Source organism: Erythrolamprus reginae, chromosome 5 (genome assembly GCF_031021105.1).
Source record: "Erythrolamprus reginae isolate rEryReg1 chromosome 5, rEryReg1.hap1, whole genome shotgun sequence".
Taxonomy (NCBI): domain Eukaryota; kingdom Metazoa; phylum Chordata; class Lepidosauria; order Squamata; family Dipsadidae; genus Erythrolamprus; species Erythrolamprus reginae.
This window is the reverse complement of record NC_091954.1, coordinates 3,841,607-3,913,695: the sequence shown is the minus strand read 5'-3', so window position 1 is coordinate 3,913,695 and position 72,089 is coordinate 3,841,607. Positions and strand designations below refer to the sequence as shown.

At 41.6% G+C, this 72,089-nt stretch overlaps 1 protein-coding gene across 1 annotated transcript; it reads left to right on the top strand.

Annotated features, from left to right (window-relative positions):
* The first annotated feature begins 16,344 nt into the window (after positions 1-16,344).
* ANXA11 (annexin A11) lies at positions 16,345-57,129 on the top strand. The gene is made up of 15 exons (XM_070752007.1): positions 16,345-16,603; positions 34,520-34,616; positions 37,180-37,292; positions 38,001-38,351; positions 39,843-39,930; positions 40,056-40,150; positions 40,919-41,032; positions 42,577-42,667; positions 45,164-45,243; positions 46,508-46,564; positions 47,360-47,453; positions 49,454-49,549; positions 50,829-50,887; positions 52,395-52,517; positions 54,741-57,129. The coding sequence occupies exons 2-15, from the start codon at positions 34,529-34,531 to the stop codon at positions 54,798-54,800; spliced, it is 1,509 nt and encodes a 502-aa protein (XP_070608108.1). The 5' UTR covers positions 16,345-16,603; positions 34,520-34,528; the 3' UTR covers positions 54,801-57,129.
* The last annotated feature ends 14,960 nt before the right edge of the window (positions 57,130-72,089 follow it).

Here is a 72,089-nt window from a genome sequence, read left to right as displayed (position 1 = left end):
GAAAGAAAGCAAGAGAGAGAAATAGAACAAAAGAAAGAAAGAAAGAGAGAAAGAGAGGGAGGGAAGGAGAGAGAGAAAGACATAGAGGGAGGGAGGGAGGGAGAGAGAAAGAGAGCAAAAAAGAGAGGAAGGAAGGAAGAGAAAGAAAGAGGGATGGAGAGAGAGAAAGAAAGAGGAAGGGAGAGAAAGAGGGAGAGAGAAATATAGCGAAAGGGAGGAAGAGAGAGAGAGAATTTTTTGTCCAAACTTTTTTTAGCCCCCACCCCCACCCCGTTCAATGTGCCCCAGGGTTTTGTAAATGTAAAAAATGTGCCGCGGCTCAAAAAAGGTTGAAAATCACTGTTCTAGTCCAACCCCCTGCTTAGGCAGGAAACCCTACACTCCTTCAGACACAGGGTTATCCAGCATCTTAAAAACTTCCAGTGTTGGAGCATTCACAACTTCTGGAGGCAAGCTGTTCCACTGGTTAATTGTTCTAACTGTCAGGAAATTTCTCCTTAGTTCTAAATTGTTTCTCTCATTTAGTTTCCACCCATTGCAAAAAAAAAAAAAAAAAGGTAAATTGTGGAAGATAGTAGAATGTGATGTTTGCTTTTCAGTTTGTTGGCCACTGTCACCACATCTGGTGCCTTTCTAGAGAATGTTCAATCAAAGAAGGAATCTCAAGAGAATACGACGCAGGAAATACATGCAAAATGTAGGGAATACGTGGAAGAAGCAGAGATACGGGAAGAAAAGTTGAACCCAAGGAAAAACAATATAATGCCCACGTTTCTGCAACACTCCGTGGCCTACATTGGCCGCTGATTGGTTTCCGGTCACAATTCAAAGTGTTGGTAATGACCTTTAAAGCCCTACATGGCATTGGGCCAGAATACATCCGGAACCGCCTTCTACCGCACGAATCCCAGCGGCCGATAAGGTCCCACAGAGTTGCCTTCTCCGGGTCCCGTCGACCAAACAATGTCGTTTGGCGAGGCCCAGGGGAAGAGCCTTCTCTGTGGCGGCCCCAGCCCTCTGGAATCAACTCCCCCCAGAGATTAGAATGGCCCCCACCCGCCTTGTCTTTCGCAAACTACTCAAGACCCACCTTTGTCGCCAGGCATGGGGGAGTTAGGATATTCCTTCCCCTAGGCCATTACAAGTTATGTATGGTATGTTTGTCTGTATGTTTGGTTTTTTATAATTAGGGTTTTTAGTTGTTTTATTAAATTGGATTGTTACATATTGTCTTTTACCATTGTTGTTAGCCGCCCCGAGTCTGTGGAGAGGGGCGGCATACAAATCCAATAAATAAATAAATAAATAAATATAAAGTCCATAAAGTAAATCTGGGATCCTCGGATTGAATACTTGATAATTTGTTATTGTCCTTCCTTCTCTAGTAACTTAGTAACGATCCTTAATTACTTTTATAATAGGAAATAATTAAACAGTATGTTTTTACCCATAAAGGATTTAGTCATTTTAATCTATCTAGAATTGAACTTTTATAACATTTAAAGAAAATTGAACTACTTGCCCAATCTGTTATCTTACTGAACCTTTGTGGGTTCAGTACAAAACCTTCAAAGGTTACTGTGCTCCTCAACCAATAATGCTGTCTATCATTTGTCCTTTTTGTGGCTCTTCAAATAATGTGATTTAATACACTGAAAAAGAGTCCAACCACCTATTTGAAAACTTATCTTGGTTGGTAAGTCACTCCCACCCGGTCACATGACCTTTAAGCCACCCCCAGTCGCATGATTGTCAAGCCACTCCTACTTGGTCACATGACTGGCAAGCCACATAACCATCAAGCCACACCCATACAATAAGCCACGCCCACAGTTGTTCTGTCGGGCTCTCTGGTAGACTCCTCCCAAAAATTCACAGGTACAAATTTCAGACACACAGACGTTTGAAAATTCAAAACAATGTTCTTTATAATGAAAATTCATTTAAACCAAGCCCTCTTTTGGTAGAGCAAAGAGCACTCGTCTCCAACCAAACTGGTAATTGGTACAAGTCCCTTATCAGTTCTGTGATACTTAGCTTGCAGCTGTGAGGCAATTCACAGTCCTCCTTCTTTCACAAAGTGAAACACACTTTGCTCTGGTTTAGTTTCAAAGCAGGGAAAAATCAGCACACAAAAGGTCAAAGTCAGTAAAGCAGTCACGAAACACAACGATCAGATAATCCTCCACAATGGCCAAACCCACAGGCTGCTCTTTATAGCAGCCTCACTAATGACCACAGCCCCACCCAACCACGGATGGCCTCATTTTCTTTGATAATAATCTCTCAGTTGTTGTTGCCTATGCATCGCTCTCCGCATGCGTGGCTGTATCATTAACTCTTGTTCTGAATCCAAGGAGGAGCTAGATAATTGATCTCCTTCTGAGCTGTCTGCCCTACTCTCCTCCTCCCTGTCACTCATGTCTTCTTGGTCAGAGGAGCCTTCATCAGCAGATTCCACCGGGGGCAAAACAGGCCTGCAGCATGTGGATGTCTCCCCCACATCCACAGTCCTTGGGGCAGGAGCTGGGCCAGAGCTAACCACAACAACAGTGTGGCGGTAAATATTTTGGCAGTCCATCCCTGGGTGTGGGCATGCACGCATGTGACCCCCCCTCACACTCTGCCCCCTTTTGGCACATGACTCAAAAAAGGTTTGCCATCACTGGCCCAGAATTTCCAGAACCAACAATCAGTTTTCTGTTAGAGATGCTGCCAGTTGCAAAACCCCCATAACGCCTAGAAATGCAAGATTAGATCCCTGGAGTTTTCTTTTTTTTAATTTTCCAATTTACAAATTGAAAACATTGGACCGACAGTACATTTGGCAGTTAAATTCCCCATGAAATTCCCTCGGTGATTGTATTTTAAACTAAAAGGAATATTGGGTCCAGTTCAGACCACATTTGCAAAGAGAAGATAAGGATGGAGGGCCTGCGCCAGAGGAAGAGATAAAATGAAGGAATTCTTCTGGCTTGCAATTTTTCATGCTGTGATTTTATGAGAGCTGCGATCCAGGACATCTGGAAACACAAAAGTGTAGAAAGCCATGTCTTATTGGTGGGGCTGTTCCTTGGAGGCTGCGTTCATTTTGAAGCACCACCAAATCCATTCAAGAGCTGCCCTGCTTATTTGCAGATACAGTGATACCTTGTCTTACAAACTTAATTGGTTCCGGGACGAGGTTCTTAAGGTGAAAAGTTTGTAAGACGAAACAATGTTTCCCATAGGAATCAATGGAAAAGCGATTAATGCGGGCAAGCCCAAAACTCACCCCTTTTGCCCGCCAAAGTGCCCGTTTTTGCGCTGCTGGGATGGCCCTGAGGGTCCCCTCCATAGGAAACCCCACCTCCGGACTTCCGTTGCCAGCGAAGCACCCGTTTTTGCGCTGCTGGGATTCCCCTGCAGCATCACAAAAACACAGAAGTCCGGAGGTGGGGTTTCCCATGGAGGGGAGCCTCAGGGGAATCCCAGCAGTGCAAAAACAGGTGCTTCGCTGGCAACGGAAGTCCGGAGGTGGGGCATCCCAGTGGCAGCGGTGGGTTTGTAAGGTGAAAATAGTTTGTAAGAAGAGGGAAAAAAATCTTAAACCCCGGGTTTGTATCTCGAAAAGTTTGTATGACGAGGCATTTGTAAGACGAGGTATCACTGTATTTCAAAATATCTGCAAAGGCCACAGATAACTTAACAGTTTAGTTTAGTTTAGTTTTATTGGATTTATATGCCGCCCCTCTCCGAAAACTCGGGGCGGCTAACAGCAATCATAGACAGTATACAATACTAAAAGCAAATTAAAACCCCTTAATATAGAAAACCAAACACACATACAAACATACCATGCATACCATTGTAACGGCCTAGGGGGAGAAGAAATCTTAATTCCCCCATGCCTGGCGGCAGAGGTGGGTTTTAAGTAGCTTACGAAAGGCAAGGAGGGTGGGGGCAATTCTAATCTCTGGGGGGAGTTGGTTCCAGAGGGCCGGGGCCGCCACAGAGAAGGCTCTTCCCCTCGTGCACTTTTATGCCTGCCCTCTGTCTGAAAGACTTGACTCCATTCTTATCATCGCTGGGCTGCAATTAATCACATTTCTCAAGATTTCTCCATTTTAAGGAAAAATAATAATATTTTTTCAGTATAATTTTTTTATTATTTTCTCCACCATAAAGTAAAACAATACATAGTTATAAACGTAACAACAATGCTTAAACTCAATCGTATATAAACGTTTATATAAAAATAATAATTTTCGGCCGTATGAAGAAAAGGCTCCCTCTGTTGGTGAACTTACTTACTTACTTACTTACTTACTTACTTACTTACTTACTTACTTACTTACTTACTTACTTACTTACTTACTTACTTATTTATTGGATTTGTATGCCGCCCCGCTCTGCAGAGTCGGGGCGGCTAACAACAGTAATAAAACAGCATATAATAATAATCCAATACTAAAAACAGTTAAAAACCCATTATTATAAAAACCAAACATACATACAGATATACCATGCATAAAATTGTAAAGGCCTAGGGGGAAAGAGTATCTCAATTTCCCCATGCCTGGCGGCAGAGGTCGGTTTTAAGCAGCTTACGAAAGGCAAGGAGGGTGGGGGCAATTCTAATCTCTGGGGGGAGTTGGTTCCAGAGGGCGGGGGCCGCCACGGAGAAAGCTCTTCCCCTGGGACCCGCCAAATGACATTGTTTAGTCGACGGGACCCGGAGAAGGCCAACTCTGTGGGACCTAACTGGTCGCTGGGATTCGTGCGGCAGAAGCCGGTCCCTGAGGTAATCTGGTCCGGTGCCATGAAGGGCTTTATAGGTCATAACCAACACTTTGAATTGTGACCGGAAACTGATCGGCAACCAATGCAGACTGCGGAGTGTTGGAGTGATATGGGCATACCTAGGGAAGCCCATGATTGCTCTCGCAGCTGCATTCTGCACGATCTGAAGTTTCCGAACACTTTTCAAAGGTAGCCCCATGTAGAGAGCGTTACAGTAGTCGAGCCTCGAGGTGATGAGGGCATGAGTGACTGTGAGCAGTGACTCCCGGTCCAGATAGGGCCGCAACTGGTGCACCAGGCGAACCTGGGCAAACGCCCCCCTCGCCACAGCTGAAAGATGTTTCTCTAATGTGAGCTGTGGGTCCAGGAGGACGCCCAAGTTGCGGACCCTCTCTGAGGGGGTTAGTGATTCCCCCCCCCAGGGTAATGGACAGACAGATGGAATTGTCCTTGGGAGGCAAAACCCACAGCCACTCCGTCTTATCCGGGTTGAGTTTGAGTCTGTCACAGTCCATCAAATATTGGAAGAGTGCTATCATATCTAACAAAATGAAATTCAATGGTGAAAAAAATAAGGTTCTACATTTAGGTGAGAAAAACAAAATGCACAGGTAAAGTATATGTGGTACATTGCTCAACAGGAGTAACTGTGAGAGGGATCTTGGAGTCCTAGTGGACAACCATTTAAATATAAACCAGCCGTGTGCAGCAGCTGCCAACAAAGCCAACCCAGTTCTAGGCTGCATCAACAGAGGGAGAGAATCAAGATCACATGAAGGGTTAATACCACGTTATAAGGCCTTGGTAAGGCCACACTTGGAATACGGCGTTCAGTTGTGGTCGCCATGATGCAAAAAGGATGTTGAGACTCTAGAAAAAGTGCAGAGAAGAGCAACAAAGATGATTAATGGACTGGAGGCTAAAACATAGGAAGAACGGTTGCAGGAAGTGGGCATGGCTAGTTTAATGAAAAGAAGGACCAGGGGAGACATGATCGCTGCGGAGAAAGGAACTGTTGGGAACATTCACAAATGTTTGTGTACAGTTCATGGAGAATCTGTAATCGACAGAAGTCCGTTTATTCGCTGGGCACAGAGGGTGAGGCCATTAGAAAACGGTTCTGCAGAGCTCCAAGACTTCGTGATCAGAACAAGGAGCAGTATTGACAGGGCATACAAACCCGTGTGTCTCGCTGGAGAAAGGCCATAGAACGGGACGGACATTAAGTAGAAAAATAGGGAGTGTAGAAGAAATATCATTCTTTCTTACTTGCGTGTAAGTTTCATTGTGTTCAATAAATAATTGTTGAAGAAAAAAATGTGGTGCATTACGTTCTGGGCAACCCTCGTACTAAGCCTGGTTTCCCCCAGTCTATATGTGCACTTTTGGTTTTTCTTGACTAAGTGTAAGACTCTACATTAAGTTTCACTTTGCTAGGTAGGGCCTGTCCTGCCCCGGCTATAGACCAAAGGAAACGTAGCACACACTCGGTTTGTTCAAACCTATATTGAATTGATTAACCACTATTAATAAACTGGTTTAGTAGCGTTCACACACAAATAAATAAATCATCTCGGACGGAATCTGCTCCCAGCTGCATGGGCTGTTGGCGGGTCGTAACAGGGCCCAATGTTCAAATCTATGACTGCCCATGGTCACAGTGAAAAGTCTTTTCATCCGTTTCAGCTGGGTGATCACGTAGAGAAGAATGACACATACCACGGTCATGGCAAACCAAGTTCCAAGACTCCTGGTTTCAGATCTTCTTTCTGGAGTGATGCACCACTAGTGAGCTACCATAGGAGGGCAGCAAAGGCCGGTTTAAGTCAGTTTCGTTTGGCCTACATTGCTGTTTCTTCCTGCTTTGACTTTTGTTCATTCCTGATGGAACAAATTCTTCTTGTTTCCAAATGTTCATTTATCTATCTATCTGTCTGTCTGTCTGTCTGTCTGTCTGTCTGTCTGTCTGTCTGTCTGTCTGTCTGTCTGTCTGTCTGTCTGTCTGTCTGTCTATCTAATCTATCTATCTATCTATCTTTCTATCTATCTAATCTATCTATCTATCTATCTTTCTATCTATCTAATCTATCTATCTATCTATCTATCTATCTTCTATCATCTATCTATCTATCTATCTATCTATCTATCTTCTATCATCTATCTATCTATCTATCTATCTATCTTCTATCATCTATCTATCTATCTATCTATCTATCTTCTATTATCTATCTATCTATCTATCTATCTATCTATCTATCTATGCATCTATCTATCTATGCATCTATCTATCTATCCATCCATCCATCCATTCTTCCTTCCTTCCTTCCTTCCATCCATCTATCCATCCATTTTGTCAAGTACGTATTGGTAGTATACAAAGATATAACAATGTTTATATACATGATACTAGTAAGAGAGAAACCTTAGGACAGGGGACAGAAGGCACGCTGGTGCATGTATGCACGCCACTCACTGACCTCTTAGGAATTGGGAGAGGTCAACAGTGGAGAGTCTAAGGGTAAAGGTTTGGGGGTTAGGTGATGATACTACAGAGTCTGGTAGTGAGTTCAGCTACTTGGTTACTAAAGTTGTATTTCCTGCAGTTGAGTTTAAAGCAGTTTACTTTAAGTTTGTAAGAGAAAGAAGACATAGATTAGAACAAAGTATGGGTTATATGGTATATTTGGATACACAAAATCAAGAAAAATGAATCAACTACACTGCATAGAAGTGACTTTAAGGAGAATACATAGGAACAGGAAAATTGGTTGTTACATTGTTATCTAGACATGCCACCATTCCTTTTTTTTTGTTATCTGGGTCTTTACCTCCATAAGATACAATTGTCATATATTCCTTCAAAAGTAATTTTAAAATTTTAATTGTTTTTAATTTCCATCCATTCATAAAACTTTTCCCCAATTTTATAATAATGACACTCTTTTGTACTGAACCAACAAGGTTCAGTATTATAACAGATTAAGCAAATAGCTCAATTTTCTTTAATTGTTATAAAAGTTCAATTCTAGATAATGATTATAATGATGAACGCATTTATGGGAAAAAATATGATTTAGTTATTTCCTATTTTAAAAGTAATTCAGGATCATACTAAAGTACTAGAGAAGGCAGGACAATAAAAAAACCATATTAAGTATTCAATAAATCGTGCATAAATTTACTACCCGACTGCGTTCCCCCCGCCCCCCTCTGTGGGGGGGAGCAGCCCAGTACTGGGAGGGTTGTGCGAACATGCGCAGGGGGAGGGCATTGCATTATGGGTTTGGGCACGCACATATGTGTGACAGCTGACGCACCCTTTTGGCACCGGAGCAAAAAAAAATGTTCACCATCACTGCTCCCAAATGCCATTGTCCTATTGTAACTCAGAAGACAACATTTCAAAAGCAGCCATGATTGGACTTGGTTAGCACTTGGAAAGTTAAGACTCAGGAAATCTCAGGATTATTTTATTTTATTTTATTTTATTTTATTTTATTTTATTATTTTATTTTATTTTATTTTATTTTATTTTATTATTTTATTTTATTTATTTTATTTATTTTATTTATTTTATTTATTTTATTTATTTTATTTATTTTATTTATTTTATTTATTTTATTTATTTTATTATTTTATTTTATTTTATTTATTTTATTTTACTTTACTTTACTTTACTTTATTTACTTTATTTTATTTTATTTATTTTATTTTATTTATTTTACTTTACTTTATTTTATTTTATTTTATTTATTTTATTTATTTTATTTATTTTATTTATTTTATTTATTTTATTTATTTTATTTATTTTATTTATATTATTTATTTTATTTATTTTTATTTATTTTATTTAACATACAAACATTTAAACATAATACAAAACGACATTAAACATTTACGATTTATATACAGTATATACAAGATTTATCTTTTACAATTCTATTTGCTATACCTTTTTCTTAATTTCCACCCAGTTGTATATTTTCTCCCACACTCTATAATAGTCCTTATTTTGTTGGTTTTGTATCTCGTATGTTAATTTGCTAAATTTGGTGCAGTCTAATATTTTTTTAATCACCATTTCTTCATTTGGAGTCTTTTCTTGTTTCCATACTTGTGCATATGCTAATCTTGCAGCTGTGAGTAAGTGATTTATTAAGTAGTAGTTTTCTTTACTATGTTTGCCTCTGATTATGCCTAATAAATACATTTCCGGTTTTATCTCAAGTTTATAATCCAAGTTTATTTTATTTTATTTATTCAATTTTTATGCCGCCCTTCTCCTTAGACTCAGGGCGGCTTACAACATTTTAGCAATAGCACTTTTTAACAGAGCTAGGCTATTGCCTCCACAATCCAGGTCCTCATTTGATCCACCTTGGAAGGATGGAAGGCTGAGTCAACCTTGAGCCGGTGATGAGATTTGAACCGCTGACCTTCAGATCTATAGTCAGCTTCAGTGGCCTGCAGTACAGCACTCTACCTTTATTTTATTTATTTATTTATTTTGTCCAATACACAATAATACACAATGAAGGTAATAGAGGATATAACAGAGAAGAAATACAAGATATAGGACAGGGGACGGAAGGCACTCTAGTGCGCTTATGTACGCCCCTTACTGACCTCTTAGGAATCTGGAGAGGTCAACTGTGGATAGTCTAGGGGTAAAAAGTTGGGGGTTAGGGGATGATACTACAGAGTCCGGTCAAGTTTGGAGCGGTTAATATTAAGCTTGAATCTGTTGTGTGCTCTTGTGTTGTTGTGGTTGAAGCTGTAGTAGTCTTTGACAGGCAGGACATTGCAGCATATGATCTTGTGGGCAATACTTAGATCTTGTTTAAGGCGTCTTAGTTCTAGGCTTTCTAGGCCCAGGATTGAAAGTCTAGTCTCCTAGGGTATTCTATTTTGAGTGGAGGAGTGAAGGGCTCCTCTGGTGAAGTATCTTTGGACATTTCCGATGGTGTTAATGTCTGAGATGCGATATGGGTTCCAAACAGATGAGCTGTATTCAAGGATGGGTCTGGCAAAAGTTTTGTAAGCTCTGGAAAGTAGTGTTATTCCAAAAACCTGCAGAATACCTGCAGAGGGGTTAGCTTTGACCAGAGAACTGAAAAAATAATATACCACCAAATATAAGGGAGTGTGTTCATAACTTAGGAATGTCTATGGTAACCGAAAATCTGATCCTCCCTATTAATGACTCAGGAACCAGGCCACCAAAACTAACATCGGGGTTCAAGCTCTTACAGGGACATGGGTCAACTCCAATGCTGGGAACAATGTTCAGAAACTGACTAGTTCTCAAGATCAATTTTTTCAACTTGTTCTCACAGATGTGTGTTGATCCAGCTGAAATGTGCAGATACCTTGAAAGACAGCTCTACAAAGGGACAGTTTTTTGTTGTAGTTATCTAAAATGCATTCAGGACATGCCTGGCCATGATTATTCCTGCTTTCTCAAGAGAGAGTATTAGCTTGGGATTCCATCAAAGCTGATAAACTTCATACCTGGTCACCAATGGTATTGGTGCATAGCTACAGGTATCAATACATAACTAGAGGTATAACAAGCAGGAAGAGGGAGATTGTGATCCTGCTGTATGGAGCGCTGCTGAGACCCCATTTGGAATAATTACTGTGTCCAGTTCTGGAGTCCTCACCTACAAAAAGATATTGACAAAATCGAACAGGTCCAAAGACGGGCGACAAAAATGGCGGAAGGTCTTAAGCATAAAACCTATCAGAAAAAACTTAATGAACTCCATCTGTATAGTCTGGAGGACAGAAGGGAAAGGGGGGGACATGATCGAAACATTTAAATACGTTAAAGGGTTAAATAAGGTTCAGGTGGGAAGTATTTTTAATAGGAAAGTGAACACAAGAACAAGGGGGCACAATCTGAGGTTAGTTGGGAGAAAGATCAGAAGCAGCGTGAGAAAATATTATTTTACTGAAAGGGTAGTAGAGGCTTGGAGCAAACTTCCAGCAGACGTGGTTAGTCAATCCACAGGAACTGAATTTAAACATGCCTGGGATAAACATATATTCGTCCTAAGATAAAATACAGGAAACAGTATAAGGGCAGACTAGATGGATCAGAGGTCTTTTTCTGCCCTCAATCTTCTATGTTTCTATGGTGGGCTCCTACCGGGACAGCTAATTGTATGTAGCTCTGTGGCTCTGGCGCGCGACTGAGGGATCAAGTGCAATTTTGCTTCCCGCACCTGTGCAGGTAGGAAAAAAAACCTTACCGAAACGTACATTTATGCAAGATTTTGCTACCTGCACCTAAATTGTTTCAATTCCTACCATCAAAACGATGCTATAGAGCAGTGTTTCCCAACCTTGGCCACTTGAAGATATTTGGACTTCAACTCCCAGAATTCCCCAGCCAGCATTCGCTGGCTGGGGAATTCTGGGAGTTGAAGTCCAAATATCTTCAAGTGGCCAAGATTGGGAAACACTGCTATAGAGCACTGCACACCAAGACAACTAGCCACAAGGACAGTTTTTTCCCGAACGCCATCACTCTGCTAAAGAAATAATTCCCTCACCACTGTCAAACTATTCACTAAGTCTGCACTACTATTATTATTAGTCTTCTCATTGCTCCTATCACCCATCTCTTCCCACTTATGACTGTAACTTGTTGCTTGCATCCTTATGAATATTGATTTATTGATTTATTAATTAATTTCTATGCCGCCGTTCTTAAGGCGACTCAGGGCGGCATACAACAAAAAATACAACAATATATAAGAAATCTAACTAACTATAAAAAATTATGGAAATTTACTTTACAAAAATATTAAAAAGACCCCATATACGGTACAATCACACATATTCATCCAATCCAATCATATCTCGTATCGGCTGGAGACAGTCTCATCACTCACGGCCCCCATGCCCGCCAGCAGAGGTGGGTTTTTAAATCTTTACGAAAGACCGGGGTGGCGGCGGTACCTATCTCTGGAGGGAGCTGATTTCAGAGGGCCAGGGCCACCACAGAGAAGGCTCTTCCCCTAGGCCCCGCCAGTCAACATTGTCTGGCTGACAGGACCTGGAGAAGGCCGACTTTGTGGGACCTAACCAGCCGCTGGGATACATGAAATTCGTAAACTCCTTAAAATCCACCTCTGTCGTCAGGCGTGGGGGAACTGAAACATCTCCCCCTGCCTATGTAGTTTTTTGTGTATGATATGACTGTATGTATGTTTTCATATATTGGGGTTTCTTGTTTTTTAGATTTTTTTAAGTGTATGATTGTTATTTTAGATTCTAACTACAGTATTAGATTTGTCATTATATATTGTTTATCATTGCTGTAAGCCGCCCCGAGTCTACGGAGAGTACATGTAGTTCTATAAGTCTTTTCATTTGGAGTAAGAACGTATTGTAGAGATCATCAATGGTGATGCAGTTACAGAACAAGGATTGCCAGTTAAGAATTGAGAGATTGAAAAGAATGCCGCATTCAAACCTTTGCTAAATAACCTGGATTGTCCAAAACTTGCTGAAACGAAATTGACCTGATGGATGTGGCTGCGACATTACAGCAAGTGGGAAAATGGTTTCATTTCCTCCTTCCCAGGCGTCTGAGACATGGCAGAATACAGGCTGAGCGAGAGGTTTTGTGCACCAGCGGCAAGGAATGCCTGTAAAATCCTCCACTCTTTCTGGAAGTCACGCCCAGTTTCAGGAGCTGTATTGAAAAGGCCAAAGGCTCGGTTCCTGGTTGTTAAACCGGATGCTTGAGAAATACTTTTTCCTGTTTGCCCCCGACCTGAACTGGTTACCGTAATTGTCGGGGTTGCATTCACATATCATGTTGGAATGCCCAGCCATTGGCTTTGGTTCACACTCGATCCAGCATAAATAAATAAAGATTATTTTTCTGGTTCTTTCCCCCCTAAATAGGAACTAAGCCTTTTGTTGTTATTTTTTCCAACAGACCTAGAAGTGAGAGTACTATGATTGGATACCCACAGTGACGGTCATGTACGCAGAACCAGTAGAAAAATTTTTGAATCTTGGTTAGTAAAAACAATATCTGGTTATTATTGGCGATGCGTCACCAAAACTTTGACAACTCATAATGACAATAGATAGAAAAATAGAATGATAGAATGATTGATAGATAGATAGATAGATAGATAGATAGATAGATAGATGGATAGATGGATAGATGGATAGATGGATAGATGGATAGATGGATAGATGGATAGATGGATAGACGGATAGACGGATAGACGGATAGATTAGATAGATAGATAGATTAGATAGATAGATAGATAGATAGATAGATAGATAGATAGACAGATAGATGGATAGATTAGATAGATAGATAGATAGATAGATAGATAGATAGATAGATAGATAGATAGATAGATAGATAGATAGATAGATTAGGTAGGTAGGTAGGTAGGAAGATAGATAGGTAGGTAGGTAGGTAGGAAGATAGGTAGGTAGGTAGGTAGATAGATAGATAGATAGATAGATAGATAGATAGATAGATAGATAGATAGATAGATAGATAGATAGATCGATAGATCGATAGATAGATAGATAGAATGATAGAATGATAGATAGATAAATAGATGGATGGATGGATGGATGGATGGATGGATGGATGGATAGATGGACGGATGAATGGCAATGCGATCCTAAGCTGCATTAACAGAGGGATATACAATCAAGGACCAGGGAGGTATTAGTATTTCCTCTACAAAGCCTTGGTCAGACCACACCTAGAGTACTGCATCCAGTTTTGGTCACCATACTACAAAAAAGATATTGAGACTTTAGAGAAAGTGCAGAAGAGGAGCAACCAGAATAATAAAAGGTTTGGAAAATAAAGCATATGAAGAGCGGCTGCAGGAACTGAGTTTGGCCTGTCTGGTGCAGAGAAGGACCTGGGTTGACATGACAGCAGTGTTCCAATACTTGAGGGGCTGCCACAGAGATGAGGGGGTCAGGATGTTTTCCAAGGCGCCAGAAGGCCAGATTAGCAATAATGGATGGAAGCTGACCCAAGGAGAGATTCAACCTGGAAATAAGGATGAACTTTCTGACGGTGAGAGCAATCAACCAGCTTGCCAGTGGAGGTTGTGAGAGCCCCAACACTTGTGACCTACAGAGGTTGGACTGCCACCTGTCTCAAATGGTGTAGGAACCCCTGTTTGGGGATGCATGGGTTAGACTAGATGACCTGCAAGATCCTTTCCAACTCAAACAAACAAACAAATAAACAGACAAAAACAAAACACAAAGAAACAAACAAAAACAAAACACAAAGAAACAAACCAACAAAAAAAGCAAAACACAAAGAAACAAACAAAAAATGTAAAAATAAACGAACAAATAAATAATAAAAATAGATAGGTAGGTAAAATAAAAAAGAGAATGAGAAAATCATGGCATTAAAAGGCCATGGAAATGTAATTAATAAAATTAATCTATCAGGTTAAAAACAGAGAGAGATCACCTTATTCATTGGATCCATTACCTTTATCCTATAAATACATTTCACAGCCTGGTGTGTTTCCTAGTGGGGAATTTCCCTACTGTACACATACTGAATGACACATGAGCCCATGAATGTTTATGTAATCGCTCTTTGCTAATAACAAAGAGGGAGTGTTGCTTGGGGGAAAATTTGGGAGTTCCTAAATAGATTTTTTTTACCGTGTGGTTTTTAGGCCGGGCTATTTAAGCTCCCAATTTAAATAGAGGAGTTACTGTTCTAAGACACATTCAATCATATATTTTTCTGGGTGGTGGCTTCTCCGCAGGGTTTTATAAAGGAGCCAATAAGCTGATAGGAAGTTAGTGCTCCTTATGCAGAGTTGGACCATTGCTGAATAGGTATATAAAGAAAGTGCTATGTACAAGAAATATATAACTTATATTCAGGCAGGGGTTCCACTTACCGGCTGGTACTGGTACACCGTCTGGATCCGTCGTGGGCGCATGCACATCCAGTGGGCATACGGGTGCCCGTCGGCACAAGATTTGGCTTCTGTGAATGCGCAGCAAGCGATATCTTGCGCAAGGATGCTAGCACGCATGAGATTTCACGGATTTTTGGCGATTTCTGTCCCTCCCTCCCTCCGCCACCCGCGAGCTCGCTTCCGTCTCCGACTAGCTTGTTGCTTATATCATTAAGATTTTTATTAATATTGATTATTTATGCATTTGACCCCTATGACTTTAAATATTGAACCTCATGATTCTTGACAAATGTCTCTTTTTCTTTTATGTACAACTGAGAGCATCGGCACCAAAGACAAATCCCTTGTGTGTCCAATCACACTTGGCCAATAAAGAATTCTATTCTATTCTATTCATAGAAACATAGAAGACTGACGGCAGAGAAAGACCTCCTGGTCCATCTAGTCTGCCCTTATACTATTTCCTGTATTTTATCTTAGGATGGATAGATGTTTATCCCAGGCATGTTTAAATTCAGTTACTGTGGATTTATCTACCACGTCTGCTGGAAGTTTGTTCCAAGGATCTACTACTCTTTCAGTAAAATAATATTTTCTCATGTTGCTTTTGATCTTTCCCCCAACTAACTTCAGATTGTGTCCCCTTGTTCTTGTGTTCACTTTCCTATTAAAAACACTTCCCTCCTATTCTATTCTGTTCTATTCTACTCCAGTGTTTCCCAACCTTGGCAACTTGAAGGTATTTGGACTTCATCTCCCAGAATTCCCCAGCCAGTGAATGCTGGCTGGGGAATTCTGGGAGTTGAAGTCCAAATATCTTCAAGTTGCCAAGTTTGGGAAACACTGCTCTACTCTACTCTATTCTACTCTACTCTACTCCTCTTTCTTGAGAAAGCAGGAACAACATGGCTGGGCATGTCCTGAATGTATTTTAGATAACTACAACAAAATATTTTCCTTTGTAGAGCTGTCTTTCAAGCCTCCTTCCCATTCTGTTTTCTTTTTTTTCAAAAGATTTTAAGATGGCTCCATGATTGCTGGTATTGCTGTTGTATTTTTGCATGGATAATTTTTTTTACTAAAAGACGATTTCATGAGTTTTTGAATATCAGACTTGTCTAGAATAGAATAGCAGAGTTTGGAAGGTACCTCGGGAGGTCTTCTAGTCCAACCCTCTTGCTTAGGCGGGAAACCCTACCAAGGGCTCTCCAAATTTGGCCACTTGAAGGCTTGTGGACTTCAACTCCCAGAATTCTCCAGCCAGGTATGCTAGAATAGAACAGAATAGCTATGCTGGCTGGAGAATTCTGGGAGTTGAAGTCCACAAGCCTTCAAGTGGCCGAGTTTGAAGAACTCTGAGGTAAATGGTACGCGAAGATCATGGCCAGCTGAGGAATTCTGGGAGTTGAAGTCCACAAGGCTTCAAGTGGCCGAGTTTGAAGATCTCTGAGGTAAATGGTAACGCGAGGATCAGGGCCCCCGAGGAATTCTGGGAGTTGAAGTCCACAAGGCTTCAAGTGGCCGAGTTTGAAGAACTCTGAGGTAAATGGTACGCGAAGATCTTGGCCAGCTGAGGAATTCTGGGAGTTGAAGTCCACAAGTCGGTCGTCCGGCCCCTTTACCCGCTGCGAAGCGCAGCCTTTTTCCGGGCGGTTACTTGGCGCGGGGGCGGCCGAGCGCTGCCCTCCAAGTCCGGGAAGGAGGCGGAGGCGGCGTCGAGACTCCGCCTCGGAGGGCCCTCCTCCCCCCCCCCCGCGCAGCTTCGCTTTCGTCCCGGAAGGAGGGAAAGAGCTGCGCCCGAGAAGGACTCGGCTGTCCCGCCCGCCTTCCAATTCCTGACCCCGCGGCTGGAGGTTCGCTTTCGCCAGGTAGGGATCGGCGGGACCGGGGACGGGGACCCGGGAGCCTGGCTGGGAGGGAGGCAGGGAGGCGGGCAAGCAGGCAGACGAGACCGCAGGAAGGCGGGCAAGAAGACTGACAGACAGGAAGACAAGAGCGGACAGAGAAGAAAGACAGTCGGACAAGAAGACAAACAGAGAGGCAGGCAAGCAAGAATAGAAAATAGCATAGCAAAGCATAGAATAGGATAGAATAGAATAGAATAGAATAGGAAAATTAAAATAGAACAAGGAGAACAGAACAGAACAAGGGAATTAGAATAAAATAGAATAGAATAGGGAAATTAAAATAGAACAAGGAGAACAGAACAGAACAAGGGAATTAGAATAAAATAGAATAGAATAGAGAAATTAAAATAGAACAAGGAGAACAGAACAGAACAAGGGAATTAGAATAGAACAGAACAGAAGGAGAATAGAACAGAACAAGGAGAATAGAATAGAATAGAATAGAATTCTTTATTGGCCAAGTGTGATTGGTCACACAAGGAATTTGTCTTGGTGCAGATGCTCTCAGTGTACATAAAAGAAAAAGAGACATTTGTCAAGAATCATGAGGTAAAAAACACTCAATGGTTGTCATAGGGGTCAAATAAGCAATGAGGAAACAATCAATATTAATAAAAATCTTAAGAAACAAGCAACAAGTGACAGTCATAAGTGGACAGGCAGAAGGGCAAGAAGGGAAGAAGACTGACAGGCCAGGAGCGAGCGAGGGGAGCTGCCCAGGGGAGCGGGGGGGGGGGCTGTGGGGCCGAGGCAGGGGAGGCAGCGCAGCGGGGCCCAGCTTGGGGCCGGGAAGCCTCCGGAGCGCGCGGAGGGTCCCTCCCTTCCTCGCCCCCCCCCCCCCGGAGGCGCCTCCGGGCCAACATGGCTGAGGGAGCGAAGGGAAGAGGGAGCGCCGCGGGCCTCGGGGCGGGGTTCCTGGGCGGAGGAGCAGCGAAGAGCCTCGGCCTCCCCCCCCCCCCCCGGGCGAGTTTGGCCTTTCAAGAACCCCGGGATCCGGAGCTATAAGGCTCTCCTGCTGCCTTTCCCCAGCCGGGGTCCCTCCCTCCGTCTCCCCCGAACTCGCCTCCGTCTCCGAGGCTTCGAAGGCCCTCGGCGCGCCACTTTAAGACTTTAAGCGCCCTTTTCGGGCTTGGCATAGGGCTGGGCTACTGCCAAGAACTAACTTCCTTCCCTTTTCAATCACTCCTTCCTTCCTTCCTTCCTTCCTTCCTTCCTTCCTTCCTTCCTTCCTTCCTTCCATTTTCTTTCTTTCTTTCTCATCACCCTTTCCCTCCCTCCTTCCTTCCCTTCTTTCTTCCTTCCTTTCTTTCCTTTTCAGTCCCTCCTTCCTTTCTTTTTCTTTCTTCCTCTCTTCCTCCCTCCCTCTCTCCCATCTCATCTCCTCTTCCTCTTCCCTCCCTTCCTTCCTTTCTTCCTGTCTCCCTCCCCCCATCTCCTCCTTTTCCCTCCCTTCCTTCCTTCCATTTTCTTTCTTTCTTCCTCCTCTCTCATCACCCACTTTCCTCCCTTCCTCCCTTCTTTCTTTCTTTCTTTCTTTCTTTTCTTTTCAGTCCTTCCTTCCTTCCTTTGTTCTTTCTTCCTCTCTTCCTCCCTCCCATCCCTTCTCCTATTCCTCCTCTTCTTCTCCCTTCTCCCCCCTCCTCTTCCTCGTTGTTGGCATTGTCTTCGTTAACAAGAACACAAACATATTTATTTTATTCCCCCTCATCCACAAACCAAACAGTCAGGTTTGCCCAAGGTGGGAAAACACAAACTAGCCAACTCTGGCTTGAGAAAGAGGCCAGGTTTTGTAATGGAGGGCAGCTCGGGCCCAGAAAGAGGTTACCCCACCCCACCCCACCCCGCATTGGAAGATCTGGATTTGAATGAGGGTAGTATGGGAAGGGAGAAGAGCAGGGTGGTGGTGGTGTTAAATTGCCTGAGACCTCATTTTAGCCAGTCTGAGTAGGTCATTCTTACTTTCCCTTCCACAAGCCAAGAATTTTGAGACTGAATGAGGAAGTTAGTGTTTGGAAATCAGATTCTCTGCAGTAGACTTTCAAGCAATAAGTGAAGTTGCCTTTGAATTGCAATTCTTCCTGGTGGTCATCTGACCCATCTCCAGGTTACGTTTGGGCAACAAAAAAGCAAAGCCGCTTAGCTTTCTTCTCGGTTTAGTTTGAGGCTATAAAGGCCTGGGATTTCCTGGTGGTCTCCCATCCCAGCAATACTTCTTCAGTTTTCCGAGATCTGCCAGGGTTGCTTATGAATGGCAAGCCGGAATTAGGGGAAGGTAGAGCTTTTTAATTCCACTTTAATACCTCCAAACAGTGACACACCGAATTAGGCCGGTGAAGAAACACAGGCAGTCTTTGTCTTACAACAGTTCATTTAGCGACTGTTCAAAGTTACAACGTCAACTCCCCCCAGAGATCAGAACTGCCTCTACCCTCCTCGTCTTTCATAAACTCCTAAAAACCCACTTATGTCGCCAGGCATGGGGAAGTTGACATGCCTCTTAACTACTACGATTTATGTATGGATTGCTTGGATTCTGTGATTAATTTTTTATGATAAGGGTTTTATTCTGTTTTTAATATTGGATTTGTACATTGTGTATTACGTTGTGAGCCGCCCTGAGTCTTCGGAGAGAGGCGGCATACAAATCTAATAATAATAATAATAATAAAAATAATAATAATAATTATTATTATTATTAATTATTATTAATTATTATTATTATTAAATTGAAAATGAAGAGAGACTAGTATAGACCTATATATAAATATATATATTTATTTCTGGAGAAATGTAGTGAGGGCCTAAAACATTTATCAGAATTTGGACTATTGCAGTTATGTGTGCCTATATGTGGGTCTATGTGTGTGTGTGTATGTGTCGTTTGTTTCCTCTTTTTCTTTCTGGCTGAAGTCCCACCAAAAGAGTTGTTTGTGCCTGCCTTCTGCAGTACAGTGGAACCCCGACATAAGAGCTGCTCTACTTAAGAGCAACTCGAGATAAGAGCTGGGAGGGGAGAGATATTTTTGTTCTACTTACAAGCCCAAATTCGAGATACAAGCGCCAAGGAGCTGTCTCCTGAAGCCAAACGCTAACTTCTGCGTTCGGCTTCAGGAGACAGCTGCGAAGCGGCGCGCGTGTTTTAAAAGGTTGCAGCCGGCCTGGGGGGCTCGGGGGGGTGCTTGCAGCTTTCTTTCTTGCTCTTTTTCTTTCTCTCTTTTACCTTCCCTTCCTCTATTTCTTCTTTTCTTTCTCCTTCCCACCTTCTTCCCTCCCTCCCTCCCTTCACTCATTCCTCTCTTACTCTCCCCTTTCATAAGTTTCCTTGCTTCCTTCCTCTGTTCCTGTCCCTTCCCCCTTTCTTTCTTTCTTTCTTTCTTGCTCTTTTTCTTTCTCTCTTTTACCTTCCCTTCCTCTATTTCTTCTTTTCTTTCTCCTTCCCACCTTCTTTCCTCCCTCCCTCCCTTCACTCATTCCTCTCTTACTCTCCCCTTTCATAAGTTTCCTTGCTTCCTTCCTCTGTTCCTGTCCCTTCCCTCTTTCCTTCCTTCCTTCCCACCCTCCGTCCATTCATTCACCCATTCCTCTCTTGATCGCTTAAAGCCGGTCCCTGGTGCAAAAAGGGTTGGGGACCTCTGTCCTACAGGATTGGGTGGCAGAGAAGTTGAACATATGTAAATTTAAAAGTTTAAGAAAGTTTACAAGTTAAGTGAAAGAAACTTCATTATTCATTTATATGTACATGTACATTTCTTCATTAAAAACATGTCTTTCTGCATAATTTAGACTAACTTTGTGAGTTTTTTGAGGGCTGGAACCAATTAAAATTATTTACATTAATTCCTATGGGGAAAAGTCGTTCGAGATAAGAGCTGCTCGACTTAAGAGCCCAGGTCCGGAACGAATTAAACTCGTATCTCGAGGTACCACTGTACTTCGTAATGTTGTGACTTGAACTCCTGTTCCTGTTGCGGCTGGTTGTGTTGTAAATAAATCAGGTTTGGGGACAATCTCATCCACTCCCATCTTGTCCTTTTCCTGTACACCCGATACCAGCTAACTGCTGTGGCCAGGGGCTATTTTGGGAGATGGCCTGTTGGATGGACAGCTGATTGTCAATGTATGAAAACAATGTTATTTCCTAAAGCTTGGAAGAATGAAAGATTGCATGCAGCTTGTGTTGCGTTATGGGGACTCAATATTATTTTTATCCCCTGCAGGTTATGGTGGACTTGATATTACAGGGGGTCCCCGACTTACAACCACATTAGAACTCCAAATTTATGTTGGCTAAGGGTAGCTTTGGCTCCATTTTTTTCCCACCGTTGTGAAGCAAATCGGGGCAGTTCTGAAATTAGTGACACTTTTGTTAAGTGAATCCGACTTCCACGTCACTTTTGCTTGTCGGATGGTCACAAAAATGGAGGTGGGGAATCGCGTGTGACCCCCGGGACGCTGCGACCCCATCATAAACATCAGTCAGTTGGCAAGCATCCAAATGCAGATCACGTGACCCTGTGAGGAAAAGGGTCCTACGTCACTTCCCCACCCCTGCCCCAGTACAACTTTGAGCAGTCCATCAACAAATGAGGTCTACCTGTACAGTGGTACTTCTACTTACAAACTTAATTCGTTCCGTTACCAGGTTCTTAAGCAGAAACTTTTGTAAGAAGAAGCAATGTTCCCCATAGGAATCAATGTAAAAGCAAATAATGCGTGTGATTGGGGAAACCACAGGGAGGGTGGAGGCCCTGTTTCCTCCCAGGAGATTCCTAGAGAGGCCCCATGGAGGCTTCTCCCCACCTTTTCCAGCCCTGTTTCCTTCCAGGAGATTCCTAGAGAGGCCCCATGGAGGCTTCTCCCCACCTTTTCCAGCCCTGTTTCCTCCCAGGAGATTCCTAGAGAGGCCCCTCGGAGGCTTCTCCCCGCCTTTTCCAGCCCTGTTTCCTCCCAGGAGATTCCTAGAGAGGCCCCACGGAGGCTTCTCCCCACCTTTTCCAGCCCTGTTTCCTCCCAGGAGATTCCTAGAGAGGCCCCACAGAGGCTTCTGCCTGCCTTTTCCAGCCCTGTTTTCTCCCAGGAGATTCCTAGAGAGGCCCCACGTACGTGGAATACCTGGTACGTGGATTTTTTTTCCTCCCCTAAAACTAAAACTGCACCTTATACTCCGAAAAACACAATATGTATAACAGTACGTACAAAGGCCCCAAGATTTGTCAGTGCTTGAGGCACCAGTGAGCCCTAATCCATCACTGTGCTGAGTTCAGTTTCCTTGTTCTCCCCCACCCCCACCCCGGACATTAATTCAAGCTCACGTTTCCCTGGTGCATTTGAACCTTATGCAAACAACCTTTGTATAGCTCCCGGCCTCTGTGTTTCGTTTGGCCAATGCAAGAAGTCAGCACTACTTGTGCTGGCTTGTGGACTTCAACTCCCAGAATTCCTGAGCTATGCTCAGGTTTGGTTTTTTTTCTATAAAGGAAACATAGAAACATAGAAGATTGACGGCATAAAAAGACCTCACGGTCCATCTGGTCTGCCCTTATACTATTTCCTGCATTTTATCTTAGGATGGATGGATGTTTATCCCAGGCATGTTTAAATTCAGTTACTGTGGATTTACCAACCAGGTCTGCTGGAAGTTTGTTCCAAGCATCTACTCCTCTTTCAGTCAAATAACATTTTCTCACGTTGCTTTTGATCTTTCCCACAACTGACCTCAGATTGTGTCCCCTTGTTCTTGTGTTCACTTTCCTATTAAAAACACTTCCCTCCTGAACCTTATTTAACCCTTTAACATATTTAAATGCTTCGATCATGTCCCCCCTTTCCCTTCTGTCCTCCAGACTCTACAGATGGAGTTCATTGAGTCTTTCCTGATACGTTTTATGCTTAAGACCTTCCACCATTCTTGTAGCCCGTCTTTGGACCCGTTCAGTTTTATCCATCTCTTTTGGTAGGTGAGGTCTCCAGAACCGGACACAGTATTATTCCAAACGGGGTCTCACCAGCGCTCTATATAGTGGACAGGTTATGAGCCCAGGGCTGAAGTACCAGGTCCAGAACTGAAGGGGAGACAGAGCTAAAGGAGACAGAACTTGCAGGAAACCAGGATTGGTGACCAGAGCTTGTGGGAATTTAGACATAGGCAGGAGAGCAGGTTTTTGGCAAGAAACCAGGTTTCTGAAGGAGACAGAGACTAGAGTGAACAGTGCAGTCAGGCGGTAGGGAAAGCAAGTAGGATGCTTGGCTGCATAGCTAGAGGTATAACAAGCAGGAAGAGGGAGATTGTGATCCCCTTATATAGAGCGCTGGTGAGACCCCATTTGGAATAATACTGTCTTCAGTTCTGGAGACCTCACCTACAAAAAGATATTGACAAAATTGAACGGGTCCAAAGACGGGCTACAAGAATGGTGGAAGGTCTTAAGCATAAAACGTATCAGGAAAGACTTCATGAACTCAATCTGTATAGTCTGGAGGACAGAAGGAAAAGGGGGGACATGATCGAAACATTTAAATATATTAAAGGGTTAAATAAGGTTCAGGAGGGGAAGTGTTTTTAATAGGAAAGTGAACCCAAGAACAAGGGGACACAATCTGAGGTTAGTTGGGGGAAAGATCAAAAGCAACATGAGAAAATATTATTTGACTGAAAGAGTAGTAGATCCTTGGAACAAACTTCCAGCAGATGTGGTAGATAAATCCACAGTAACTGAATTTAAACGTGCCTGGGATAAACATATATCCATCCTAAGATAAAATACAGAAAATAGTATAAGGGCAGACTAGATGGACCAGGAGGTCTTTTTCTGCCGTCAGACTTCTATGTTTCTATGTTTCTAGAGGACTACAGAAGGTTTTTTTATATTATTATTCTTTTTAAATAGGAACTTTTGCTGTTGAGCCCCACTGCTTACTACTTACTACCACAACTGAGTCCCCAATTTCTATTGTTAAACAAGGCAGTTGTTCCTTGAATTTTGTCCCATTTTATGATCTTTTTTTTGGGGGGGGCGCAGTTGCTAAGCAAATTGTTGCAGTTGTTAAAGCGAATTATACAGTTGTTAAGGGAACCCGTCTTTCACAATTTATTTATTTATTGGATTTCTATGCCGCCCCTCTCCGAGGACTCGTGGTGGCTCCCAACATTTTTAAAATTAACTTAAATATCAGATTTGTTTATATTGTTTTATTACTGTTGTTAGCCGCCCCGAGTCTGCGGAGAGGGGCGGCATACAAATTTGATTAATAAAATAATAAATAAATATACAGTATTCAAAATCTTAAATCCAATTAATTAAGTAAGAATCTAAAACAGTTGCTCGTCCGAAGCCAGCTGGGAAAGTTAACAATGGGGATGATGTGATTCTGGGACTGTGCAATTGTCATCAATACACACCTGTTGCCAAGGGCCTGAATTTTGATCTTGTGACCTGCGAGGAGAAGGAAGAAGGAAGAAAGGAAAGGAAGAAAAAAGGGGGAAGAGGAGGAGCAGGTGGAGAAAAGAAGAAGAGGAGAAGGAGGAGGAGGAGGAGAAGAATAGAAATAGAATTCTTTTTTTCCCCAATAAATTTTATTCGTTTTCATAAAATAGACAATACTGACAAACATAACATTAAACATAAAAATGGGGTTGTATCTTCCCCGCTTATTCAAAAAGTAAAAATTTCAATACAGAAAAAAGAATACTTTAAAAAATACTGAAAATCAACTTATTAATATAAATGAAAAGAAGAAATTTGTTTGACTTTTTATAATAGGTCTTAATATATAAACTAATTCTAACATAATTCTAAAATCTTATCCCTACTAATTCTAATATAACACTTAAATCATATCTCCACTAATACAATTCTATTATTTATTTATTTGTTTAGAAAGGATCAGGGTTTGATGAGAAGAAATATCTGACATGCAAAATCTGTGGGGCAAGGAGATGTGGGCAGACATGTTACCGTTGTAGGTCAACCTTCCTGTGGGACACCATGAATTTCTGAATCTCAGATAACCCAAGAGTAGCATTTTTGGATCAGGCCAAGGTCTATCACGGTATCAGTCCCTCAACCATCAGGGAATAAAGTAGAATAGAGTAGAGTCGAATAGAGTAGAGTCGAATAGAGTAGAGTCGAATAGAGTAGAATAGAATAGAATTCTTTATTGGCCAAGTGTGATTGGACATCCAAATAATTTCTCTTTGGTGCCTATGCTCTCAGTGTACATAAAAAAAGATACAGTAGGCCCTCACCTATCGCTGGTGTTATGTTGCAGACCTGGCCGCGATAGGTGAAATCCGCTATGGGCAATTTATCGACTGATAGTACTTATTTAAGTATTTATATTGTAATTGTTTGGTAAGTTTTCATTGTTTTAAGTGTTTATAAACCCTTCCCACACAGTATTTATTTTAGATAGTATTTAAATACAGGATTTACAATTTTAGATATATATTTTTTTAAAAAACCTGCCGATCGAGTTCCGCGGGCTGTTTAAATCTGCCGATCGACTTCCTCAGAAACCCGCGATGAAGTGAAGCCGCAGTAGGTGAAGCGCGGTATAGCGAGGGACTACTGTACATTTGCCAAGAATAATGAGGTACAATACTTCATGATTGTCATAGGGGTCAAACAAGCAATCAAGAAACAATTAAAATAAATCATAACGATACAAGCAACAAGTTACATTCCAAACGAAGACACCCTAAACATTATGAATGGATGGATTCTTGCAGATGGATGCTAAATTTGAATAGATGTTTGGATAGAAATTGTAACTACGTTACGATGGTGCCAACTTAAATAACGAAACCTTCCTGTGTAGACAAAGGCCGGTTTGTGTTTCACCAAACACTTTTAGTACCCAGAAAGCAGCCTGAAAACAGAACAAGCATTGAGGATATAGAAGCTGATCCTTCGTGGGTTATATTTAGACAAGCTGTGTTTAGATTTTGTACGCTTAGAGAACTTTTAAAAGTTGATTTGTCTGCTAATGAATGCTTTGGAAATATAGGCGATTCTGAAGACCATATGAGGAACCTTTCAGGGCCTGTCCACAGCACTGACTTAGTTACTGACTTGTGCCCAGCCTTGAGTTTGCAGGAAACTATATGTCGACTCCACATCATGTGATATCATCTGTGGTCACTATTTCAAGCCATTGCAGTCACTTGGTTTCTCCTTGAGTTGGCGGGAGGCCAGAAGTAATGGGATTCTACACAATTTCAAGCATCGTAGGGTGGAAGAGGGGAAAATGCTACTTCAACACCGTGGTAGATGATTTAACTTGTTCATAGGTTTAAAATAGGATAAAGGCCTCATCATCATCATCATCATCATCATCATCGTAATATAAGCCCGTGAAAGTGGTCCCAGTGGTACTTGGCACGTTGGCGCAGTACCAAAGGATCTCAGCGGACATTTGAAAACCATCGGAATTGACAAAATCTCCATCTGTCAATTGCAAAAGGCCACTTTACTGGGATCGGCAAACATAATTTGCCGCTACATCACGCAGTCCTAGGTGCTTGGGAAGCGCCCGACTGGTGATGAAATACGAAATCCGGCATAGTGATCTTGTTTGCTGTGTTGTACTGACATAATAATAATAATAATAATAATAATAATAATAATAATAATAATAATAATAATAATAATAATTTTATTAGATTTGTATGCCTCCCCTCTCCGAAGACTCGGAGCAGCTCACATCAAGAGGTTAAGTTTGGACAGGGAGTCTCTACTCACAGTCGCTCATGCCCTTATCACCTCAAGATTCGACTACTGCAATGCTCTCTACATGGGGCTGCCTTTGAAGAGCGTTCGGAAACTGCAAATTGTACAAAATGCAGCCGTGCGAGCGGTCATGGGCCTTCTCAGGAATGCCCATGTTTCTCCAACACTCCACGGACTGCATTGGCTGCCGATTGGTTTCCGGACCCAATTCAAAGTGTTGGTAATGACCTATAAAGGCCTACATGGTATGGGGCCAGTTTGTTGGGTATTTTGATTATTATTAATATTATTTGCATTAGCAGAGTTCAGCTGGCTTAATTTGCAGCGGAGTTAGCATGGCAAGAAATAACACGGGGTTCAGAATCCCTTTTGTTAGCAATGAATGACCACTCCTTCATAAAGATGAAAAATACAATCTTTACTTACAATTCTGTTGATTCATGCAATTACAGATTGCAGGCAGATAAGTTTATAGTCCAGTCCATATTAATAACTTCTGGATGGTCCCTTGTGTGAGGATGGCTTTGGATTTCATCTCACACCTGTGTCCTCAGCTGAGGACAATGGAGCACACAGGAGTTCAGAAGAAGAAGGTAGAAGAGGAAGAAGAGAAGGGGGGATCATCTACTCTGCAGAGGTTTATATAGCCTGCAGAGCATCTTTTCGTCATCAAAAGGTGACACGCTGGTCAGTTAATTGCGACCTGGCCATAGCGATGTGTTTACAAGACAGTGCAAACATGTAGTAGCGTAGTTAAACCCAACACAGATTACTTGTGGGACCGCCTTCTGCCGTATGAGTCGCAGAGGCCGGTTAGGTCCCACAGAGTTGGCCTTCTCCAGGTCCCATCAACTAGACAATGACACTTGACGGGGCCTAGGGAAAGAGCCTTCTCTGTGGGGGCCCCGGCCCTCTCGAATCAGCTCCCCCCTGAGATTCGTACTGTCCCCACCCTCCTCACCTTCCGCAAGAGTCTGAAGATTCATTTATGCTGCCAGGCTTGGGGCCATTAGCTCCCTGGCCGACGAATGTTATGTATGATTGTTGTATGAGTGGGTATGATTGATTTTTAATATCATTGGGGATTTTAGACTAGTTTACTTTGCTTTAATTAATTGGATTTAAGCTATTGTATTTTATTTTTTCTTTTTATATGTAGTAAACCACCCCGAGTCCTATATTCCTAAAATATAATTACAGATGTGTACCAAGGTAGTAAAATTAGCACGTGGCTTAACAGCTCTGCTCCTTTTCTTTTTTTAAAGCCCTGGAGCAAGACATTTAGCAAGTCTATAGTAAATTACCATCTGTACATCTGCATAGCCTTCCCAGCTTTGCCAGTTTTGTTTTACTGTACTGTACGCAGCATTGGACACGATTATTTTGTGTTTTAAAATTGGGAACATGACAAGAAAAGAGCATTTCATATGTCTCCCCCTCTCCTGTTTTCCTTTAATTTGCTAGAAATGGAAATTATTCTTTGGCTCTGAAAAGGAGCTGAGCTTTAAAATTCCACTTTGGCATCCTGTTGACGACAATGGCTGTTTTCCCCCCTGTCTCTCTCTCTTTTCCCTTTCGCTTCCCTCCAAACAGCAGTGGGACATTCACTTACCTTCCCTACTGGTTCGCAAACGTGAGCTCGCGTAAGTGGCTGCAGGCTATGCTTGCCCACGCTCCTTCCGCGAATGCGCTTTGCTCACACATTTATCTATCTATCTATCTATCTATCTATCTATCTATCTATCTATCTTTCTATCTATCTATCTATCTATCTACCTACCTACCTACCTACCTACCTACCTACCTACCTACTTACCTATCTAATCTATCTATCTATCTATCTATCTATCTATCTATCTATCTATCTATCTATCTATCTATCTATCTATCTACCTACCTACCTACCTACCTACCTACCTAATCTATCTATCTATCTATCTATCTATCTATCTATCTATCTATCTATCTATCTATCTATCTAATCTATCTATCTATCTATCTATTTATTAGATTTGTGTGCCGCCCCTCTCCGTAGACTTGAGGCGGCTCACAACAATAACAAGAACAATGTAAGAACAAATCTAATAATTTAAAAACGCTAAAAAACCCATTATTAAAAGCAAACAAACACACAAACATTCCATGTATAAACTGTATAGGCCCGGGGGAGATGTGTCAGTTCCCTCATGCCTGACGGCAGAGATGGGTCTTAAGAACTTTACGAAAGGCAAGGAGGGTGGGGGCACTTCTAATCTCCGGGGGGAGCTGGTTCCAGAGGGTCGGGGCCGCCACAGAAAAGGCTCTTCTCCTGGGTCCCGCCAAACGACATTGTTTAGTCGACGGGACCCGGAGAAGGCCAACTCTGTGGGACCTAACCGGTCGCTGGGATTCGTGCGGCAGAAGGCGGTCCCGGAGGTATTCTGGTCCGATGCCATGAAGGGCTTTATAGGTCATAACCTGCACTTTGAATTGTGACCGGAAATTGATCGGGAACCAATGCAGACTGCGGAGTGTTGGTGTAACATGGGCATATTTAGGGAAGCCCATGATAGCTCTCGCAGCTGCATTCTGCACGATCTGAAGTTTCCGAACACTTTTCAAAGGTAGCCCCATGTAGAGAGTGTTACAGTAGTCGAACCTCGAGGTGATGAGGGCATGATGAGGGCTTGCACGCATGCACGCAGCTTAAATAGGGCGTCATGGAGCCAGGATGGGTGGACAGGTGGGTGGGCTGCCAGAGCAATCAGGGCAACCTGGGCGGGAGGCGTCCCTCCCACACTCCTGGCCCCCTGACCGGTTATGGTGGGATCAGGAGGCAGTGGTGGGCAGCAGCGAGTGCGCCTAGGTGTGTGGCTCTGGTTGTTTGGCACCCATGCACACGCGCAACCAGCAAGATACTGGCTGGTTTTGTCTTTTTTTCCCCTTCTGCACATGGAGATGAAAATCACCCAAATCTTGTGTGCCTGAGCGTGCTCGTGTGAGCAAGATTTGGTGATTTTTGATGCTTCGTGAAAATTGCCGAAATCTCACATGGGCGTGCTCACGCGAGAGATATTTGGGCGATTTTCACAAAAAAAGTGTTGAAAACCGCCCCAATCTCGCTTGCGCCAGGATGCTCACGTGTGATTTGGGTTGCTGTGTGTGTGCAGAAGCTGAATCACGCACACACACATGTACATGCAATACCATGAGCACCATCAGATAGCTGCACATCATTGCCGGGAAGATACGCACGAGACGAGTGGGTGGAGGAGGTTGCGCTCATTGCCAGCCTGGCTTTCAAAAAGGAAGAAGATACCATCTAGCAGAATGCTCGAAAGCGATCAGGCAGGGTGGCATTGCTACATACACACACACACAAACACACACACACACATGAACATGTACACGCAGACGCACAGTGTCTCTCTTTCCCTCTGTATCTCTCTCCCCCTCTCCCCCACTCTCTCTGTGTGTACACTGTGTATGTCTCTCTCACCACCCCTGTCTATCACTCTGTATTTGTTTCCCTATGTCTCTCTTTCTCCCCCCACAATTCTCTTTTTGGAAATCCAGGCTGGCAGAGGAACGATCTCCTCCCTTTCTTGTGATGCCCTGGCCGGCTGTGACTGAGCTGGGAGCATGCGCACCTGCAGGGAGACCATCCCTAAGCGAGCGGTTATCCGCGGAGCGTGACGCCCTTCCTGCACTTTGGCGCTTTTATTTATTCATTTGTTCAATACATAAATACATAGGAAGAAAAATAGACATGTAGTAATATATATATATATATAAGGGTAAAAGTGAACTTAGAGGAGAGGATACATGAAAGGAAGAAAATATATATTAAAAGCGAGAGAAAGGAAAGACCATTGGACGGGGGACGAAAGGCACACCAATGCACTTATGTACGCCCCTTACTGGCCTCTTAGGAACCTGGAGAGGTCAATTGTGGAGGAGTCTAAGGGAGAAATGTTGGAGGTTAGGGGTTGACACTATTGAGTCCGGTAATGAGTTCCACGCTTCGATAACTCGATTGTTGAAATCATATTTTTTACAGTCAGGTTTGGAGCGGTTCGTATTAAGTTTGAATCTGTTGCGTGCTCTTGTGTTGTTGCGGTTGAAGCTGAAGTAGTCATTGACCAGTAGGACGTTGCAGCATATGTTCAAGTCGTGTTTTAGGCGCCGCAGTTCTAGGCTATCTAGGCCCAGGATTATTAGTCTATTTTCGTAGGATATTCTGTTTCGAGTGGAGGAGTGAAGGGCTCTTCTGGTGAAATATCTTTGGACATTTTCAAGGGTGTTGATGTCTGAGATGTGGTATGGGGTTCCAGACAGATTAGCAGTAGTCCAGGATGGGTCTGGCAAAAGTTTTGTAGGCTCTTGTGAGTAGTGTGAGATTGCCTGAGCAGAAGCTGTGTAGGATCAGGTTAACAACTCTAGAAGCCTTTTTGGCGATATTGTTGCAGTGGGCTTTAGCACTGAGGTCATTCGATATTAATATTCCAAGGTCTTTTACTGAGTGTGGGTTGGCAGTGAGAGATTGTTTATTCAGTTCGTATGTGCGGTTTGGAATCTTTTTGCCGATGTGGAGGGTAGAGCATTTGTTGGTTGATATTTGAAGTTGCCAGGTGTTAGACCAGTCTGAGACAAAGTCCAGGTCTTTTTGGAGAGTGAGTGTGTTATCAGTGGTGTTGAAAAGTTCCACATCATGCTTGCGCATGCCCTCAGCTCAGCCACAGTTAGTAAGAGGATCATGAGGTGGGAGAGGAGGAGGACCGCCTGATAGGAAGCCGCGACTGGCGATCATTTCTCAGCCTGGATTTCCAAAAATATCCAAAAAGGAAAGCGATAGGGAGCTGCAGCAATGGGCCCAAAGAGCCGCATGCAGCTCCATAGCCATAGGTTGCCAACTCCTGCTCTAAGAGATACTGGAAATCTAATCCTTTGCTGCCATCTAGTGTTCAGGCAGAGCCTTTACAGCTTAGAATGATAGCCCTAAATAATGAAAACATCTATCTGGGAGCTAAATTAAAGGAAATTATGGGATTGTGTCCTTCGTTTTTCACAAAATCTCCTTTGTAAATGTGTAAAATAGATCTAGTCATTCTTCTTTCAATCTTATCTATCCTGCTTTCCGAAACAAAAATTAAATGAAGCTACAATATTTCCTGAATCCAATCAAATATTGGAAAGGTGAGGTTGGCTATATAGCTCGCTCACTATAATTCATTCAAATTCAGATCTCTTCCCTTGAAGAAGGTGGGTGAGCTAGAAAAACGACATATAAATACATAAAAATATAAATCAATACATTTTGCTATATGCTAACACCCAACATATGTGAGAGCATATGCACAAAGACAAATTCCTTCTGTGTCCAATCTCACTTGGCCAATAAAGAATTCTATTCTATTCTATTCTTATGTTTCTTGTTCCTCTTTAAATAAACAGGCACTTTATTTTATGACTCAGTTAATAGGTACCTTATGATAAACGACTTAGAACGCCAGATTCTTCTTATATAGTCTATGCATTATCATTTTTAAAAGTTACATATTAAATCTTATCTCTGCTTATCTCAGAGAAGCAGAATAATTTTTAAAAACCTACAGCTCTGGGGGGGGAAAGGCAAAGTGATTTGACCTTTTCTCTGGGTATAAGAAAGCAAACATTGTTTAACGAGAATAAAAAATTACTCTGTCAACAAAGCTGAATCAATGTTTGTTGAAGGAGTTCACCGGACAGCAACGTGCTGTAATGTCGATATTTAAAATGTTTTGTATGTTCAGGAGGAAATGTATATTATATACACATGTGATCTATATCTGTGATAGGCCTATCTATCTCAGGATTAATATCCACAGCAGAAGTGGGTTTCTACCAGTTCTAACCAGTTATTTTGAACCATTATTAAACTGGTGATGACGTCACAGAGCTGTTGCTGTTCCGTGGGCACCGCCATCTATTTTTTTTGGTTGCTGTAGCGGCATTTGTGCCTGGCACAACCCTGAGTGAACTGGCAGCAAAAGGCTCCACAACCCACACTAAATTTGAACTAAAATTGCTACATTTCTTCTTTACAATCATATATAAACTTGTATTTCCCATCGCATGTTTTAAAAATGTTTGAATTCCCTAAGCAGGATATAAATTTTCTTGGACTTATGTCTTGGTCTTGAGAATCCATTCTTTATTTAATTTTATTTATTTATTTTGTCAAAATAAATAAAAGGAAAAGGAAGTAGGATGCTTGGCTGCATAGCTAGAGGTATAACAAGCAGGAAGAGGGAGATTGTGATGCCCTTATATAGAGCGCTGGTGAGACCCCATTTGGAGTACTGTGTTCAGTTCTGGAGACCTCACCTACAAAAAGATATTGACAAAATTGAACGGGTCCAAAGACGGGCTACAAGAATGGTGGAAGCTCTTAAGCATAAAACGTATCAGGAAAGACTTCATGAACTCCATCTGTATAGTCTGGAGGAGAGAAGGAAAAGGGGGGACATGATCGAAACATTTAAATATATTAAAGGGTTAAATAAGGTTCAGGAGGGAAGTATTTTTAATAGGAAAGTGAACACAAGAACAAGGGGACACAATCTGAAGTTATTTGGGGGAAAGATCAAAAGCAACATGAGAAAATATTATTTCACTGAAAGAGTAGTAGATCCTTGGAACAAACTTCTAGCAGATGTGGTTGGTAAATCCACAGTAACTGAATTTAAACATGCCTGGGATAAACATAGATCCATTGTAAGATAAAATACAGGAAATAGTATAAGGGCAGACTAGATGGACCATGAGGTCTTTTTCTGCCGTCAGTCTTCTATGTTTCTATGTTTCTAAACAATTATAGGGTGATAATTTGTACAAATTAAACATTGGATATGATAAAAAATAACAAAAGTAGACAATAGAACAGGGACGGTAGGCACAGTGGTGCGCTTATGCACGCCGCTTATAGACCTCTTAGAAAGGGGGAGAGGTCAATTGTAGACAGTCTAAGGTTAAAGGTTTTGGGGTTAGGAGTAGAAACCACAGAATCAGGTAGTGCATTCCAGGCGTTGATTACTCTATTGCTGAAGTCGTATTTTTTGCAGTCAAGTTTGGAGCGGTTGACATTTAGTTTAAATCGATTTCGTGCTCATGTGTTGTTGCGGTTGAAGATGAAGTAGTTACTAACAGGTAGGACATTTTGGTACAGTGTTCCCTCAATTTTCGCAGGTTCAAACTTCGCGGATAGCCTATAACACGGTTTTTCAAAAAATATTAATTAAAAAATACTTCACGATTTTTTTCCCTATACAACGGTTTTTCCCGCCTGATGATGTCATACGTCATTGCCAAACTAATAATTTTTGCAAACAAATAACAAAAAAATAATTATTATTGTTAATAAATAATTATGTTTATAAATATCAGGATCACTAAGTGTTTTATTCAATAGTGAGTACCAGTAATAATGGTGAGTAAATGGTTGTCAAGGGAATGGGAAATGGTAATTTAGGGGTTTAAAGTGTTAAGGGAAGGCTTGTGATACTGTCCATAGCCAAAAATAGTGTATTTACTTCCGCATCTCTACTTCGCGGAAATTCGACTTTCACGGGCGGTCTCGGAATGCATCCCCCGCGAAAATCGAGGGAACACTGTACTGTATATGATTTTATGAACTATAATTAAGTCGGAACGGAGGTGACAGAGTCTTGGACAAAAGAGAGTTTTTTTACATTTCCTCTGAAATAGTCAGGCCTTACACTGAAGATATTGGGTATATTAGAATATAATATTGTTAACTAATACTAAATATATGTGCTGTCCAACTCTCATCTATTCTGAGCAGCTGAGAGTTGGACATAAATAATTACATAATCTACACCAGCGTTTCTCAACCTTAGCAACTTTAAGACATATGGACTTCAAGTCCCAGAATTCCCCATCTGACATGTTGGCTAGACAATTTCGGGCGTTGCAGTCCACCCATCCTAAAATTATCATGGTTGAGAAATGCCACTCTACCCACAGAGAGTAAAATACAATACTGTATTCTTGTCAAAGGAACTTCATGGACCTGATCCTAAGATCATCAAGGAACTGAGCTTAATTTGAACATGACGTTAGCATCATTTATTCAGTATTTATATTTGTGGCTGTTGTTTTTTTCTTCCAGATTTACAACATGAGTTATCCAGGGTACCCACCTGCAAGCGGATATCCACCTGCGGGTGGTTATCCACCAGCTAGCGCATATCCACCTGCTGCTCCAGGTAAGGGTTTTTTTCTTACCTGGTTGTTAGAATAGCTTGCGCGTGTGGCCCCCTTCCTTTTCCCGCCATCTTGCTGCCCTGGCATCATGGTGCGCATGAATGTTCTGGCAGATGTGCTTAAAAGCATCAACAGTGAAGAGAAACATGGCAAGCGTCAAGTTCTCATCACTCCAAAGTAATTGTCCGTTTCTTAACCGTGATGATGAAACACGGCTACATAGGTGAATTTTGAGATCATTGATGACCACAGAGCTGGGAAAATTGTGAATCTCACAGGCAGGCTTAACAAATTATTATTATTATTATTATTATTATTATTATTATTATTATTATTATTTCCTTCCTTCCTTCCTTCCTTCCTTCCTTCCTACCTACCTACCTACCTACCTACCTACCTACTTACTTACTTACTTACTTACTTACTTACTTACTTATTATTTAGATTTGTATGCCGCCCCTCTCCGCAGACTCCGCAGAATAAAAACAATTTATAACAAATCCAAATATAATTTAAGATATTTTTAAAAAACCGGTTTGATTTAAAAAAAACCCATTTACTAAACAAACATACATACAAACATACCATGCATAAATTGTATAAGCCCGGGGGAGATGTCTCAGTTCCCCCATGCCTGACGACAAAGGTGGGTTTTAAGGAGCTTACGAAAGGCAAGGAGAGTAGGGGCAGTTCTAATCTCTGGGGGGAGCTGGTTCCAGAGAGTCTGGGCCGCCATAGAGAAGGCTCTTCCCCTGGGGCCCGCCAACCGACATTGTTTAGTTGACGGGACCTGGAGAAGGCCCACTCTGTGGGACCTAATCGGTCGCTGGGATTCGTGCGGCAGAAGGTGGTCTCGGAGATTATTATTATTATTATTATTATTATTATTATTATTATTATTATTAATTAGATTTGTATGCCGCCCCTCTCCAAAGACTCGGGGCGGCTCACAACAATAAAAACAATATTATAGCAAAACAAATCTAATATTAAAAGAAGTATATAAGACCCTATCATATATTTAAAAACCAAACAGCACATTCATACCAAACACGAAACAAAATATAAAAAAACCTGGGGGGGGTTTCTTTTCTTGGATTTATCTATGGCTGGCCTAGCGGAGGTTGAAAAAGCTCAATAAATTGTGTGCCAATGGGTGTCGCACATTCGCAGTTGTGACACATTTTTGAGCGACAGGGAGCTGCAGCAGATGGATGAAAGAGCCTCGGATTGCCAGCCCCGATCTAGTTAGAGTCAAAATCAGAAGAGAGATTAAATAATTAGAGAAGGCGGAATATATTTGGTTTCCTCAACAGGTAGCAAAGCAGCTGTTTGGGTTAGCATGGTTTCAGTGACTAGTCCTCTTTAAACTAGCATGGCTAGTTTAATGAAAAGAAGGACCAGAGGAGACATGATAGCGGCCTTCCAATATCTCAGGGGTAGCCACAAAGGAGTCGACCTATTCTCCAAAGCACCTGAAGGTAGATCAAGAAGCAATGGGTGGGAACTAATCATACAGAGAAGCCACTTAGAACTAAGGAGAAATTTCTGACAGTCAGAACAATTAATCCGTGGAACAGATTGCCTTCAGAAGTTGTGACTGCTCCAACACTGGAAGTTTTTAATGGATAACCATCTGTCTGAAGTAGTATAGGGTTTCCTGCCTAAGCAGGGGATTGGACTAGAAGACCTCCAAGGTCCCTTCCAACTCTATCATTATTATTATTAATATTCTTTTTAAAAAAAATTAATTGAATTTAAAAAACAAAACACTAAACAGTAGCAACAACATTAAACTTTTAATAAATTTGTATAAACATTATAAATACTAACAAAATTTAAAAAAACCAAAAAAGGAAAGACAAAAACAAACAAAAAAGAAACAGAAAGAAAAGGAAAAAAACAGACATAAATAAAACATACATCCCCTTCTCATTCAGAATTTAAGTCAGAGATATATACATTTTTAGCTTAATGTATTGCTTTGCATATTTGCTTACTTTTCTACAAATTTAAATTTTAATCTTTTAAACTGTCTTTCTGTATAATTTCTTTTCTTTTATCCTTTCTTTCTTTCTTTTAGCTAATTACAAAAGTTCTCCCATATTTTATAATTAATATTATAATGGTCCCTCAATTTTCGCGGGTTCAAACTTCGCGAAACGTCTATACCACGGTTTTTCAAAAATATTAATTAAAAAATACTTTGCGTTTTTCCCCCTATACCACGGTTTTTCCCGCCCGATGACGTCATATGTCATCGTCAAACTTTCATCCGCCTTTAATAAATATTTTTTTTAATAAACTTTAATAAATAAACATGATGAGTAATTAAATGGTTGCTAAATGGGAAATTGTAATTTAGGGGTTTAAAGTGTTAAGGGAAGGTTGTGATACTGTTCATAGCCAAAAATAGTGTATTTACTTCCGCATCTTTACTTCGCGGAAATTCGACTTTTGCAGGCAGTCTCGGAACGCATCCCCCGCGAAAATTGAGGGAACACTGTATTAATATTCAGCTAGGTTGTCTGTTTTTTTCCTTATTTGTGGTGCTTTGACTTCCAGGCAGTAATCCCTGGGGAGCCCCCAGCTACCCTGCTGCAAACCCTCCTCCAATTGGATTAGAAAACCTCGGCAACTATGCTAATCAGCTTAATCCGGATTACATGGCAGGCATGGTGAGTGACTCCGGTTTGAAGCCGAAGCATCTTCCTGTTTCATTTGAAGCAAACGAGGCCAACTCCGTGCAGACAACGTTGTCTTCTTTACAGCAGGGTCGAGAAGACGTTCGTCGGCAAGGTGTTGTGTTACAAATGGCCTTCGGTCTTTGAATACCTGGTGTGAAAGCATGCAGCCCTCCCCCGGTGGGTCGCCCTCTAGGGAGGCACAGCATGCCATGATTGCCACATCAGAATGAAATGACAGAGAAAGTTTTCTCGATGGGAGGACGACCTTGAATGCATCAAGACCTCTCCTTTTTATTGTGTTTTACTTCTCTGACATGTGGTACAGAATAACTAATTCGCGAACGCCGCATACATTAAGCCATCCCCCAACTATTATTCACTTTTGCACCATAAAAGGCAAACTTCTCCTGACTTCCCTATAGATAATTAACGGAAGCTACATTCTTTGCCTTTTTCCTAGATTGTATGTTTACTGGTGATTAGCAAAGGAATGTGTAAGGCATATATTTCCTTATCATGATTCTGCAGGATGCTTGCTCAGCCTGGACTTTGCTGCCTGCCTTTCCATAGAGGAAGAATAAAGGTGTTATTCAGCACATAATTTAGGCTTAAAACATCACTCTCCAGCAATATTTTATTCCCAAATTTCAGTGCTTAAAAACCTATGATTACAACACTGGTGGTGTTTTTTTCTTTCAGGCTTCCAATATGTCTGGAACGTTTGGTGGTGCCAATGTGCCGCAGGGGATGTACCCTCCAGCTCCTGGGGGCTACCCTTCTGCAGCTCCAGGAGGGTTCGGACAACCACCGCCACAGGGTCAGCAGCCTTATGGGATCTACCCTCCACCTCCTGGAGGAAACCCGCCAACAGGAATGCCATCCTATCCGTCGTACCCAGGGGCTCCGATGCCACCTGCAGCCGCTCAGCAGCCTCAACCTGTGCCGTACCCTGGACAGCAGCCCATGCCAAGTTACCCATCCGGTCCAGCTGTTAACCCTTCGATGCCATCCTACCCAGGCCCTTCCATGCCCACCGTCGCCCCTGGAGTAGTAAGGACCTTTTACTGTGTATATTTTGACATTCTCCTTTTAGTAAGAAGGGGAAAGACTCGGTGGTTTCTGAGAACATGTTGTTAGTCACGAAGTTGTGTCGGACCCATCGTGACCCCATGGACAATGTTCCTCCAGGCCTTCTTGTCCTCTACTATCCCCCAGTGTCCATTGAAGCTCATGCCAACTGCTTCAGTGACTCCATCCAGCCACCTCCTTCTCTGTTGTCCTCTTCTTCTTCTGCCCTCCATTGTCCCCAGCATTGGGCTCTTCTCCAGTGAGTCCTTCCTTCTCATTCGGTGGCCAAAGTATTTGAGTTTCATCTTCAGGATCTGGCCTTCTAAAGAGCAGTCAGGGCTGATCTCCTCTAGGACATGCATGCCATAGGTTCGCCATCATTATTATAGGGCAATGACAGCGAACCTATGGCACGGGTGCCACAGGTGGTGCACGGAGCCATATCTGCTGGCACGCGAGCCATTGCCCTAGCTCAACTCCAATGTGCATGTGTGTGCCGGCCAGCTGATTTTTGGCTCGCAGAGAGGCTCCAGGAAATGGGTGGGGGGCGTTTTTACCCTCCCCCAGCTCCATGGAAGCCATTGGAGCCTAGGGAGGGTGGAACACGAGCGTACTGGGCCCACCAGAAGTTGGGAAACAGGTCATTTCTGGCTTCTAGATGTTGACAGAGAAGCTACAAGGGAAAAAAAACCCCAGAATATTATAAGATATGGAGAATTTTTATAATTGGTTACAGGAAAGAAAGGATGAAAGAAAAGAAATTATATAGAAAGAAACTAATGTACAAAATTTAAAGAAAAATATGTAAAAATGCGAAGCAACACGTTAACAAAATTAAGGCAAAAACAGATAGATCTCCGATTGAAATTCTGAACGAGCAGGGAATTTATTTTATTTATTTTATTTTATTTATTGGATTTGTATGCCGCCCCTCTGCGGAGACTCGGGGTGGCTAACAGCAACAATAAGACAGTGTACAATAATAATCCAATACTAAAAACGATTAAAAACCCATTAATATAAAAACCAAACATACATACATACATACCATGCATAAAATTGTAAAGGCCTAGGGGGAAAGAGCATCTCAATTCCCCCATGCCTGGCGGCAGAGGTGGGTTTTAAGTAGCTTACGAAAGGCAAGGAGGGTGGGGGCAATTCTAATTTCTGGGGGGAGTTGGTTCCAGAGGGCCGGGGCCGCCACAGAGAAGGCTCTTCCCCTGGGTCCCGCCAAGCGGTATTGTTTAGTTGACGGGACCCGGAGAAGACCCACTCTGTGGGACCTAACTGGTCATAATGGTCATGAATGTAGACATCCCAAATATATGTTTGATTTTTGTTACATTTTTTTGTTTTGTTTGTCATTGTTATGTGTATGTAAATAATAATCAAAAAAGAATAACAAGATATATTTTAATGGTCAAAAATTGGCTGTGGAAAGAGAAACATTTGTTTATCCTTGCATTACTGCAGTCTGGAAAGCGAGGCACAATCCAGGACTTTCCATCCTTTGATCCTTTGAGGGACGCAGAAGTGTTGAGGAAGGCCATGAAAGGTTTTGGTGAGTAGTCCTTCTCTGGCCTCCTTTGTTTTAATTATGGAGGGCCAGCGTTGTCCACTTTGGGTTTCTCCAACTGCTACGTTTGGAGGAAGCTTAAGAACTAAATATTCTATATTTCTCTTTAGGAACTGATGAACAGGCCATTATCGACTGCCTTGGAAGTCGCTCGAACAAGCAACGACAGCAGATAATGCTCTCATTCAAAACAGCTTATGGGAAGGTGAGACCCATAATAATGATATCATTTTTCCACTGAACATTTTCCTACTTAGGGGTATTATCTGCTCCCTGCTAGGTACCCACATCTTATTTATTTATTTATTAGATTTGTATGCCGCCCCTCTCCGTAGACTCGGGACGGCTAACAACAATAATAAAAAACAGCATATAACAAATCTAATATTAAAATAACTAAAAACCCTTATTAAAAACCAAACATACACACAAACATACCATGCATAAATTGTATAGGCCTAGAGAGAAGGAATATCTCAATTCCCCCATGCCTGACGACAGTTTTGCTCGACCTTGCTCGACCTTGAAAAATTACTGTATTTTTTGGACAGAAAGATGTACTTCTTCATCTCTTAAAAAGGGAGAGAAAATGTCTTTGCATCTTATAGACTGAATATTGCTAAAGCCCCCACCCATCCACTGGTCATTTTTTGGGCTCTGCGTGCCCTGTTTTGGGGCCTTTTCCAGGCCTTTTTAATGCTTTTTTAGGCCTTTTAAGGCTTTTTTCAGCCCATTTTGAGGCTTTTTTCAGTCCATATTTTCCCCCAAAAAATGGGCCAAAAAAGTCTCAAAAATGGGCTAAAAAAGCCTCACAAACAGGCCGAAGAAAGGCTGTGTAGGACTCTTGCCTCTGACATAATTATTTGCCATGGGAATGGATACGTTTAGAGTTTGCCTCTGCTAAATGTCATTTCGGTACAGTTCCTAACCACACTTTTTTTTCTCCTCTATTTTTGAACTGGTTAAAAATTAGGATTTGATCAAGGACCTGAAGTCAGAGCTCTCTGGAAACTTTGAAAAGACCATTTTGGCAATGATGAAAACTCCCGTCTTGTTTGATGTTATGGAAATCAAAGAGGCTATCAAGGTTTGTATTTAAAAGAAAGCGATGCCTCCATCAATGTGTTTGTCTGTTTCAATGTTCATTTTATCTTTCTTTCCTGCCTCCTTCCAAACCTGCCCTTAAAATAATATTTTTTTCTCTTGGCTTTTTCTGCTGACTATCAGCCTTGCATTCAGTCTCTGCATCTGTCACACAGCCCTTTCAGATTATTGGAAATATCGTATAAATGAGGGCAAAAAAAATTGAAGCATAGTTTCACTTTGAAATGCCCTATGTTAGCTGTACACAAATGCAAAGCTAGCATTTTGAATGTAAAGTGGATTGTTTTGAATTCACTATGACTTGATCTCATCTTTTTTATGCTTTCCTAAAGGTGTTTGTTAAGATTATATGATTATAGGGTCACCCAGAAAGTTATGCACCACATTTTTTTTCCTTCAACAATTATTCATTTTATTTATTTATTTATTTATTTATTTATTTATTTATTTATTTATTGGATTTGTATGCCGCCCCTCTCCGTAGACTCGGGGCAGCTAACAACAGTAATAAAAAGAAGCATATAACAATCCAATATTAAAACAGTTAAAAACCCTTATTATAAAACCAAACATACATACAGACATACCATGCATAAAATTGTAAAGGCCTAGGGGGAAAGAGTATCTCAGTTCCCCCATGCCTGGCGGCAGAGGTGGGTTTTAAGGAGCTTACGAAAGGCAAGGAGAGTGGGGGCAATTCTAATCTCTGGGGGGAGTTGGTTCCAGAGGGCCGGGGCCGCCACAGAGAAGGCTCTTCCCTTGGGTCCCGCCAAACGACATTGTTTAGTTGACGGGACCCGGAGAAGACCCACTGTGTGGGACCTAACTGGTTGCTGGGATTCGTGCAGCAGAAGGCGGTCCCTGAGATAATTTATTGAACACAATGAAACTTACACACAAGAAAGAATGATGTTTCTTCTACACTCTCTATTTTTCCACGTAATCTCCGTCCCGTTCTATGTCCTTCCTCCAGTGAGACACAAGGGCATGTATGCCCTGTCAGTACCACTCCTTGTTCTGGTCACGAAGCCATTTCTGCATTGTAATGACCTCACCATCTGTGCCCAGCGACTAACCGTACTTCTGTCGACTGTAGATTCTCCCTAAACTGTACACAAACGTTTGTGAATGTTCCCAACAGTTTCTTTCTCCGCAGTGAGAAATTCAATGACGACACGCTGCTTGTAACATACATCACTTACAGACACCATTTCAAAACATTGCTGCAGCTACGCAATCTGTCTGAAGAAACGCAAAATTTACACAAGCACGCCTGACAATTCAAATAATGTATATCTAGAGCTTTGCATTCGTACCATTATGGTAGGCTGAGAAAAAAAAAAGGGATGCATTTCTTTCTGGGCGACCATCGTAGATGATGATGAGAGAGAGAGAGGTAGATAGATGATAGATTAGATAGAAAGAAAGATTGATTAGATGGATGGATGGTCATAAATCGAGGGCTCTCTCACTTAAGGAGAGAATCTCCTGCATAATAATAAGAAAAGCCTTTCTCCCTTTGCTCAGGGTGCTGGCACAGACGAGGCCTGCCTGATCGAGATCTTGGCATCTCGCGATAACAAGCACATCCAGGAAGTCAGCCGAGCCTACAAGACAGGTGAGTGTTATCGCTCAGAATCAGCACATGAACAGTGAGGCATCTGATACAAATAACAATACTAATATCAATAATATTTGTTGCATTGGTTAAGCTTACATACTCCTAATATTAATATTCATACTTGTATTAAGATATAATTCTTCATTATTAATTACAATTACAATATTATTTAAGCTTTCATCTTGCCTACTCTAGTTATCCTCCCCGAGTCTACGGAGAGGGGCGGCATACAAATCTAATAAATAATAATAATAATTATAGTTTATTATAGTTTATTAGATTTGTATGCCGCCCCTCTCTGAAGACTCGTCTTTCCATTTAATTATTACATTTATTCTATTTAGTCAGGTCTTCTTTACTACTCCTAATATAACACACATATTGTATTAAATTATAATCCCTATACTCCATCCTAACATCAATCATCATATTATTTAATCATACATATTAAATTCATCTTTCAACCTCTAATGACAAACCATATCTGAGTAACTTTGTCAAGGGGAAAGTCTTTTGACAATCAACCTTCACCCTGGGTATTCAGTGGTCCAATTTTTTTCTCTAGTTTTGTTAATCTTAGTGCTTTAATTCTCAATGCTGAATGTTGTTTTATGTGGCACTTTTTTGATGTAAGTTACATGACAGAGGAAGGAAGGAAGGAAGGAAAAGAAGAAAGGGAAGGAAGGAAGGAGCGAAAAGGGAAGGAAGGAAGAAAAAGAGGAGGGAAGGAGAGGGGCGGCATACAAATCCAATAAAATAATAATAATAATTATTATTATTATTATTATTATTATTATTATTACTATTATTATTATTATTAAGGAGCAAAAAGAGAAGGAAAAAAAAGAAGTAGGAAGGATTGAAAAGAGAAGAAAGAAAAAGAAAAGAAAAAGGAAGGAAGGGGAGTGGCAGCAAAAAGAAAAAGAAAGAAAAAAGAAAGAAAGAGAAAGAAAAGAAGAAGGAAGGAAGAATTGAAAAGAGAAGAAAGAGAAAGGTAGTAAGGAAAGAAGAAAGGAAAGAAGGAAAGAAAGAAAAAGGAAGGAAGGATTGAAAAGAGAGAGAAAAAGGAAGGAAAGAAGGAAGGAAAAGAAAAGAGAGGGTAATGGCTTGCTTGAGTTTGTCAGCCACTGTTGATATAGAAGAAAAATTGAAGTTTAATTCAGATGGAAAGAGGCAGCAAGAGTTCTCCTGAATGGGAAAATGGCTTGTTTCCAAGCTCTACCATCAGAGTTCAGTGGAAGAAAACATTTGCACTGTTGAAAGGCGAGGTTGTTATGTGAACACAAGGGTGTGGTGAGAAATTCCAATTGGAAATTCCTTTAATGCTTTTCTTTGGAAAAACAGTAATTTTTGAAGAGTAAAATATTAAAGTTTGTGAAGTGTTTCCACCCTAAACCAGATGTAATTACGAACTTTTCTAGATAAGAACCAGGTGTTCGAGATTTTTTTGCCTCTTCTCAAGAACCATTTTCCACTTACCAACCCGAGTCTCCGAAACTGTAACTGGAAAAGGCAGGGAGAAGCCTCCGTGGGGCCTCTCTAGGAATCTCCTGGGAAGAAACAGGGCCGGAAAAGGCAGGGAGAAGCCTCCGTGGGGCCTCTCTAGGAATCTCCTGGGAGGAAACAGGGCCGGAAAAGGCAGGGAGAAGCCTCCGTGGGGCCTCTCTAGGAATCTCCTGGGAAGAAACAGGGCCGGAAAAGGCAGGGAGAAGCCTCCGTGGGGCCTCTCTAGGAATCTCCTGGGAGGAAACAGGGCCGGAAAAGGCAGGGGAAGCCTCCGTGGGGCCTCTCTAGGAATCTCCTGGGAAGAAACAGGGCCGGAAAAGGCAGGGAGAAGCCTCCGTGGGGCCTCTCTAGGAATCTCCTGGGAGGAAACAGGGCCTTCACCCCAATCACACACATTATTTGCTTTTACATTGATTCCTATGGGGAAAATTGCTTCTTCTTACAAACTTTTCTACTTATGACCCTGGTCACAGAACAAATTAAGCGCGTAAGTAGAGGTACCACTGTACTGTGTTTTTTGGAGTATAAGAGACACATTAGTTTTGGGGGAGGAAAATATCTGTCTACCAGGTATTCATCTGGCTAGCATCCTTAGTCTGTCCAGCTTCAGCCCATTATTTTATCCCCTGGTTAGGGATTTAAAAAACCTTTTTCAGAGGCAGTAGAAGAGAAAACAAGCCTGCAAAGACTTAGGGCTGGAAAAAAACTTCTTTGGAGGGAGCAGAAAGGCGGAAAAATAATTAGCACCTTGTTAGGGCTGGAAAAAAAGCTTTAAAAAAGCTACATTCAGAGTATAAAACACACCCAAATTTTCAGCCTCTTAGGGAGGAAAAAAGTGCGTCCTTTACTCCAAAAATATGGTACTTTTATCCATAAATGTATTACACTCATATTCTTTTCCTTTTCTCATCTCCCGGGGGTTCCTTAATGTTGAAATAATATCCCTAAAATATATAATTAATGCTGACTTTTCTTGGTGTTTTACAGAATTTAAGAAAACTCTGGAAGAAGCCATTAGAAGTGACACGTCTGGTCACTTCCAGAGACTTTTAATTTCACTCTCTCAGGTACGTAGGTGATTACTAAATAATCATTTTTTATGATTGCTTAATGTCATCTTGACTGATGTATATCTTGGCAAACTCATGGACTAGGAATTTGGATCTAACTTCTAACAAGAATTAAGAGCTGACTACATTTTAGGTACATTAAAGCAGTGTTTCCCAACCTTGGCCACTTGAAGATATCTGGACTTCAACTCCCAGAATTCCCCAGCCAGCATTCGCTGGCTGGGGAATTCTGGGAGTTGAAGTCCAAATATCTTCAAGTAGCCAAGGTTGGGAAACACTGCATTAAAGGATATGGGGTGGGTGGAGGGGTAAACAGTATTCCTGATTTTGTAGCCAGCATTAGCTAAAGCAATTCTGATCGTGGCTTATTTCAGGAAACCAGAACTTAAACCAAGTGAAGTCCTGATGAATGGATGGATGGATGGATGGATGGATGAATAATAGATGTTTTAACAAAATCAAGAAAGAATCTGATTGAGGCTGAAGGAAAAAAAGGTTTTTAAAAAATCTACATTCAGAATATAAGACGCACCGAAATTTTCAGCCTCTTGTAGGGAGGCAAAACAGTGTGTCTTATACTCCGAAAAATATGGCCATTGCATTTCAGTTACATTTTATTGTGAGATTCTGGTATCCTGAAATCATCTCTCTTGAAAACTTTGCAAGACTTCCCACCCCTCCTTTTTTTTTTTTTGATCAAATAAGATCAAGAACTGAACAGGAGACGTTGATTGTATAATGCAAAATGGAAAAGCCTTTAATGATGGGCTCATCATTATGCCTGCTAAAAAGTTGATAATATTCTGACAGTGTAAACCTTCATCAAAGGGTGTATGCACGTTCATTGTATGTGTTTGAAATTTTACTTTATGTCTTAATATAAGTCTTTTTAAATATATATATATATATTATTGGTTTTTGCACACACATAACGCAATACAAACAACATACAGTAGTGCTCTGTGCATGTATCCCATCACCCGACTAAACATACATTCCCCACCACCAATTGGGGGGGGTTCAATTATTTACGAGTATATATTCTGTTATTTCCTCAGCTCTGATTTGCATTTATTTACAATTCAAAGAGTGATTTGAGTTTATTTTTCACCTTTTCGTCGCAAATTTTACTTAACATATAATCTTTCACCTTGTCCCATCGTTCCATCAGTTTCTCCAGTTTGTTTTTATTAAAGTTATTTAAAGTTTCATTAAAGTTGTTTAATCTTATTTCCATAAGTCATTTCGATTTATTTTCCAGGGCAATCGAGATGAAAGCACCAATGTGGACATGTCCATGGTCCAGAGCGATGTCCAGGTTAGTATAGAGCTCATGTGTACTTCTCACGTACATTTTAAAAAGAGGGCTGGACTAAAAGACCCCCCCTAAAAGAACTCCATTCTATTCAAGCTATAAACATTCTATAAACAGGTAACATTGGAATGCAAATTTTACTGATATTATGGAAGAAGAAAAATGGAAATGTAACACTGATCTTGTTTGGTTTTGCCATTCATTTACGATGGTACCTCAACGTAAGAACGCCTCTACTTACGAACTTTTCTAGATAAGAACCGAGTGTTCAAGATTTTTTAGCCTCTTTTAAAGAACCATTTTTCACTTACAAACCCGAGCCTCCGAAACTGTAACCGGAAAAGGCAGGGAGAAGCCTCCGTGGGGCCTCTATAGGAATCTCCTGAAAGAAAACAGGGCCGGAAAAGGCAGGGAGAATCTCCTGGGAGGAAACAGGGCCGAAAAAGGCAGAGAGAAGCCTCCGTGGCGCCTCTCTAGGAATCTCCTAGGAGGAAACAGAGCCAAAAATAGTGGGGAGAAGCCTCCGTGGAGCCCCTCTAGGAATCTCCTGGGAGGAAACGGCCCCCACCCTCCCTGTGGTTTCCCTAATCGCACACATTATTTGCTTTTGCATTGATTCCTATGGGAAAAATTGCTTCTTCTTACAAACTTTCTTACTTAAGAACCTGGTCACGGAACGAATTAAGTTCCTAAGTAGAGGCACCACTGTATTAAAGAGGAAGAAAAATGGAAATGTAACACTGGTCTTGTTTGGTTTTGCCTTTCATTTACATTAACTGTATACTCTGCCCCTTTTAGGCTCTCTATGCTGCAGGAGAAAGTCGACTCGGGACGGACGAATCCAAGTTCAACGCAATTTTGTGCACCAGAAACCGGAGCCACCTAAGAGCAGGTGTGTTGCTAAGTCTCTTAGGTTTAGGATTCAAAATAGCCAACGCTAAACCCACCCCTTTTGAGATGGGCTCATATAGGCTTCTCAGAAATTTTTAAACCAGTGATGGCAAACCTTTTTTTCCTCGGGTGCCGAAAGAGCATGCACTATGCGCTATTGTGAATGCTTGAGTGCCCACACCCATAATTCAATGCCTGGGAAATGCAAAAACAGCTTCCCCAACCCCCTGGAGAGGCCCTCTGGAGACCAGGAACAGCCTGTTTCTCTACGGAGGGGCGGCATACAAATCTAATAAATAAATAATAAATAAATAAATTTCTGGTGGGCCCAGTAGACTTGTGTTTCGCCCTCCCCAGGCTCCATTGACTTCCATGGAGCCGTGGAAGGGTAAAAACGCCCTCCCCCATCCCCCAGAGGCTCTCTGGAAGCCGGACTCCGTAGTATCATCCCCTAACCCCCAACACTTTACCCTTAGACTCTCCACGGTTGACCTCTCCAGATTCCTAAGAGGTCAGTAAGGGGCGTACATAAGCGCACTAGAGTGCCTTCCGTCCCCTGTCCTATAGTCTCTCCTATATCTCGTATTTCTTCTCTACTATATCCTCCATAACCTTCGTTGTGTATTATTGTGTATTGGACAAAATAAATAAATAAGATAAATAAATAAAAACGCCCTCCCAGAGCCTCTGTGCGAGCCAAAAAACAGCTGGCCAGGACACACATGCACGTTGGAGCTATCTCAATTCCCCCATGCCTGATGGCAAAGGTGGGTTTTAAGGAGTTTACGAAAGGCAAGGAGGATGGGGGCAGTTCTAATCTCCAGGGGGAGTTGGTTCCAGAGAGTCGGGGCCGCCACAGAGAAGGCTCTTCCCCTGGGTCCCGCCAAACGGCATTGTTTAGTCGACGGGACCCGGAGAAGGCCAACTCTGTGGGACCTAACCGGTCGCTGGGATTCGTGCGACAGAAGGCGGTCCCGGAGATATTCTGGTCCGATGCCATGAAGGGCTTTATAGGTCATAACCAACAGTTCTTGTATTGTGTGTGGATTGTGGTTCTTTACCCTCAGACTGAAACTTTGACACAATTCAACACATTTCTGTTCCGAAGTAAGTTTATTTATTTACTTATTTGTTTGTTTGTTTGTTTGTTTGTTTCTTTGTTTTGTCCAATACACAATGAGGGTTTTAGTGGTTATATATCTATATACACATAGTAAAATACATGATGAAGGTTATAGAGGAGATACTCATAGTAAAATATATCTAAGAAAGAATAGAAAAGAAGGTATAGTAATAGAACATATCAATGAAAGAATAGAAGAAGAGATATAGGAATAGAAGAAAGGAATAGGAGATATAGGAGAGTAATAGGACAGGGGACAGAAGGCAGTCTAGTGCACTTGTACTCGCCCCTTACTGACCTCTTAGGAATCTGGATAGGTCAACCCTAGATAATCTAAGGGTAAAGTGTTGGGGGTTTGGGGATAACACTATGGAGTCCGGTAATGAGTTCCACGCTTCGACAACTCGGTTACTGAAGTCATATTTTTTACAGTCAAGTTTGGAGCGGTTAATATTAAGTTTAAATCTGTTGTGTGCTCTTGTGTTGTTGTGGTTGAAGCTAAAGTAGTCACCGACAGGCAGGACGTCGCAGCATATGATCTTGTGGGCAATATTTAGATCATGTTTAAGGCGTCTTAGTTCTAAACTTTCTAGGCCCAGGATTGAAAGTCTAGTCTTGTAGGGTCTTCTATTTCGAGTGGAGGAGTGAAGGGCTCTTCTGGTGAAGTATCTTTGGACATTTTCAAGGGTGTTAATGTCTGAGATGCGATATGGGTTCCAAACAGATGAGCTGTATTCGAGGATGGGTCTGGCAAAAGTTCACTCTAAGGTCCGTAGGGTTTACTCCCAGGTAAACATGCACGGGTTTTATAGCCAAAATGCTTTCACATAGAACAAATATTGACGTGTGTGTTTGTGTGTGTGTGTGTCTTTCTGCAGTTTTCAATGAATACCAGCGAACATGCAACCGGGATATTGAGAAGAGCATAGGCAGAGAGATGTCTGGTGACCTTGAATCTGGGATGCTGGCAGTAGGTGAGTCATTTCTTGGTGGCCAAGACAAACCATCTGTTGGCACGGTAGCTATTGATAAGTTCCTTACATTTGATACTACTACTACTACTAGGAAGCAGCATTATTGATAAAAAATAGTGAGGTAAAAGGATATGAAAAAATCAAAACTGCAGCGATAGAAAGCACCCAGGCAACCATAGTGCTTGGGTGGAAAGACGATAATAAACGGACGATAAAAAATTGGTGTAGGTACATGGTGGACCACATTCACTATGAAATTATGGAAATTAGATTACATAATTACAATGAAGAGAAATTAGCAGCAACAATGAGGCGGTGGGAGAAGGTTAAAAATTATATATTAACAATATCTGCAAGCGATGCAAATGTAAGAAGTAAAATTCAATCACTTTATAATGAATGAACAATGTAACCCAGAGACGAAGCAAATGAAGGATATTTAATTGAATCTTCCCTGGTGAAGGGAATTTTTATTTTTCTGTTTGGTGATGGTACACTTTTATGTTTAAGTTTTTGTTTTGTTTTCTGTAAAACTTTTAAAAAATCAATAAAAATTATATATATATATATATATATATATATATATATATATATATACTACTACTACTACTACTACTAATAATAATAATAATAGTAGTAGTAGTAGTAGTAGTAGTAGTAGTAGTAAAAATAATAATAATAATAATAATAATAATAATAATAATAATAATAATAATAATAATAATAAAAAAAATAGTCTGGTGCTGCTTCCACCATGTTAGGCTGAAGACAAATCAAACAAAAATGAATGTAGCTTTGTGATGTGATGTCTATGGTTGTATAGATGTGATGTACAGTATATGGTTGTATAAATAAAAGTGTTTTTCATGGACTTTCTGCCCTGCCTACTGAATCTAATGAAAAAAAAAATCTGTGCTTCTCTTTGCCTTCATTAAGGATTGTGTTTCTGGTAATTGCAAGGAGTGACTGCGTTCATTTGTAGTAATAAATAGCGTGTAAGTTAAACTTGTGCTGTGTTCATCTCTAGGACCCATCTCAATGTGATTAATGACAAAAGAGCATGTTGTTGTGTTACCTTTGCAGTGATATTTGCTTTGCTCCTTTCCCAGCAGCTAACAAATAGAATCCACGAAGGGCATTTTGAGTAATCAAGATGTTACATAAAGGGGAATAGCACCATTAATACCATTAAGTGGGCCATTTCCTTTGACGTTTGCTGTGCTTTCCGGGTACGAATTTACGAAGTGTCGTTAATGGGTTGTCTCAATTTCCTTTGCAGTGAAGTGTATGAAAAACACACCAGCTTTCTTTGCAGAGAGGCTGCACAAGGCCATGAAGGTAACTAAGTCGGAAACCCAAAACGCTTTTTAAAAACAAGTCATGTGCTCAAATATTCAAAGGATCGAGGCTTCTTTAAGAAAAATGTGCTTGGATGTGGAATGTAGATGTGAGCTGGGCCTGCAGGTTAAAGGTCAGGATAGCTACAAGTGCATGACCCTGAAGCCTAGTGAGATAGATAGGTAGGTAGGTAGGTAGGTAGGTAGGTAGGTAGGTAGATAGGTAGATAGATAGATAGATAGATAGATAGATAGATAGATAGATAGATGTAGGTAGGTAGGTAGGTAGGTAGGTAGGTAGGTAGATAGATAGATAGATAGATAGATAGATAGATAGATAGATGTAGGTAGATAGATAGATAGATAGATAGATAGATAGATAGATAGATAGATAGATAGATGTAGGTAGGTAGATAGATAGATAGATAGATAGATAGATAGATAGATAGATAGATAGATAGATAGATAGATAGATAGATAGATATGGATGGATGGATGGATGGATGGATAGATGGGGAGATGGAGGGACAGCGGAGAGATGATGGGTGGATGGATGATAGATGGATAGGTCAAGAATCATGAGGTACCACAAATATTAACACAGTTGGAAGGGACCTTGCAGGTCATCTAGTCCAACCCATTCCCCAAAGAGTAGACTCTATATCTGCCTCTGCCTAGGATTGAACTCACATCCTTCTGATTGTGAGGCAAGACCTCCACCTCTAGGCCACAGCAGCTTAATGTGGAGGGGGAGAGGTGAGGTAGATGATGGATGGATGATAGATGGATATAGGGGGATGAGGAGAGAGAGATGATAGTAGATGGATGGATGGATGATAGATAGGTAAGTCGATGGATAGGTGGAGGGAGAGAGAGAGAGATGATAGTGAATGGATGGATGATTGATGAATATTATTATTATTATTATTATTATTATTATTATTATTATTATTATTAATTGGATTTGTATGCCGCCCCTCTCCGTAGACTAGGTGGATGGATGGAGAGAGAGAGAGATGATAGATGATGGATGGGTGATAGATGGATAGGGGGATGAAATGGGTAATAGGAACGATGAGTAAAAACCAGTAGTCATAGTAGTGCAGACTTAGTAAATAGTTTGACAGTATTGAGGGGATTATCTGTTTAGCAGAGTGAGGATATTCAGGGAAAAAACTGTTCTTGTGTCCAGTTGTCTTGGTGTGCAGGGCTCTGTAGCGTCGTTTTGAGGGTAGAAGTTGAAACAATTTATGTCCAGGATGCAAGGGGGTCCAAAGTAGGTCCAACATAGAATAGTCACTAAGCGACTGATCCTAACTCAAGGAATCCCTGTAAACATTTCTTATGATCCTAGAGAAATCATTTCGGCATACGGAGAGGGTCGGCATACGTCTAATTAATAATAATAATAATAATTTCGTTCACATTTCTTCTTTGTGGCAGCCCCTCGAATACTGAAATACTGTTATCATGTCACCCTTAATTTTTCTGTGTGATCTTCTTTATAGGGGGCAGGAACCAAAGACCGGACTCTTATACGCATCATGGTCTCACGTAGCGAAGTTGATCTCCTGGATATCCGGCAGGAATACAAAAGAATGTATGGAAAATCTCTCTACACGGACATCACGGTAAGGGTCAAGGTTTTTTTTATTATTATCCAGGCTCTTATCTTGAGTGGCGGCATAGAACAGTGTCTCCCAACCTTGGCAACTTGAAGAGATTTATTTATTTCATTTATTTATTTATTTTGTCCAATACACAATGAGGGTTTTAGTGGGTATATATAGACATAGTAAAATACATGATGAAGGTTGTAGAGCAGATACTCATAGTAAAATATATCTAAGAAATAATAGAAAAGAAGATATAGTAATAGAACATATCAATGAAAGAATAGAAGAAGAGATATAGGAATAGAAGAAAGGTATAGGAGATATAGGAGAGCAGTAGGACAGGGGACGGAAAGCACTCTAGTGCACTTGTACTCACCCCTTACTGACCTCTTAGGAAGCTGGATAGGTCAATCGTAGATAATCTAAGGGTAAAGTGTTGGGGGTTTGGGGATGACACTATAGAGTCCAGTAATGAGTTCCACGCTTCAACAACTCGGTTACTGAAGTCGTATTTTTTACAGTCAAGTTTGGAGTGGTTAATATTAAGTTTAAATCTGTTGTGTGCTCTTGTGTTGTTGTGGTTGAAGCTGAAGTAGTCGCCGACAGGCAGGACCTTGCAGCATATGATCTTGTGGGCAATACTTAGATTTTGTTTAAGGCGTCTTAGTTCTAAACTTTCTAGGCCCAGGATTGTAAGTCTATTTTCGTAGGGTCTTCTGTTTCGAGTGGAGGAGTGAAGGGCTCTTCTGGTGAAGTATCTCTGGACATTTTCAAGGGTGTTGATGTCTGAGATGCGATATGGGTTCCAAACAGATGAGCATTTGCTGGCTGGGGAATTCTGGGAGTTGAAGTCCAAATATCTTCAAGTTGCCAAAGTTGGGAGACACTGGCCTAGAATATCAACCAATCTGTTGCTTAACTAGAAAGGCCTCCATTTACAACGATTGCACGCCAACTTTTGTTCACACACTAGGCTTAAAATGCCATGTGCTGTGCAAACAAAGGGCTTTGGGGAAAATGCTAACAGCCAAAAATGATCTAGTGGTTGGAATGACAGTTCGCAAACTCCCACTTGTAAGTGGTGAAATGTGGTTGGTGGGACTGATTGTGTACTGCTCAAAAAATAAAGGGAACCCTCAAAGAACACATCCTAGATCTGAATGAATGAATTATTCTCATTGAACACTTTGTTCGTGCACAACAGCATGTGTAATTGATTGTCAGTGTTGCTTCCTAAGTGGATAGTTTGCTTTCACAGAGGTTTGATTTACTTGGAGTTATTTTGTGTTGTTTAAGTGTTCCCTTTATTTTTTTTGAGCAATATATACTGCTCAAAAAAAAATAAAGGGAACCCTCAAAGAACCCATCCTAGATCTGAATGAATGAATTATTCTCATTGAATATTTTGTTCTGTACAAAGTTGGATGTGCACAACAGCAGGTGAAATGGATTGTCAATCAGTGTTGCTTCCTAAGCGGACCGTTTGCTTTCACAGAAGTTTGATTTACTCAGAGTTATATTCTGTTGTTTTATTTATGTATTTTATTTATTTATTTATTTATTGGATTTGTATGCTGCCCCTCTCTGTAGACTCGGGGCGGCTAACAACAGTAATAAAAAACATCATATAAATCCAATACTAAAACAACTAAAAAACCCTTATTGTAAAACCAAACATCCCTACAAACAAACATACCATGCATAAATTGTAGAAGCCTAGGGGGAAGGGAATATCTCAATTCCCCCATGCCTGACGGAAGAGGTGGGTTTTAAGGAGCTTACGAAAGGCAAGGAGGGTGGGGGCCATTCTAATCTGCAGGGGGAGTTGGTTCCAGAGGGCCGGGGCCGCCACAGAGAAGGCTCTTCCCCTGGGTCCCGCCAAACGACATTGTTTAGTCGACGGGACCCGGAGAAGACCCACTCTGTGTTCCCTTTATTTTTTTGAGCAGTGTATATAAAAAGTATTTGAATTGAATCCCTTGGTCGCGGGGGCTTCTTTGTTCTGATCCGCTAGTCCCAAAGCAGAACAAGTTCCAACTTGGAACAGTTTTAACTCAGAACTGAAGAAGCTTCGTGGATGAGAAGCGAAATATCTTTCAAGGAGAAAACCAAGAAAGTCCAGCTGCCTCTTGAAAAGTCCTTTCGGGAGGTTGATTTGCGGGCCAGCAATTCTGCTTCACTTTTTCACTCTTCTTTTTTCCTTCCATTTCTCATCTGGGGGCCTTGTTTTTCTTTCAGGGCGACACTTCGGGGGACTACCGGAAAATGTTGCTCAAGCTCTGTGGCGGGAATGACTAAAGCAGAACATCTGGAATTGTAGAGTGTGTCTTTCAAAGTCACAGCTGGCTTTTATAATATCCTTTCTCACAAAGCTGTCAAACCTCCCACTGCTGGATCAGACTGATATGTTTAATATATTCCATCCTCTAAAGGTATAGAATAAATACAGGGAAAACATATATATATATATTAAAAAGTCTGCTGTAAGTAGATAGAGATATTTTTGTCGCATTCTTAGAGAAAATCTGCAAATATTGTATCAGAGAAATGCTCCCTTTAGAGTACAGAAGAATCCTATACGGTTTTGTGTGCCATATTTTGTCGGGCTGCATGGACTTTTTTTTCCTCTTGATTGTTTGAAATGCATGGAGTGTTTTGTTTTGTTTGAATCCAAGTCAAAAGTGCCTGCTCTAAAATGGGATGGATTTGATTCCCAAATAGATATATTTTTATATTATAACAGTATGAGGGAGAAACACGCATCTGGCTGGTAGCCTGGGAGAAATAATTTTTGTATTCGTTGGATTGTGGGAGTTTTCTAATTCGATTGGTGTCTTTTTCCGAGTAAAAGTTGCACCGGTGTATAAGATGCACCTTATTTTTTGGGGAGGAAAATAGGGAAAAGAATCTGCTGACCAGGCATTCATCTGGCTAACGTCCTTAGTCTGCTTAGCTTCAGCACATTATTTTATCCCCTGACTAGGGCTTTAAAAAAAAAACTTATTCAGCGAGAATAACAAAGCTTGCAAGCTAGTAAGAGCTGGGAACATTGTTAGCACCTGGTTAGGGCTGGAAAGAAACATTTGGAGCAAGTTAGAGCAATGAAAAAAACCCTGCAAAGACTTAGAGCTTGGAAAACATTCTTTGCAGAGAGTAACAATGAAAGAGCTTGCAAGCGGGTAAGAGCTGGGAACATCGTTAGCACCTGGTTAGGGCTGGAAAGAAATTTACTTGGAGCAAGTTAGAGTAATGAAAAAAACCTACAAAGACTTAGAGCTTGGAAAACATTATTCGCAAAGAGTAACAATGAAAGAACCTGCAAGATGGGAAGATCGCTAGCACCTAGTTAGGGCTGGGGGGGGGGGGAAGCTTTGAAAAAAGCTACATTCAGAGTATAAGATACACCTGAATTTTCAGGGAGGAAAAAGTTTTGTCTTATACTCCGAAAAATACAGAGAATACTCATTCAGAGAACGTTGATTATAAGACAAATATTGCAGGCCGAAGACAGCTAAAAAGTTGAATCATAGCAACTGCACCAAACTTTGTTTATCTGAAACACTGCATTGCTCATCCAAGCAACTTGATCAGTCAAAATTTAAAACAAAATATTTAGTTAGCCAGAGAGGCTAATTAATTTCTTTATGTCGACTGATCAAGTTGTTTGGATGAGCAACAAAGCAGAGGAACAAATTTTGATGCAGTTGCCATGGTGCAGTTGCGAAATCATGTTCGACCCATCGCGACCCCATGGACAACGTTCCTCCAGACTTTTCCTGCCCTCTACCATCCCTTGGAGTCATTTAAGCTCACGCCAACTGCTTCAGGGACTCCGTCCAGCCACCTCCTTCGGTCATCCCTCCATCGTTGCCAGCATTAGGCTCTTCTCCAGTGACTCCTTCCTCCTCGTTAGGTGGCCAAAGTATTTGAGTTAACCTTTTTGATACCACAATCGGAGAATTCCTTGGAGCGTGCCAAAGAAGGTTTTTAATTCCTGATACTTATTTTAATGGTGGTTGACATTATTTTTAGTGGGACAATGAAAGGGGGAGAAGAATTAAATGTCTCCCCCTATGTGCTGTGAAAATTCCCCTATCTTCCATCCCAATGATCAGGGCTGGGGTTTTGTTTTCCCTGTTTTTGTATTTAAAAGAAAAGAAATACCAACAGCACCTTAAGTCTTTAGGAAGCCGTCCAGTCCAATCAACCATTCACTCATTTCTTCTTTGGTTAGGAGCTTTTTTTCTGGAATGCAGAAAAATTGATGCAACTTCTTTTTCAGGGATAGCGATTTGCAAATAATTTGTAATAAGAACCGAGCTGAGTATCCCCATTTAAGATGAGCTGGAGCATCACCCATCCTGCATTACGGAGAAATAGATCCCTCCAAAATAGATCCCTTGGTTTTAGGGCTTAGCCCCCCCCCCTCAATTCCCTGTTTCTCTCTTTCTTTTTGGCTTAACCTGTTTCTTAAATTGTGCTCCGTTCTTTGCCTGCTTCCTACGGGTTGTACACGCCAGACCTTTCTCTCTTCGTGATTTGAGTTATTCCTTTTAAGCCAAATGTATGTAATCATTTTTTTTAAAAAGACACAGACATTGTTTAAATAAAATTATCTATCTACTCAGTTTCTTTCAGTGCTTATTTGGCCACATGTCAGGGATACAGATTCTCATGTGACATTATTGTTTCGATACTGAATGGGATTGCTTCATTTCTTATTGGGGCTAAAGCGTTTAGGGCCATGCTTGGAATTTTGTACTCAGTTTTGGATGGCCACCATATATAGCCAAAAAAAACATATAGCCCCTCCCTGGTACACAGCTGGAAGGGATCTGATCTGATAGCACAACTGCTAAGTCTCTGCCTTACAAGACAGAGTCCACAGGATCAAATCCCAGTAAGGAAGGGTGTGGCTAGCTGAGGAGGCCAGAACAAGGCCGAAATGGGACCATCCTAGTCTCCCTTAATTTTAAAAAATTCCAGCTAAAAAAACATTTGACATATATATATATGTATGTATGTATGTATGTATGTATATGTATATGTGTGTGTGTATATATATATATGTAGATTGTTCTGAGTTCGGGTTTTGCCCTGTGTAATATTTTGCATGTCTATGCGACGTTTCGGTGAAATCACATTCACCATCATCAGGCTGAAGTTTCAAGCTTCGTGCTGTTGTAAAAATGGAAACTTCAGCCTGATGATGGTGAATGTGATTTCATTTTCATGGGTACAGATATGACGGTCTTGGTATATTCGGGTTTCTTCCCGTGTAGGATTTGGAAATTTCTGGCAACGTTTCGACGAGGTCTCACTCATCATCTTCAGGCTGGTGTTTCTGTCCTTGGTCTGAGGCGAAATAAATATATAGATGAGTGAGACCTCGTTGAAACGTCGCCAGAAATTTCCAAATCCTACACGGGAAGAAACCCGAATATACCAAGACCGTCATGGCGACGTTTCGATGAGGTCCCACTCATCTATATATTTATTTATTTATTTATTTATTTATTATTACTATTATTATTATTAGATTTGTAAGCTGCCCCTCTCCGAAGACTCGGGGCGGCTAACAACAATAAAGAAAACAATGTAATAAATCCAATATTAAAAAGCAATCTAAAAAACCCCAATTTAAAGAACCACTCATACATATAAGCATACCATGTATAAATTCTATAAGCCTAGGGGGAAGGGAAATTTCAATTCCCCCATGCCTGATGACAGAGGTGGGTTTTAAGGAGCTTGTGAAAGGCAAGGAGGGTGGGGGCAACTCTGATATCTGGAGTGAGCTGGTTCCAGAGGGTTGGGGCCGCCACAGAGAAGGCTCTTCTCCTGGGTCCCACCAAACGACATTGTTTAGTCGACGGGACCCGGAGAAGGCCAACTCTGTGGGACCTAACCAGTTGCTGGGATTCGTGCGGCAGAAGGCGGTCCCGGAGATATTCTGGTCCGATGCCATGAAGGGCTTTATAGGTCATAACCAACACTTTGAATTGTGACCGGAAATTGATCGGCAGACAATGCAGATATAAACAAGATGTTGAGACTCTAGAAAGAATGCAGAGAAGAGCAACAAATTTGACCAGGGGGTTGGAGACTAAACATACAAAGATTATGAAAGACGGGCTACAAAAATAGGGGAAGGTCTTAAGCATAAAACGTATCAGGAAAGACTTCATGGACTCCATCTGTATAGTCTGCAGGACAGAAGGGAAAGGGGGGACATGATCGAAACATTTAAATATCTTAAAGGGTTAAATTATGCTTATGCTGTGAGCCGCCCCGAGTCTGCGGAGAGGGGCGGCATACAAATCTAAATAATAAATAAATAAATAAATAAATAAGGTTCAGGAGGGAAGTGTTTTTAATAGGAAAGTGAACACAAGAACAAGGGGGCACAATCTGATGTGAGTTGGGGGGAAAGATCAAAAGCAACGTGAGAAAATATTATTTTACTGAAAGAGGAGTAGATGCTTGGCAGGATTAGACAGATTCATGGATGCCAAGTGTATCGGTGGTTATTGAAACGGATGTCCAAGTGCCGTCTCTATGTTGGTTGAGACAGGCAGGATTCCCTTGAGTACCATTTGTTGGGAGTCAGGGGAAAGGGAGGGTCTTCTCTTTCTGCTCAAGATGGACAATTGGTGGGCCACTGTGGGACACAGAATGCTGGACTCGATGGGCTTTGGCCCGATTCAGCATGGCTGTTCTTATGTTCTTATGTTCCCCTCTTGCATTTTGAACAAAAGACCAAATTATTTCAACCATAATAAAATCCCAGTCTTTGGGCGTTTTTATTTATTTATTTTCAACTTCCCAATTTGGTTTTATTGGTTTCACGGAGACAATCAAGTCCTACTTTGGTTGGTCTACTAGAAAACATTAGCCGGTGCTACTACAGCCGGTGCTACTACTGACATGACAAATGTTTACTCAATGCTTCTGTCCATGCCAACACTTTATAGACCACTTTGGTTTCAAGGTTGATGCAAAAGGCAACTTGGTGGCTGGTTCTGGTGATGTAAAGTTCAGAATCTGGATTTTCAGTTCATCGTCCGGAAACTCAACTAGGATCTAGAAAGAGAAAAAGAAGAGGAGTGGGTCACTTTTTTCAGGGACAGGAAAAGCCCGTGAGCAAAGACAGATAAAAGTCAGTCTGGTGGTCCTCCTGATAACAAAAAAAAAGAAACATAGAAGATTGACAGCAGAAAAAGACCTCATGGTCCATCTAGTCTAGCCTTATACTATTTCCTGTATTTTATCTTAGGATGGATATATGTTTATCCCAGGCATGTTTAAATTCAGTGACTGTGGATTTACCAACCACGTCTGCTGGAAGTTTGTTCCAAGGGTCTACTACTCTTTCAGTGAAATAATATTTTCTCATGTTGCTTCTGATCTTTCCCCAACTAACCTCAGATTGTGCCCCCTTGTTCTGGTGTTCACTTTCCTATTAAAAACACTTCCCTCCTGGACCTTATTTAACCCTTTAATATATTTAAGTGTTTCGATCATGTCCCCCCTTTTCCTTCTGTCCTCCAGACTCTACAGATGGAGTTCATGGAGTCTTTCCTGATACGTTTTATGCTTAAGACCTTCCACCATTCTTGTAGCCCGTCTTTGGACCCGTTCAATTTTGTCAATATCTTTTTGTAGGTGAGGTCTCCAGAACTGAACACAGTATTCCAAATGTGGTCTCACCAGCGCTCTATATAAGGGGATCACAATCTCCCTCTTCCTGCTTGTTATACCTCTAGCTATGCAGCCAAGCATCCTACTTGCTTTAGGGGATTGGACAGATAGGAGTGACTTCTCCAAACTGTTCATCCTTCCCCACTTTTTAGGCTATTCCTACAAAGTTCAAAGTTTAAAAAAAAGTTTCACCCAATTTTTTTTTAAAAAAAAAAATGTCCTCAAAATTGGGTTTTAAATCAAGTTTCTTTTATTTTCTCTATGGTTCGTCCACTTGTGGGCGAAGAGGCACAAACATTGACTTTTTGTAAAGAACACCTCCCAACCCCTGCTCCTTATATACTTTCTGGGAGTGCAGACTATGCACAGCTGTGCTCACTTCCTCCTGAACCTCCGTAACTGCTCTTGCCTCCCCTGCATCCTTCTGACCCGTACATCCAGGATCGGATCCCTTATCTCCTCTTCCTCCTCAGACCCTGGCTAATCCCCAGTTGGGGGTTCTATAGCCTCTGCAGGCTCCTCCCCCTCAATCTCTCCCCCCTCCTCCTCCCCCTCACTGTCCAACTCCTCCGACAGCCACATAGGCCGACCATGCCCAGATGGCCCCAGTACATCAGGCTCAAAGTCCATTGCCAGAGGACCTGGCTGTGAGCCAACCACAACAGTGGGAGGGGTGGGTGGGGCCGGCCAGTCAATGAACTACCGGTTCAGCGAACCAGATGTAAAATTAGTATCCGGTTCACCGAAATCAGTCCAAACCAGCTGAATCCCAGCCCTGCAGGCCTCAACACAGTGGTGGAATCATTTCAGGGGGCATTTTCAATAACGCTCCAAAAGAGAAGAAGCGTCGTGCCTTCCAAACAGTTGGAGAACTTCTGAGAACTCCCCCACCCACCCATTTTTCTACTCATTGATTGAGTGATAACATTCAACGGCTCCTGTTCTTACCTCCAAAGAGATCGACCAATGGCGTCCCAGGAGCAAGCGGCTTGGTCCACGCAGTTTCACTAACATCGTTGAGCAGTGATTTGACTTCGGAGTCTAAGTGATCAACTGTTTTTTCCAGTTGCTGATGGAAGGAGAGAAGAAATTGTGTGTGGGGGGGAGGAATTATTATTATTATTATTATTATTATTATTATTATTATTATTAATTACATTTATATGCCGCCCCTCTCTGGAGACTCGGAGCAATTTACAACAACAAAACAATACAAATCCAGTAATTAAAAACAATTTAAAACCTTTAATATAAAAAACAATCACACATCTCATACAGTTCATACATAAAGCGGAGAGGGCCCAGGGGAATAAATTTCCCCATGCCTGACGACAAAGGTGGGTTTTAAGGAGTTTGCGAAAGGCAAGGAGGGTGGGGGCAATCCTAATCTCCAGGGGGAGTTAGTTCCAGAGGGTCGGGGCTGCCACAGAGAAGGCTCTTCCCCTGGGTCCTGCCAGATGGCATTGTTTCGTCGACAGGACCTGGAGAAGGCCAACTCTGTGGGACCTAATCGGTCGCTGGGATTCGTGCGGCAGAAGGCGGTCCCGGAGATATTCTTGTCCGGTGCCATGAAGGGCTTTATAGGTCATAACCAACACTTTGAATTGTGACTGGAAACTGATCGGCAACCAATACAGACTGCGGAGTGTTGGTGCGACATCGATCTTGTTAACTTATCCACCTAACGCACTAAGGTTAGTGGCAACCCTGATTTGGTTTAAAGTATTACAGAAACTTAACCTTTTTGCTTAGCCTCTAATTCAATTTCTTGGGCAAACAATGTAGATTCATGAACCAGGATAAGAAATTTGTAAAACAGAGCGAAAAATAAATAAATCTGTTCATTGCAAATGATAGGAAAATAAGAATGAAAAGGATTCGCAAACATTTCGACAGAGGTTGGTTTTTGTCAACGGATCGCTGATGTTGGAAGCAAGTCTTGCCCAAGACCACACAATCTCCAAGCTGTAGCAAATGCTTCTGTTTCAATGCAAGCAATTTATCAAGGGGAATAGTCGGAGACGCCAGAATAAGAATGGCTCTTGTGCAAGACCCTACTTGAGGTTTGTACAAGAAGGTCATTAATCCAGGACTAATGTATCCATTGCAACACTGGGTAATGTGCGCCTTGGAATCAACACACTCTGACTTCATTCTGAATGGAAAGGGAACATTCTTAACCATTTGCTCACGAGCGGATTTCCACGGAAGTGTAAATCCCGTATGACTTTGCTCAAACTCCTTTCACAATTGCTCAGGGTCAGCTAGGAGTCACCATTGGAGGTGGACAACACCGGCAGTTTACTTGTAATACTTTGGACCACTGAGTGTATAATTCATTTTTGTCTATTTCATCAGCAGGTCTCCAGTCTTTAAGATAAAGGAGATATCCCTAAATTTGCTACTCAATCCTTCCTCCCTCCCTCCCTCCCTCTCTCCCTGCCTTTTCTTTCCTTCCTTCCTCACCCTCTTTCCTTCCTTCCTCATCCCTCCCTCCTCTTCTTCCCTCCCTCTCCAACTTTTTCTTCCTTCCTTCCTTCTGCCCTCTCTCCCTCCCATCTTCTTTTCTTTCTTTCCTTCCTCCCTCTCTCCCTCCCTTCCTCTCTCTCCTTCCCTCCCTTCTCTGCCTTTTCCTTCCTTCCTGCTTTCCTTCCTCATCCCTCCCTCTCTCCTTCCCTCCCTCTTGATCTTTTTCTTCCTTCCTTTCTTCCGCCCTCCCTCTCTCCCTCCTTCCTTCCCTATCTTCTGTCCCTTCTTTCCTCCCTCCCTCCCCCCCTTCCTCTCTCTCCTTCCCTCCCTCTCTGCCTTTTCCTTCCTCACTTCCTTCCTTCCTTCTTTCTCCCACCCCTCCCTTTCCTTCCCTCCCTCTCCAATTTTCCTTGCTTCCTTGCTTCCTCCCTCCCTCCCTCCTCCCCTCCCCTCTCCATCTTTTTCCTTCTTTCCTTCCTTCCCAAACAGATCACTCCCCTCTCTCTGGAAGTTGAAGTCCACACAATTTAAGGTTGCTGAGGTTGAGAAATATTGCCCTAGACCTTCTAGTTTCATTTCGCATTTCAATTTCAATTCAATGTATTAGATTTGTATGCCGCCCCTCTCCAAAGACTCCTGCAAAGCAATTCCAGAACTCCGAGCTTCAGTCCCCCACCCAATCACCCCCACCCCACCCTGCTGGAATGAAGATGATCCCTTGCAGGGAAGTGGTGATAGATATCCTGTGTTTTGTTCCATGGCATGTTCTTACCTCTTGGATAGTATCCAAGCGCTTGTGGATGGTGCTGGGGTTATCACACCAGTCATCCTGCTCCGAGGTTCCTTGAGGGTCAGCATCAGGGTCAGCAGTGACTAGAAAAGGAGAAAAACAAATGATCTATTTATTCATCCGTCCGTCCATCCTTCCTTCCTTCCTTCCATCCATCCATCCATCCATCTATCTAATCTTTCTTTCTTTCTATATCTATCTATCTATCTTTCTATCTATCTATCTATCTATCTATCTATCTGTCTGTCTGTCTGTCTATTTATCTTTCGATCTATCTATCTATCTATCTATCTATCTATCTATCTATCTATCTATCTATCTATCTATCTATCTATCTTATTGTAGTTATAGATTATAGTCTGGAGCAGCGTTTCCCAACCAGTGTGCCATGGCACACTAGTGTGCCGCGAGACATGGTCAGGTGTGCCGCCAAACTCCTAGGGCAGCTCCAGCTGGGCGGGGCACTGCCGGTGCGGCTACTTTCCGATGCCGCTATTGCTGGCGCTCTCCTGCCCCAAAGAAGGAAGGCGGGGGAAAAGGAGAGCTTCATTCTTCGCACCAGCAGCAAGAGGAGGAGGGCGCCATCAGCAACGGCACCAAGTAGTAGCTGGGGGATGGCGGTGGCAAGAGCTCCAGGGCGGAGGCACCAGCAGCGCCCTGCCCAGCTGGAGCTTCCCTGGCGGGGGCGGCAACCAATATCCTTTGGGGCCCGGAGGGAGGGCGGTGGGAGCAGGAGGGTGCCGGGCTGCGCACGCCTGCGCCAGCGCACCCCAAAACACCCCCCCGCACACCCTTTTCCAAGGGCGAAGCCACGGCCGCCCCCCCGCGCCTCTAGGCCCCTCGCGCCCCTGGCTGCTCGCCGCTGCCTTCGCCGAAAGCGCTTTTGTCCCGGGCTCTCAGCGAGGGGGCTGCAGGAGAGGCGGTGAAGGCGATCTCTCTCGTTCTCCGGAGGCTGGAGAAAGTGATTTTCAATGTCAAGGGCGCGGGCCGGTGTGCGCTCTCCCCATCCCCCTGCCCCATTCAAAGTAAGCCGGCAGGGGGATGGGGAGAGTGCACGCCGGCCCGCGCCCCCGACATTGAAAATCACTTTCTCCAGCCTCCGGAGAACGAGAGAGATCGCCTTCTCCGCCTCTCCTGCAGCCCCCTGGCTGAGAGCCCGGGACAAAAGCACTTTCGGCGAAGGCAGCGGCGAGCAGCCAGGGGCGAGAGACATAGCAAGAGAGACAGAGAGAGAAAGAAAGAGAGATAGCAAGAGAGGCAAAGAGAAAGAAAGAGACATATAGCAAGAGGCAGTGAAAGAGAGAGAGAGAGCAAGAAAGAGAGAAAAAAGCAAGAAAGAGATAGCAAGAGAGACAGAGAGAGAGCAAGGGAGAGAGAAAGACATAGAGGGAGGGAAGGAGGGAGAGAGAGCAAAAAAGAGGAAGAAAGAAAGAAAGAGGGATGGAGAGAGAGAAAGAAGGGAAGGAAGAGAATGAGGGAGGGAGAAATAGAGCGAAAGGGAGGGAGAGATTTTTTTTTGTCCAAACTTTTCTTTAGCCGCCCCTCCACCCCCGTTTAATGTTCCCCAGGATTTTGAAAATATGAATAATGTGCCGTGGCTCAAAAAAGGTTGGGAAACACTGGTCTGGAGGACAGAAGGAAAAGGGGGGGCATGATCGAAACATTTAAATATGTTAAAGGGTTAAATAAGGTTCAGGAGGGAAGTGTTTTTAATAGGAAAGTGAACACAAGAACAAGGGGACACAATCTGAAGTTAGTTGGGGGGGAAATCAAGAGCAACGTGAGAAAATATTATTTGACTTGAAAGAGTAGTAGATCCTTGGAACAAACTTCCAGCAGACGTGGTTGGTAAATCCACAGTCACTGAATTTAAACATGCCTGGGATAAACATAGATCCATCCTAAGATAAAATACAGGAAATAGTATAAGGGTAGACTAGATGGACCAGGAGGTCTTTAGTAGTTTAAGGTAGTTTAAAAAAAAATAAAAAAACAGAATTTTAAAAAAACATTAAAATATGTCTAAGTTTTGATTGATTTGAACATGTTCAAACATTATGATGCCAAAAAGTCAAGTGTTTCCATTTTTTGGGGGCCACCCCCTGTAGAGTACGAAGAGAGTTGGTTCTAAGACACTGCCTTAAGAGACTCCAATGTTGACAGGAGCAGGATTAGATATGTCACTTCATATTTTGATGACTTGTTGAATGTCAGAATGCTGTTAACCAATCATGCAGTGGTACAGAGATGCCATAGGATTTTAGTTTACGAAGCAGTTTGTCGTGAACTACAGAATCGAAGGCTTTACAAAAGTCAACGTAGATTGTGTCTATTGATTTACCCTGGTCAAACTGAGTAGTCCCTGTGTTTATTCTTCTCTACACTCTTTTTTTACACCGTGCTGAAAAAAACTGGATGCCGTATTCCAAGTGTGGCTTAAATTAATGAACCCTATCTTGGAAACGTCCTAGATTCCATCCGTCCTTTTTGAAAATTGGAAATACTACCACCTTTGTTTTCGTCTGAATGGTTCCTTTATCACCTTTTTCCCCCCCCCAAAAAAAAGTTTTGCCCTTGCCTCTTAAAAGCAAAATAAATTCCCCACTTGTTCTGTCGGGCTCTCTGGTAGACTCCTCCCAAAAATTCACAGGTACAAATTTCAGACACACACGTTTGGAAAGTCAAAACAATGTTCTTTATAATGAAAAGTCACTTAAACTAAGCCCTCTTTTGTTATAGCAAAGAGCACTCGTCTCCAAACAAACTGGTAATTTGTACAAGTCCCTTATCAGTTCTGAGATACTTAGCTTGCAGCTGTGAGGCAATTCACAGTCCTTCTTTCACAAAGTGAAACACACTTTGCTCTGGTTTAGTTTCAAAGCGGGGAAAAAATCAGCACACAAAAGGTCAAAGTCAGTAAAGCAGTCACGAAACACAAGGATCAGATAATCCTCCACAATGGCCAAACTCACAGGCTGCTATTTATAGCAGCCTCACTAATGACCACAGCCCCACCCAACCACAGGTGGCCTCATTTTCTTTGATAATAATCTCTCAGTTGTTGCTGCCTATGCATCTCTCTCCACATGCGTGGCTGTATCATTAACTCTTGTTCTGAATCCAAGGAGGAGCTAGAGAATTGATCTCCTTCTGAGCTGTCTGCCACTCTCTCCTCCTCCCTGTCACTCATGTCTTCTTGGTCAGAGGAGCCTTCATCAGCAGATTCCACTGGGGGCAAAATAGGCCTGCAGCATGTGGATGTCTCCCCCACATCCACAGTCCTTGGGGCAGGAGCTGGGCCAGAGCTAACCACAACACCAAGTGTGGCTTAAATTAATAAACCCTAGCTTGGAAACGTCTCAGATTCCATCCGTCCTTTTTCAAAGTTGGAAATACTACCACCTTTGTTTTCGTCTGAATGGTTCCTTTATCACCTTTTTTTTTTTCAAAAAAGTTTTTCCCTTGCCTCTTAAAAGCAGAATAAATTCCCCACTAAGGAAGAATAATGAGCTGTGATTAAAAAGCAAGAAAAACTCTTTCTTCTCATTTCTTGGATGTCCATCAAACCCTAAATCTGGTTTGTTATTGAGTCTCCGGCCACTTAAGAACGAGGTCACCTCATTCTTAAGTTAGAGAAATAAATTTAGAGAAATAAAAGAAGCAGCAATAGAAAGCGCTCAGGCAGCAATAGTCCTAGGCTGGAAGGACGCGACAAAATGGACAATACAAAATTGGTACTGGTACCTGGTGGATCATATTAGAAACATAGAAGACTGACGGCAGAAAAAGACCTCATGGTCCATCTAGTCTGCCCTTACACTATTTCCTGTATTTTATCTTACAATGGATATATGTTTATCCCAGGCATGTTTAAATTCAGTTACTGTGGATTTACCAACCACGTCTGCTGGAAGTTTGTTCCAAGCATCTACTACTCTTTCAGTGAAATAATATTTTCTCACGTTGCTTTTGATCTTTCCCCCAACTAACTTCAGATTGTGTCCCCCTTGTTCTTGTGTTCACTTTCTTATTAAAAACACTTCCCTCCTGGACCTTATTTAACCCTTCCACATATTTAAATGTTTCGATCATGTCCCCCCTTTTCCTTCTGTCCTCCAGACTATACAGATTGAGTTCATGAAGTCTTTCCTGATACGTTTTATGCTTAAGACCTTCCACCATCATTAGCACCTGGAAAGAAACATTCGGAGCAAATAGAGCAATGGAAAAAACCCATGCGAAGATTTAGGACCTGGAAAACATTCCTCACGGAGAGTAACAGTGAAAGAGTTTGCAAGTGGGTAAGAGCTGGGAACATCGTCACTACCTGGTTAGGGCTAGAAAGAAACTTATTTGGAGCAAGTTAGAGCAATGAAAAAAACCCTGCAAAGACTTAGGTCTTGGAAAACATTCCTCAAAGAGAGTAACAATGAAAGAGTTTGCAAGTGGGTAAGAGCTGGGAACATCGTTACTACCTAGTTAGGGCTGGAAAGAAATTTATTTGGAGCAATTTACAGCAATGAAAAAAACCCTGTAAAAACTTAGGGCTTGGAAAACGTTCTTCACAGAGAGTAACAATGAAAGAGCTTGCAAGTGGGTAAGAGCTGGGAACATCGTTACTACCTGGTTAGGGCGGGAAAGAAATTTATTCGGAGCAAGTTAGAGCAATGAAAAAAAACCCTGTAAAGACTTAGGGCTTGGAAAACGTTCTTCACAGAGAGTAACAATGAAAGAGCTTGCAAGTGGGTAAGAGCTGGGAACATCGTTACTACCTAGTTAGGGCTGGAAAGAAATTTATTTGGAGCAATTTACAGCAATGAAAAAAACCCTGTAAAAACTTAGGGCTTGGAAAACGTTCTTCACAGAGAGTAACAATGAAAGAGCTTGCAAGTGGGTAAGAGCTGGGAACATCGTTACTACCTAGTTAGGGCTGGAAAGAAATTTATTTGGAGCAATTTACAGCAATGAAAAAAACCCTGTAAAAACTTAGGGCTTGGAAAACATTCTTCACAGAGAGTAACAATGAAAGAGCCTGCAAATGAATAAGAGCTGGGAACATCGTTACTACCTGGTTAGGGCGGGAAAGAAATTTATTCGGAGCAAGTTAGAGCAATGAAAAAAAACCCTGTAAAGACTTAGGGCTTGGAAAACGTTCTTCACAGAGAGTAACAATGAAAGAGCTTGCAAGTGGGTAAGAGCTGGGAACATCGTTACTACCTAGTTAGGGCTGGAAAGAAATTTATTTGGAGCAATTTACAGCAATGAAAAAAACCCTGTAAAAACTTAGGGCTTGGAAAACATTCTTCACAGAGAGTAACAATGAAAGAGCTTGCAAGTGGGTAAGAGCTGGGAACATCGTTACTACCTAGTTAGGGCTGGAAAGAAATTTATTTGGAGCAATTTACAGCAATGAAAAAAAACCCTGTAAAAACTTAGGGCTTGGAAAACGTTCTTCACAGAGAGTAACAATGAAAGAGCTTGCAAGTGGGTAAGAGCTGGGAACATCGTTACTACCTAGTTAGGGCTGGAAAGAAATTTATTTGGAGCAATTTACAGCAATGAAAAAAACCCTGTAAAAACTTAGGGCTTGGAAAACGTTCTTCACAGAGAGTAACAATGAAAGAGCTTGCAAGTGGGTAAGAGCTGGGAACATCGTTACTACCTAGTTAGGGCTGGAAAGAAATTTATTTGGAGCAATTTACAGCAATGAAAAAAACCCTGTAAAAACTTAGGGCTTGGAAAACGTTCTTCACAGAGAGTAACAATGAAAGAGCTTGCAAGTGGGTAAGAGCTGGGAACATCGTTACTACCTAGTTAGGGCTGGAAAGAAATTTATTTGGAGCAATTTACAGCAATGAAAAAAACCCTGTAAAAACTTAGGGCTTGGAAAACGTTCTTCACAGAGAGTAACAATGAAAGAGCTTGCAAGTGGGTAAGAGCTGGGAACATCGTTACTACCTAGTTAGGGCTGGAAAGAAATTTATTTGGAGCAATTTACAGCAATGAAAAAAACCCTGTAAAAACTTAGGGCTTGGAAAACGTTCTTCACAGAGAGTAACAATGAAAGAGCTTGCAAGTGGGTAAGAGCTGGGAACATCGTTACTACCTAGTTAGGGCTGGAAAGAAATTTATTTGGAGCAATTTACAGCAATGAAAAAAACCCTGTAAAAACTTAGGGCTTGGAAAATGTTCTTCACAGAGAGTAACAATGAAAGAGCCTGCAAGGTAACAGCTGGGAAGATCGTTAGCAGCTAATTAGGGCTGGGGGAAAAAAGCTACATTCAGAGTAAAAGATGCACCCAAATTTTCAGCCTCTTTTTGGGAGGAAAAAGGTGGGTCTTATATTCTGAAAAATACGGTACATTGCATTTTTCTTTCCTTGGTTCCGGTTCGAACTACATTACTAATTAACCTGAGTTATGGCCAACAAGAGAAAACTTCCCTGTTAGGGGAATACAAAAGAAGAGAGAGAGTTCAGTACAAGCTAAATAATTTTTTCCATATGAGGTCCCAAACATCTGCTTGGAATTTCATGGGCCACTGAGAACACACGGAGCCAACTTCAATCCTTACTGGGCACGCCCGCCTGACTTCGCCGTCATTTCTTATTATTATTATTAAAATGCCTCTCGGTTCTGCTGGAGCGGTTGACTTTAAGTCTGTGTTGTGCTGGTGTGTTGTTGTGGTTGAAACTGAAGTAGTCGCTGACAGGAAGGACGTTGTAGCAGATGATTTTATGGGCGATGCGTAGGTCGTGTTGAAGGCGACGTAGCTCTAAGCTTTCTAAACCTAGGATTGTAAGTCTAGTTGCGTAGGACTTTCTGTTGCGAGTGGAGGAGTGGAGGGCTCTTCTGGTAAAGTATCTCTGGACATTTTGATTTGATTTAATTTGATTTGATTTATTAGATTTGTATGCCGCCCCTCTCCGCAGACTCGGGGCGGCTCACAACAGCAACAAAAACAATATATATTAACAAATCTAATAATTAAAAAAATTAAGATAACAATTACACATTTAAAATCTAAAAGCAAGAAACCCCAATGTAACAAACATACATACAGTCATATCATGCACTAGAACTACATAGGCAGGGGGAGATGTCTTAGTTCCCCCACGCTTGACGACAGAGATGGGTTTTAAGGAGCTTACGAAAGGCAAGGAGGGTGGGGGCAATTCTAATCTTTGGGGCGAGTTGGTTCCAGAGGGCCGGGGCCGCCACAGAGAAGGCTCTTCCCCTGGGCCCCGCCAAACGACATTGCTTTGTTGACGGGACCCAGAGAAGATCCACTCTGTGGGAGCTAACCGGTCGCTGGGATTCATGCGGCAGAAGGCGGTCTCGTAGATACCCTGGTCCGGTGCCATGAAGGGCTTTATAGGTAATAACCAACACTTTGAATTTTGACGGAAACTGATCGGCAACCAATGCAGACTGTGGAGTGTTGGTGTAACATGGGCATTTTTGGGAAAGCCCATGATAGCTCTCGCAGCTGCATTCTGCACGATCTGAAGTTTCCGAACACTTTTTAAAGTGTTTATGTCCGAAATGCGGTGTGGGTTCCAGACAGAGGAGCTGTATTCAAGGATTGGTCTGGCGAAGGTTTTGCATGCTCTGGTTAGTCGTGTTCTTGTCCTACCCTCAGAGGCTTTGGATAATAGGTTGACTCCTTCTTCTTTGGGGCAACCCCTGAGATATTGGGACACTACTATCCTGTCTCCCCTGGTTCTTCTCTTTAGTCAACTAGACATACTCAGTTCCTGCGACCGTTCTTCATATGTTTTATATGTTTATTTATTTATTGTTATTTATTTATTTATTTTGTCCAATGCACAATAATACACAATGAAGGCTATAGAGGTTATACTCGAGTAAAATATATTAGAGAACAAATAGAAGTGAAAATTTAGGAAGAGAATTTATCAATTAGAGAATAGAAGGATATTATGAGAGTAATATAAGAATAGAATAGAAGAATAGTAGATACGATATATGAGATAAAGGAGAGACAATAGGACAGGGGACGGGAGGCTATGTCTTCTGTAGGGCTCCGGTGCTTAAAAATCTATCTTTTAATCTATTTATTTATTTATTTTATTTATTTTATTTATTTTATTTATTTTATTTATTTTATTTATTTTATTTATTTTATTTATTTTATTTATTTTATTTATTTTATTTATTTTATTTATTTTATTTATTTTATTTATTTATTTATTTTATTTTATTTATTTATCTATCTATCTATCTATCCATCCATCCATCTATTTATTTATTTATTTATTTATTTATTTTATTTTATTTAATCTATTTCTCTATTTATTTATTTATTTTATTTATTTTATTTATTTTATTTATTTTATTTATTTTATTTATTTTATTTATTTTATTTATTTTATTTATTTTATTTATTTTATTTATTTTATTTATTTTATTTATTTTATTTATTTTATTTATTTTATTTATTTTATTTATCTATCTATCCATCCATCCATCCATCCATCTATTTATTTATTTTATTTATTTTATTTATTTTATTTATTTTATTTATTTTATTTATTTTATTTATTTTATTTATTTTATTTATTTTATTTATTTTATTTATTTATTTATTTTATTTTATTTATTTAT

Excerpts from the sequence above, each read along its gene's own strand:
- ANXA11 (XM_070752007.1), top strand. The coding sequence starts at position 34,529 with ATGAGTTATCCAGGGTACCCACCTGCAAGCGGATATCCACCTGCGGGT. Across the intron at positions 34,617-37,179 it reads ATATCCACCTGCTGCTCCAG|GCAGTAATCCCTGGGGAGCC; the intron begins GTAAGGGTTTTT and ends TTTGACTTCCAG. Across the intron at positions 52,518-54,740 it reads CTCTCTACACGGACATCACG|GGCGACACTTCGGGGGACTA; the intron begins GTAAGGGTCAAG and ends TTTTTCTTTCAG.